Raw genomic sequence first — 69600 nt, forward strand, 5'->3', positions numbered from 1 at the left:
AACGCAGCGTGTATTGCCCTGCTCGCTATGGTCAGGCTCCGCTGGAGGTCGAGCGGTTAGTGCCTTGCTTTGCAGTCAGGACGGTTAGGTTCCAATCCCACCTCCGGCTGCACTACCCTTGATTAAGGTACTAACCTGGAAGTGACACGGTAAAAATCCGCACCCAGCTGTAAAGGGGTAAATGAGTGCAAGGAGCTTAAGACTGAGTCGCTTTGGAGAAAAGCGTCAGATAGACGAACAAGAAGCTTGCGGTCAGAGCCGTAGCCACAAGGTGCTCCTCTAAACGCTTTGTGGATTTCAGATCGGCGCGAGAGTGCAGATTAAGTGTCTGCTTTCAGCTCGGCTTCGTCCTTCCGGAATGAGATTATAGATTATTCATCGACGTGCTGATGAAACTGAGCGAAACGTCGGACTTTCTCCACACGCAAGCAGGAAGTGCAGCGGCGGGAAACGCAGCGCACGTTCTGTTCTCGACCCTCACGGCCCCCTGCAGAACTTCTCCGTGCCCAGACCGCAACGCTCAACGTCAGTGCACACAGCACACACAACACACCCCCACGCCACACAGCACAGCACGACACAGCATACGAAACACAGCATGTTACACGACCCAAAGCACAACAGGCGGAGCACAGCACACACAGCACAAGCCACGACGCGAACAGCCTGTGCTATAGGCATGGTGTCCTCGTACGCTTCTTTATTTGCTCTTACGGATCAGAGTGTGAAAAAGATCTTCTCTCCACAAAGCCTCGAGCCTCAAGCTACAGCAAAGACCTTTGTCTCCTCATGATCACACAGGGTCTTTTCTCCTGTCACACAACACGTGTCTGTGTGAAAGTACAGAAAGAGGCACCGGCAGTGTCTGAGTTACTGCACTCGCACCGCAGCCTTTCAGCAGGTCCTGTGGGCACAATGCCAGGGCCCCCCTGGAGCTCCGGAAGGGACACCTCCTGAGGGAGCGCTCAGCCTAGCCGAGCACCCTCCTTAGCGCAGGGTAACAGGCGAAGAGCTACGCATGTGTCACGTCACAGCTGCCAGAGCCGGGGCGACGAAGCAACCCGGTGCTGTCAAGTCGGAGGGCGATGGCGGAGCAGCGCATATCGCTTCGGAGTGACAGTTGGAGGGTTTAGAGAGACAGGAAGGCCAAGGAAGGCCCCTGTCCCTGTGCTGGATCCCCGGCCTCCAGGTGACAGCAGCTCTTATTTTTACAACTGAGGTGTTTGATTCATGCTGGAGCGGCAGCGTTCAGCTCCCACGTCCAAATCCCACCGAGCGCAGCCGGATGAGGTGTCTTGACGCCATCCCAACGCACAAAAGGCATACAATCACACACCTCTACCAGTGGCGCGTGGCACCCCCCACTCTGTGGGCGGAGAGAAGCTGTGGCTTTATGTAACAGACAGACAGCGTGTCTGACGCCGGGCTCCACATGCACCAGCGAATGAGGCCTGTGTAGGTGTGCCCTTTGAATTATTTATCTGCAGCTTCTCCACCAAAGTCCCAGTCTCTATTTTCACAGGCAATCATTCACCGACGGAGGCTCCATCCATCCATCCATCCATCCTGGGAGACGCATCTCGCAACAGGATACAAATCCAGCAATAAAATAGGCTGCAAAGGTCACATCCTCTGACCTCAGATGTGTGTCATCTGTCACAGGAACCTCATTCACACATCTGACGCCCACCTAAAGTAACCCCCACACACACACACACACACACACACACACACACACACACAGAACTGCTTGTCCCAGACGGGGTCGTGGGGAGCCGGAGCCTAAGCCGGTAACACAGGGCGCAAGGCTGGAGGGGGAGGGGACACACCCAGGACGCGTTGCCAGTCCATCGCAAGGCACCCCAAGCGGGACTCGAACCCCAGACCCACCGGAGAGCAGGACTCCGTCCAACCCACTGCACCACCGCGCCCCCTAAAGTAACCAGATACATGCAAATGACATGGCACATTATTCACGGCATTTAAACCACAATGCACAGGGCTTGTATTACATCTGTGCACCAGATCTGTGTTGGTGCCCGAGCACACGGACTAGGCAAGTCGCTCACAATCATTAGAGGCTTGTTAATAAACACTGAATGTGTGCATGACAGAAATAACCTGACCTTCTTTCACTAGGTGATGTGTCAGAGCTACACAAATATGCTCTTAGTCATATGGAGAGACGTGAAGGCTGCCCACAAATAGCAGAGCTGCATCTCTGCGAGTCGTGAGGAGGCAGGTGGCTGGAGTCCAGCTCGGAGCCCCAGTTTACCACACGGTAGCGGCACGATACAGCACAGCGTGTACCACAGTGCTCTAACGGGTCTGTGTGTTTCGCCCGCTCAAGTTCACGTCGCCGGCCTGCTCGCTTCGCATCACCGTTCTCGCCCGTTACTGCCGAGTTACGTGCAAAAATCAGGGCCCCTTTCGAACTCCGGCTGTGCAAAATTTGCCCAGTTCACTTCGCTCGGCCAGACAACAGCCGCGTCGGGCACTTTTGGTGGAGCCCAGAGCATCTCCAGCGTGTTCAGGCATGGAGGCGTGGAGAAGCGCAGAGCTCCAGTGTGGAAAGCAAAACGCGTCGCTCCGTCGTTCCTGTGCCTTGCGCTGATCTAGCGCATGTTTGTAACCCGGTGCCGGACGGCCATTTCTCAGAGCCGCACTCCAGAAGCGCAGGCCCCTCTACCTGCTCCTGCTACGGGTGCGAATGTGGAAAAGGGAAGGTGCGCGGGTTTGCAGAGAATCAAACGATGCACCTGTGCTTTGTTCACTGTACTGCAGATCTACTCCCACTATGCTTCCATCGATCAGAGGATTGATTTGATTGATACTACTTTCTATTTCTCCCAGTGCCACTGGCTGCGCACATTAAATTCTTATGTGTATCAGTGCCACTGACTCCTGTCCCCTTACTCTGCTAGTAATATCAGTTTAAAAGCTGCGCCACGTGACTCAATATTTCTTGCTACTAAATGCCCGGCGCATGGTGTTGCCGGAGCTCATTGCCAGGTCGCTGCCGGTGATGTCATTCATTGTCCTGGCAGTGGACGCGCTGATGCTCAGCTTCTGTGGCACCGTGGCAGGAGGGGAGACCCCGCGCTGCCGGAAACCCGACGACACCGCTGACTCAAAGGCCAAGTGCACAGTCCGACAGCCTTTATTCACATTCATTTCTTTCCGTTTTCGGCGCTGCGTGTTTCTCCCGCTGCCTGGGCGAACGGAGTCCTGCACGGAAGCGCGGCTCGCGAAGCCGCGCGAGGGAAATCCCAGACGGCGGAGGGCCGCAGCGCAAGCCGACCGCGAGGAACCTCCGGGAACTCCGTCGGTCCTCCGAGGGGGACGACGAGGAACGACGGGCGCTGCGGCGCTGCTTCTCAACTGGCACCGGCAGCGTTCGCGGGCCTCAGTTCTGCAGCATATGTGCGCGCTGTAACAGCCGCTCGCGCGTTTACCGCTCATTTTAAGAAGCAGGCGCCTCAGCCGTTTCTTTTCAAGCTGTCTTCGAACGCAGCTTTCGGCCGTTTCCGTTCTTCGCACGCCCCCCTCAATGCGGCCCCTCGGCCGAGGGGCGGGCCGGGACACCCGCTGACGTCACTGGCCTCCAATTTCCTGCAATAGGGTGAGAAGAGCGCGAGGAGTGCGAGAAAACAGAGCCGTCCGCGCTTACCTCGGACGCCAGAGCGCCTCGCAGCGCGGCCTGTAAGTACGAGTGTCCAGGGGGTGCGAACGTGTGGACGCGGGGCCACAAAGGGCGCTCTTAGTACTCTTTCTTTGGGCTGTTCGGGGCTCGCTACGCTAGCCGTTAGCCGTTAGCTAGCCGTGTGACAGCGCTCTCTGTCTGTGACGGGGCTCTGCCGTAACCGTCCGCGGAGCTCAGCTCAGCGCTGCTGCTGTGTGTGTGTGTGTACGCGTGTGTGTGTGTGTACGCGTGTGTACGCGCGAGCGAGCGGACACAGGACGTGCGGGGCGCTTATTCAACCGCAACCCCGTGCACCCCCTGCACCGCCCGAGCCGTGTCTCCCTCTGTGGAAGCCCGCGGAGGCCCCTTCCTCCCTTGCTCCCCTCTTCCTCCTCCCTTCCTCTCTTGTCATTCATGGAAGCTGCGTGATTCGCCCGACTGGGAAGCGCCTGTGCGCGTCGCGAGGCGAAGGGGGTTTTCCCTGGCCCCGCCCCCGGTTCCTCCCACCGAATCCTCCCTTGGACTCCGCCCGCGACCCCGCCCCCCGCTGGCGCGCGCTCCAGGTGACCGGCGCTGCGAAACGGCGCGGGTTACGGTGAGCGACGCGAAGGACAGAGAGAAGGACGCGAAGGGATACGGGAAGGAATCGGGTTCGAGCCGCACAGCGCCGCGCGGAGCCTCGCGCCCTTAGAGAAGTAAGGCGTGCGCTGTTCGCTGTTTCTCTGGCAGCCCGCAGTCGCGCACCGTCGCTCGCGCGGCTCCATGCCATGGCTACTCTGGGGTCCGTCCCCGTCCCCGTTTCGCTTCGTCGCGGGTTCATGCGCGTTCCCGGGGGCAGGGGACACACGTACGCACCCTGCGTTGGGAAGGCGCGCGCTGACGGGAGACGTGCGTGTGCCAGCCCGCGTGCCATTGTCCTCCGAGCCTACGTGCGCGCGCCAGTTTGCACCGGTGCACCTCCACAATGCGGTGATGTCATCGCCATAGCGCACATGGACTACCGCAAGGGGGGCTTTCTGTAGGGGTCCGTCGTCGCCGTCGTCATCGTCATCAATATCAATGTCATCATCATCATGTCTCATCAGACATACAGAGCAGCAAGAGGATGAGCGCCCGGGCCTGGAGGAGGTGATGGGGTGAAGAGATGAAGTGATGCTGAGATGATGTAATGATGCTGCCAACGGGCCCTCAGATGTGGCTATTGATGAAGTGGCATCTTCTGTCCTCCCTCACGTCAGGGGAGACCTGATTGGTACCGAGGTTCTCCAGGTGGAGCAGCTGCAGGAGGAATGAGGGTCACATGCGAACCCATCTGTGCCACCTTCTTCATAGGTGTGAAGGGCCTCCTGGTGTTTCTGTAGCTCCCGTGACTGACATCTCCGTGTGCAAGGTGGGAGTGAAGAGACTGACAAGTCTGACGTGAGCCTCTCTGTCGCAGCCCCCATGGGGCACGGTTCAACGAGACGCTTGTGTGAGGTCTCGCTTAGCCACGTTGTCCACCGTGCTCCGGGCTGGCTGCTGCCGCTGACCTCCCCGCCTTGCACCACAGGGGATCTCTTTTGGCCCGTGTGTGATGAAATCACCCTCATTTTAATTTCCAAGCCATGAAGTACCGCAGGTGAGCTCCTGTTGTCGATTTGCATGTGATGCCTGTGTCCTGTTGCAGGTGAGTGGACGCTGTCCTCCCGGGCACTGCTGCCCTCTGCTCCCACCTGCTGACAGTGCCCAGCCATGAAGGTGTGAGGGGGAAGAGAAGATGCCGCGGACGAAGCAGAACCACCCCAAGAACTTGAAAGGTCTGCTCGCCCTCGACTCGGAGAAGGGGGTCTGAAACCAGCTTCCCGGTTGCGCGCTGTGATTTGTCGCCCGGGGTCAGGGAGGTTCCTGACCTTGGACCTGACAACACGGTTTGACAAAAATGCGGTTCAAAAAAAATACTGCTGCATAACTCTCCGTTTCGTGTCCCGGTGCGCTGTGTGCATGCATGCGTGCGCGCACACGTGTGCGAGGGTCAATAGTCACTATTAGTGCCAGCTCATGGCACTCCTCTGCAGCTCTGCACAATTTATAGAGACTGACACCACTCCGAGGTCAGCCCAGGATTCGACAGAGCACTTCCTGGCAGGGTCATGCACCTGTGCGTCCGTCCCATGACCCTGCTTCATATCAAGTCTTTTCTCCCTTAGTTAAAAGACTGATATGACCTGGCAGGGGTGGTGCTCGGCTAGTGGCTGGCATTTTCCTTCCTGTCTGCAGATCTGCATCTTCGCTACGCTCCCTGCTGCCAGTGAAGGGTTAACAGGGCTGCTAGGGTTCGACACATCTGATACAGCCAAACCGGTATTTCCTCAAATGAGCATTTATGCATCCAGTGCGGTTGGCGCCAAGGCAACTGCTCCGCCCGCGACACCACCAGCCACATTTTAGCAACGGTTGCTACAACAGAAGGCTTGAGAGTGCACCCACAACATCTGGAGTGGGGGGTGGGGGGTCTGGGCTTATGTGTTCTGTTATGCCTGTGAATGGATGGAGATGCCCTGCAGGGGGCGCTGCGGGTCGGTGTGGAAAATTATGTTTCAGCAGAAGGGGCCCCTCTGTGTTGGTCTTGAACATGTGGGGGGGCCACATCGCTGAGAGTAGGGAACGGCCTTTACTATGGTGTAGTACCCTACTGTACAGTGTCTACTAGCTTCCCGGTGGGGCAAGGGGGCTGCCGAGAGGACCGCTGTTTTTGTGGCGACAGAACCCAGTTTTACACCAGTTCCCAGAGTTTCTCTCAGAGCCATGCAGCAGTGTGTGTATCATGACACTAGTGTATTGTGTGCACCTGTCCAGTGTATGCCTTAATATTCAATGCAGAAGTTTCTGGAAGGGATACGGAGCACAATGGCAGAGTCAGCGCTGTGCTGAAGAGTGAGGTTACCACTTTCTCTTTCTCCACTGCTCTTCAAACACTACATGAGCATCTGACAGTGTGAGTCCCATCTATGTGTGTTTGTGTCTGCATCTTACCATTGCCGTCAGCAACGGGGTAACAGTGCTACTGCTGCTGGTGCTGATGATCAGACATGGTCCTCATTCTCAGGTTGGCCTCTCAGATGCCTGATGGCCCACAGGAACATGTAGGAGTGAGCAAGTGTGTGTGTGTGTGTGTGTGTGTGTGTGTGTGTGTGTGTGTGTGTGTGTGTGTGTGTGTGTGTGTGTGTGTGCTCGCATTGGTATGCTGTCTCTGAGCAACAAATGCACCGTGGCACCACCACTTCCTGTGTGAGAGGTCGGTGTCTCTCTCTCTCTCTCTCTCTCTCTCTCTCTCTCTCTCTCACACACACAGAGTCACAGAGGTCCTGTCCGCTCGTTGCTGAGCCAGCAGTGTGTGTTAGGGACAAAACTGAACCACAAACGGGAACAGAAGCACAGCAGCTTCATACGGCATCAGTGTGTGGTTCAGTTCTGTGTTCCTGCAGCGTGTACACCACTATCAGGACCACAGAGCACACGTGTGTGTGCGTGCATGTGCGTGCGTGCGTGCGCGCGCGTGTCTGTCTGTCTGTCTGTCTGTCTGTGGGGGCAGGGATGAGGACAGGGGGAGAGGGGTGGGGGCACTCCTGCTGGCATCGTCTCCTCCTCTTGCATAACATGTGGGCTGTCTCTTCCTCTGGCTGTCGTTGCCATGGAGACGAGGCGGGGGTGGATTCTGGGGCTGAGCTTGTGGGCTGGCGGCCTGTCATACACCTGTGTGTTTATAGCTTTGGAAACGCACAAAGGGACGAAGGGACGGCACCGAGTGGTGAGGGTCAGCCCTGTGCTGGGGAATAATGAAATTCACATAGGTCCTGTGTGTGTGTGTGTGTGTGTGTGTGTGTGTGTGTGTGTGTGTGTGTGTGTGTGTGTGTGTGAGAGCAAGCGTGTGTGTGAGAGACAGTGGGTTTGTGATTCCTGCCCCCGCCCGTGTTTGTGTCTTACCTCAGAAGACACCCTTGCAGCTCCACATTCAGACAGCGCTGGTGTGTGGGTGCGCGTGTGTGGTGCGTGCATGCGCGGTGCTGGGGCGCGTGGGAAGCTTGGCGGCTTCGCTGCGCTCGCAGTCACTTGTATAGTCAGTTCCTCGGAGGGACTTGTTGCAAGCGCGAGGGACGCCGTGTGGAGCCAGCGCTCACTCCTGGGGGGCAGGTACCGTGTGGATGGGTCACAGGAGGGGCCACCGGGGTGGGGCTCTAATCCGCTTCCTGTTTGTGTTTCTGCTCTGCGCTTGTTTGGCTGAGCCTCACAGTCAGCTTACTGTAAGGAAGTACTTCTGGCTCAAACTCTGTTTGAGAGTGTGTGTGTTTGTGTCTTGCTGGCTGTCTTTCTTTGTGTGTGTGTGTGTGTGCGCACACAGCGCTCAACCTTGTCAGTGCGTGCCTGACGGACAGGTTGGCGGCACGATGCTCCTCTTGCAGGTGGGACTCTCACCTGACAGAAGTGTATTTGTTCCTGGTTCGGAACCACAGCCCCCATGGGGTAACCGCAGATGCCCTGCAGACGCCCTCTGCTCCGGCACTCTCTGCTACCGTAGGTCCTTGCGGCGACCCGAGGCTGGCGAGGTGCGCAGTCCGAGCTTCCCGCTCCGTGGGACTGCTGGGAGGTGTTGCGTAAGCGGGGCGCCGGGGTCCTCCCACCAGCCCCCCGCCCGTTCGCCCGCTCCGACTGAGGGTCGCGAGTGTGAGGGTCACTGTTACTGCTCCGCTCGGGTGTTCTCCGCGTTTGTAATGTGCATGTTTTTGATGGTTCGCACACGGCTGTGTTTCTATGAATATTAATTTGGAGCATAGCTCAGCTCTATGTTCACAGATCTGTGTGTGTGTGTTTTTTTTTTTTTTTTTTTTTTGGGTTCCTTTCTCAAAGACCCCATCGTATTCCATCTAAGACCCAGAGAGTTGCAGCTTCAATCTGCTCTTTGTCGTTTTACATTCATTTCGATCTCTTATCCTGGACTGAGACACCAGTGGTTCATCGTGGTACAAACAGTAGAGTGGCTAGTTTTTTTTTTTTTTTTTATATATATATATATATATATATATATATATATATATATATATATATAGAAAAATTCCGAACTTTGTCCACTTTATTTTTGTGAACTACCGTTGTCTTCTTTTAGAAATGTTAGAAAATAAATATCTGTAATCCAGCGTTTAGCCTCCGAGCCACAGGATGGCGGTAGAGAACACCAACAGAATAGTGGCGTGGAGCCGCCTACGTTCACCTCGCGTCCGCAGTGTTTACAGTTCCTGTCTGCTCTTTCGCAGCGTCCGTTACCGGTGGCATGTTCACGGCATCAGTCGACCCGGAAGTGCTATTGATAGGAGTTTGTGGAGATGTAATGTTTTTATTTTCGTTTATTTTAAATCAGCGTTAATGTTAATGCAGTTCACAGCAAATTAAAAATAAGCGTTACCTTTTGCTGATCGTGACTTATGGCAAAAGTGACTTAGGAGTTGCAAACGGTTACAAACAGCCCTTCGCGCCGCATTCGTTCGTAAGCCGAGGAGCCGCTTTACTGTTCTCTGTGTAAAAACTGGGTGCGTTAAGTTGTTTACACCTCTTTTTTTGAGAAAAAATTGGAAATGGAAGTGTCTGGAAAAAATGTTGGCGTCACGTTTCGACGTTTGTGCACCGGAGTTCGAGTGTTTCTCTGGCAACGCTATGTTTGAGCTGAGGGGGCTCTCATGTGTGACACCCCCCCAGTTTCTCTCTCTTACTTGGTGTGTGTGATGGCGCCCTGGCGATAGCGCACACTCTGCCTCAGTCCTGGTGTGAAGCGGAGTGTAGTAAAACTGTGGTACCAAACTGTGAGCTGTGTGGGCTGCCAGCGAGACGGGCATCTGTGTCCTCCTGCGCATGCTGCGTTGGAACCCCCTTCGGTAGGGGTGGCGGTGGCGGTGGCCCTGGCACTGTTCTGACCCCAGGGTGCTGTTCTCAAAGATCTGTACCCAGCCCCCCGGTAAAGACACCCTGGAGCCCCCAGGACAGCTGCTACATGTCGGGGGTTGTGTGCGGGACGGCGTATGTACGCGTGACGCTGGGCCGGTACTCGCAGCGTGTGCACAGCTGGCTGAGTCCGTGTCCCGCGTCCCTGCCGTGCCGCATGCAAATGCTGAGCGATGTCACTTAATCGTTCTGAGGAACGTATTTTTGACGGTGTCCCGCAGGGCGAGGCGAGCTGAGCTTCCTCTCGTTGCGGCCCCGTTCAGCTCAGATTCGCTCACGCGCTGTGTGTGTATGTCACCGCAGCGCGCAGCAGTGTGGCAGGAAGCAGCTGCTTAGCTGTCATTTTCAGAAGATCAGCGGTGGTGTGTTCCTCTGAAAAGTAGTGTCTTCTTTTTACTGGCAGAGCTGTAGACACACACGCACATAAGCGCACACAGGGAATGTGGTGTGACCTTTGGCCAGGCAGTCATGGGGTCTCAGCTGAGTCCAGTTCAACATTCAAAGGGTTCTTCCGTGGACATTATGGCTCTGTGTGTGTGTGTGTGTGTGTGTGTGTGTTTGCATAGATCCAGTGCCTGTCCCGATTAAGGTAACCGCTGCTGTACCTTTTGAAAGATCTACTTCGGGAAACATTCAGCTGTGTGTTGGATGTCCACAGCAGGGACAATACACACAAGCCGTTCTTTTGTGTGCACTTTGGTGTGTGTGGGTATTGACGTTTGGTCGCGCTCATTAATGACGTGTGTGTTTGTGCGCTCCGCGCTCTGTGTGGTCGCTTGCTGACCGTAGAAAAGGAAAACTTTCCCTGGCTTCTTTCAGGTCTCTACAGGCTAAGGCTCTTCTTAGCGTCGTGGGACCGTGCAGTGACCGCCCCACGACAACGGTCAGCGGAATGATTGCCAATGCCAGCTGACCACCAAGAGGGGGTCACTAATGCTTCGCGCTACAAGTAACTCGTTTAAATCTCCGGAGACCAATTTAAAAGGGACAACGAGAATGGGGTATGAGAAAGGTGACTGATACGAAGTAAAAGTACACTGTTTCGAGCGTTTGAGGAGAAGAGAACTAAGAGAACTTTTGACGGCAGAAAACGACCCAGAAAATCAAGTTTCTCCGCAGAGGTACCGTAGTGACCTCTTCTCTGTTACATGTACATGTTGCCGCCCAGCTCTGTTCTGCAGACTGTTGTGAAGACATCTGGGTGGCAGGTGGCGCACAGTTAAGCACCTAACAGGAATGTTGTTGGGTTGAGTCCCTTGTCTGTTGCTGCTACTAATAAAGTGAAGATGATCCTGTGGCTCACAGCCGCGGTGCCTGATGATGAGACAGAGTGTCCGTCAGCCCTGAGTGTGCAGTGTACGTTGAGGGGGTGGGGTGGAGGCAGGCAGGAAGGCATTCTGGGACCTTCCATTGGCATTATGAACATTCACTTGGAAAACACACAAACGCACAAGCAATCAAGATCAGAGTGACAAACACAGCAAGTGTCAGACACACTCAGTGTCTGTGTTTAGAAGCCTGTATGGGACCTGCTCCTCCCCCAGTGTGACACAGGAAATAGTGTGTACATTAGTCAGCACTTCCCAGTAGTGCATCCCTCCGCTCTTGGCGCTCAGCGTGTGGCTCAGACCTCCGCTGGGGGTGTTTTCGGGAAAGCTGCTGTCTGGACATGCCCCAAAGAGGATCTCCTCTGTGTGTGCGTGTGCGTGTGCATGTGTGCGTGTGTGGCAAACCTGGACTCATAGCTATAGTTTGGGGGAGCGCTCTCCAGGGAGAACTGCTTTTTTTCAGCATTACTCTTGCATTCTGGGAAAATGGCTCATTGCTTCAGCGTCAGCTCTCAAGGAAAGAGCAGCGAAGGCCAAACTCCCTTCCTAAATGGTACCGTTACAGTGTGGCGCACTGTGTTCCTGCGCGCACAAGTGGGCCAGCAGGTGGCGTAGTGGTTTAGTCCTTCTCCTTGTGCTCAGAAGGTCCAGGTCCAAGTAATCTGGATGTTTGCCGTCAATTAGTACGGGAAAAATTACCTTGCTGTATAAGTGTGTAAATTACTGTACGTGGCTTAGTTCGCAAACCTCAACTTGAAAGTCACCTTGGAGGAAAGAGTCAGATGAATGATGTAAGGTGGTTTGACCCTGTGACCTCAATGTCGGCACCTGCGCTGAGGGCAACGCCGTTGGTTCGGGACTCCTGCGCAAATGACTCATCCACGGTTTCTCAACTCTTCCAAGACCGCTCGGAGCCAGCTCATAGGGTGAGCTCCACGGCAACTTCCAGGCGGACGTGACGTGCGATCTCTTGGTTCACGTAAGGCTTTGAGCTGAGTTCACCACTCAGTCTTGAAAGAGTGCAGCTCACGAGGAGTACCAGCATCGTACAACAGAGCCCTAAATAAGGAATGTACCGCTGGCACGGGAAGGGGTCTTTTTGGAGAGCGTGCTTATGAGCGCCGCTCTGAGCAGTCTGCACCACGGAGGCCGTCGGAGGAACTCGGCATCCCAAAATCCACAGGGTTTTGCCTCCGTAAATGACCCATTTAGAGGGAGTTATAGTCAACTCGTGGTCACTGTCGGAGCCCCGTGGCATTCTGAGCTTCGGAACAGGTTTGGCGTAAGATAGAAGCGTTTGAACAGAAGGATACAGGTGTACATGGATATACCGAGGAAACAGTCATACAGTGACCTGGGTACATCTGTACTCTTGTAGGGTTTAAGTTCAAGGGTCTCATGCAAAGCTTGCAGTGTAGTAGTGAAACCTGCCCTGGAATAATGTGCTCAGCTTTGACCACAGAACATTACATTACATGTGTATTTGCATTTTTTCCACTTTTGTTCCTTTCTTAGACCCTTTTCTCCAAAGAGACGTGCGACTCGGACTAAACCAAAGTGCATCAACAGCAGATGAAGAGCTTTAGGTACAGACGCAGGGTTCTCGACACACGGCTTGTGTGTGTGTGATGCCACCATGTTGCTGGTTCACATCAATGAGGTGTCTGCCTATAGAAGTGACACTGAAATAGCAAATGCAAAATCATGGAAACACCTAGCAATATATTAATATGAAGTAGCTAATAAGGACTGGGGCCACCCTTTGTCTTCAGAACAGTTTCACTCCTTCTTGGAATGCTGTCAGATAATTCCTGAACTGTGTGTAGTGAGAAATTGCACCATTCTTCAAGAAGAAAATTCTCCAATTGTGGAGGACGAAGGAGGTGGACATTTCCTTTTCACCTTGCGCTCACCAGGACTGGAACTCCATAAAGGTGTAAGGAGGTTTAGATCTAGTGCTGGCGAGCAGGGGGCTGTGGAGGGTGTTGGACTTCATCCGGCCTGTGTGGGGACCTGATCATCCTGGAATACAGGAGCATCGTGAGGGAAGAGAGAGAGTGGTTTGCGCTACAGGGTGCACCTGCTCCTCACATTCCTTTATATGTTACATGACCGTACAGAGCAAGCGTCGCCCCTAATGACCCCCAGCAGATAACTGCCCAAACCACCGTGGATTATGGACCCCCCCACGCTGAACAGCTGACTGAAGGCACCTTTTGGCTTTCTGCAAATGTAAACCCATCCAGATGGAGGAAACGGGGTGAAAGACGACTCATCAGATCATAGTACTTTTTTCTCTTGCTCAGGGCTCCAGGTTTTGTGTGCTGGCCTTGGATATGAGCTATTTCTTAATGGCAGCCCTGACATAAATTCCAGCTGTGAGAAGAAGCTCACAGTGTGCAGTTCTTGTTCACGCTGTCTCACAGACGTGCTTGTTCACTTTGGCGTTTAGTGACTGTCCCGTCAAGTGTCTGTCTGCCCCTGTCGTTGAGCTTCCGCTTGCGACCACTGTTGCTCTTTGCCGATGCGCTTTATCATCATTATTATTATTATTATTATTATTATTATTATTATTATTATTTTTATTTTTTATAGAGCGCTCTTCTCACACAGTGACACAGAGCGCTTTAACACAGGCATACAGCAAGAAAAATTGATGCTCATTACTTTGGACGCTGTTCTTTGTGACATGTTCAATAGTTTTGCGGTTTTTGTGGCTGATGCACCTGTAATTTGGCCTGTTTTGGGCTCTTTAAGTTGCCTCGTGTACCTTTTGAAAGCTCTCGTATGGAAGTGCTCGTTGTCAGAGGTCTTTAACCGGGACACACACGCACTGCTAACTGGCCGACAGACTGTGAATGACCTTTTTGAATCTTCAAAATTTTCTCTCCATAAAAATGAAGAAATTTATAAAATAACGCTTTCAAATTTTGTAAATTCTAAGTGTTCTTTTAGAGGGCCATTCAGTGTTTTATGAGACCTGGGGCCCTATGCTGTTCTGTTCCAGAATGTTCCTCCACCTCTGGCCTCTTGGTGGTCCCACGCAGACAAGGTCCGAAATCAAAAGCACTGCGGTGCTTGGTTCTGGCTCCAATGTGGTGGAATGACCTCCCCCTCTCACTCGAAACTGCTGGATCCCTTTCTACATTTAAGAAGGGCTTTAAAACTCATCTCTGTTGGACTCGCTTCTGCCCGATCTCCTGTGTGCTTGATAAACGTGTACTACATTATGTGCTCGAAAAAGAAACCTGTATATAGAGCTACCCATGTAATGTACACTGGTTTGACTGTACCCTACAATCTCATGTCTGCATCCAAATTTCTCCCTCCATTGATGTCATGAACTCTGTATTTTTCTCTGAGATGTTTTTTTCCAAAGCGACATACTGTACATGTGCTACGTGAACAAATGCACATGGACAAAGGGGTCATCTAAATCATGGTTAATAATAATTCCTGTCAGGCTCTGGTCTTTTATTTGTTTTATATTTATTTGAGTAGTCCGACAACATCCTGCTTAGTTACATACCAAATTCAATTTATTGAAAAAATGAGTTAAATTAGAGCCGCTAACGTTGTTAATAGTTTGTAACATTCAAAAGCTTTGTTTGAAACAACTGTTCAACTACTGAAGTTACTTTTTTGGACCTGGTACTTGTTTTAAAAACTTTTACTCAAATATTTGAACAAGTACTTCATTTATTTATTTATTAATAGTAACAGTGCCATATGCACCATACTTCGCTACTCAACCCACCTCTGTTCAGGAACATTAAACCCTGAACTTTAAGTTGATAGAACCAGTTCAAGAACATAGGACTGGAGTAAGAGAATGGCTTGACTCTGTCAGGCAAGGTATGCAAGCAGAAGATGTACCCTCACTGTGACACAAACACACATAGCTGATCACATGCAGGTGTATAACCCTTGTGAGGCTTTAGGTGGCACTTCTCATCGTGAACATGTCCGCAGTGTGTCCCTCGTTACCTCCAGATGGCCCTGAAACTGTGCCTGTTACTCAGTACATGTTCTTAAACCTTTTTCTTGTTTCACAGATAAAATAGAAGAGGCACAGAAAGAACTTAAAGATCCCAGAATTGCCCAGAAAGGTAAGCAAGAAGATGGAAAAAAAAAGGTGGCAGGAAAGATGTCAATTCAGCCTGATTCTGTGGGATTTCAATACCTGCAGCAAGTGCGGCCCAGTTCTCTTGTGTCCCCTCATATATGGTTTTCTGGACCCCATAATGGCTCTTCACAAAATATGTGCTATGCTATAGATATTTGGCATGAAACCCTTTCTGTGCAACTTGTGGCCAAGCAGAACAAAATGTTTTGGTTTCAAAAACATGTTTTCATTCTATAGGCTTTTTTGTGCAATTCTCATTCTCGCTCTGGTGAGTGATGGGTGTCCAGAGCCCCTGTCCACAGGTTGATTACTGCTCCGAGGGGGTGTTTCTTCACCACAGCGCTAGTAAAGCACCTGGGAACAGGTGCGGGATTCTCTGTCAACTTTAACAACTGTCCACTTTTGGTAAAATAGGAACTGCTGTAACTGCCATAAGCCTGAGAGGGACTTGCCACCCAGTGGTGGTGTTGGAGCAGCAAGAAGCTACTAGACACCAAATGGAAGTTATAAAACTTGTCTCAAAATGCACTCCAGTGGCCTGAGCTCCTGCTCAATTACATCATCATGTCCTGATATGGGCACCCAGCATGCGTGCAGCGTGTTGCTGCAATAGGGATCATTAGTGCTAGTTGATCATTCAACTGTACTGCTTGACATTTGACCTCCTTGAGAGTCACACTTACTGTTTGTATCTGCAAGAGCTGAAGAAACATTATTTGTCAGTTCACTGAATCATTAAAACTGTTGATTGCTGGTGGACTCTGCTCAAAATAAAGTTGTTCCTTATGAAAACTTAATGTCACTTGACCGCTTAGATATCAGATTTCTCAAATTCTTTTAACCAGAATGTATATAATTACATAATGAGCAAAGATAACAGCAGTATTAAATGGAGTATAAAGTGGAGAAAGACATAGTCTCTGTGAATGATAGTGGTTTGTCTGGAGATGGGCACATTTTCCTTCTGTTTTGCAGGTATTGTTGAGAGAGGCTGCAGGCATGGAGAAATTAAGGGCTTGAAGCGGAAGAAGGTTATTGGGGAAAACCAGCTGAAGAAGGTTCCCAAGTCACCGGTGAAAAAGGCCCCAGAGACTAAGACTTGTGGAGCAGTGGCCCCTGGGACCTCGTGCCAAGAGGACACAGCCTGCTGTTCTTTCACAAGAGCTCCCTCCCCAAGTTCCCTCGGCTTCCCCGAGCGAAATGGGGACACGGATGGTGTTCCACAAGAACGCCACCGCCCCCCTGAGGGACAGCCAGTGACAAACGAGGTCACGGTGTCCCCCATTTGCAAGAGGCCAATGCAGACAGGAGTGTCTGTTGGCCAGCAGCAGTCTTTGCCCCTGCGTGATGCAGGCGAGGGCAGCGATGGTGGTATGGGAAGCTTTGGGATGAAAGGAGAATGGAATAGCCAGGCTGGTGCGGCATCCCCCTCGCACTCCAGTGCCTCGCTAGAGGTCTTGCTCAAGGCCATGGAATCAGACTTCAGCTCCTTAACTGAGAAGGAAACCTCCTTTTGTGTGACACCCTTCGGGAAGACGGGAGCAATTCCTGGAGCGCAGTCCACGGTACAAGGTGCTGCCGCCAAGCCAGCTGTCAGCTATGGAATTAACTCTCAGCCTGTTGTGATGCAGCCAGAGTTTTCTATGAGACGGCTGCGCTACCATAATCCCCAGACTACACAGGCGGTTGTGCAAGCTGCGGAACCAGCTACATCGCTGCAATACCGGCCTGTGGAAGTTACAACGGAGAGTAGCCAGCCAAACTCGCAAGTCACACTGCAGATGACCCACCATCGGGAGAAGCTTGGTGTTAAGCATCTGTACGGAATGATGCCAGCAACTTCCCTGCCTCACACACCAGTTCCCTCTGGCCACAAGGCTCTGCCTCAAAGTCAGCCGCTGGTCTACACCTGCCAGTCAGTCTCAGCCAGTGTTCCCAGTGCAGTTCAGGTCCCAGTTACACCAGGGTACAACCAAGTACAGATGGCAACTATTGTGAACCCAGGTATGGAGCCAATTTGCAATACTTCTGTTAAGGATCAGAAACCCAAGAAGCAAGGGAAATATGTGTGTGAGTATTGTAACCGGGCGTGTGCGAAACCCAGCGTGCTATTAAAACACAAACGGTCCCACACAGGGGAACGGCCCTACCCTTGTCTAACTTGCGACTTTTCCTTTAAAACAAAGAGTAACCTGTACAAGCATAAGAAGTCCCATGCACACGCCATCAAACTGGGGAAGGTGGCACAGCCTGACGCGGGGAGCAGGGCCTTGTCCCAGGAGTCCGACAAGGGTCTTAGTGCGCACTCGGATGTGGAAGAGAGTGCTGACAGTGATAAAGAAAGCGTAGCTGACTTGGACGCAGACTCATCGCAGAGCAGCAGTAGAGTTCTGTCCGAGAGCAGCTTGCAGAGCACGCATGATAGCCAAGGCGAGGTCGAGTTCCCTGTAGTTGCTGTAAACAATCAGGTGGCTTCGGAGCCTAAAGTGACAGCTGCTTTGCCAAAGGTTGTTGTCCATCCTGTGAATGTGTCCCCACTACGCGCCGACAGTCCCAGGGTTGTAGAGGGTACCTCAGATCTTGCCACAACCCAGAGGCAGAGGGATCTCCAGGCAGTGAACATGAGAGCTAACGTCATGACCCTGTCTTCCTTGAAGGAGGTGGACTGCGCAAGCCCACGGCAGGGAGCAGTAAGTGAAGATGAGGAGCAGCAATGCAAGTCACCTCCTGGTGGTGGGCATGCTCAGCTGCAAAGACAGCAGGCGACTGACTTCTCCCAGCAGCAGCAAGGCAAGTGTCTGCTGAGCCCCCGCAGTTTGGGGAGTACAGACTCTGGTTACTTCTCACGATCGGAAAGTGCAGACCAAGCAATGAGTCCTCCAAGCCCATTTGTCAAAATCACCCCACCAACAGACATGGAACAGACATCCAAAAACCTGCTCCACAGCCCTAGCACAGTGGTGTCGACTGTTATGCAGGCCACCAGCGAGAAACTCCCCACTATACAGGGACAGATGCGTCCACCTCTGGAGACTAAAGCGCTATCGCTTGAGGAACATATTTCAAAGTTGATTTCGGACAACGAAGCGGTAGTTGACGATAAACAGCTGGACAGTGTCAAGCCCAGGAGGACTTCTCTGTCCAGACGAGGAAGCATAGACTCCCCCAAGTCCTACATATTCAAGGATTCCTTTCAGTTTGACCTTAAACCAATGGGCAGGAGGTCAAGTTCCAGTTCTGACATACCAAAATCCCCATTTACGCCCACGGATAAATCTAAACAGGTATTCCTCCTGTCTGTCCCTTCTCAGTATCCATCTATGGACTGTTTACCAATAACGAGGAGTAACTCGATGCCTACAACACCTGGATTTTCCGCTCTTCCAATCAAGGCTGCACCTCAGCCCCACCCTCTGCGCATCTGTCAGTCGTTTGATGACAAAATCGCTCCTGCCAATGACGATGTGTTTACATCCACCCCTCCAACCCCCAACCCATCAGTGCATGCCCGCACCCTTGTAAGGCAGATTGCAATTGAAGATTCCTCTTCAGCTGAAGGACACGGGCTTTCCTCTGCCAGGTCCATGGATGAGGGCTACCATGGCTCTAATGTCTATGCTGATTCTCTGCAGAGAAGCAAGTCCTTTGAACAAGGTGCTGCACAGGAGAGAAATAAAAAGCCCCACCAAAACAAAGGCACCATGTATGAGTGCGAGACGTGTCGCAACCGATACAGAAAACTTGAAAATTTTGAAAATCACAAAAAGTTTTACTGCTCTGAGCTTCATGCGCCAAAAAGTAAGTCCATACCTGTCAGAGAGATGGATCCTGACCACAGTCTCCGGAGCATCCAACAGCCTCAAGTGTTTCACCAGAGGACAATAGGGGTATCAGGCTTAATGGAGCAGGTTTCAGCAGTCAGAAAAAGAAGGAAAATGAAAAGTGTAGGAGATGATGATGACCAGTCCCCAACAGACACCAGTCCTCCTTCTTCTGGAAGTTTTGATTCATCCCATATTTCCAAAGACATCCATAGTGGGCTCTTTTCTCAGCATCCTACTGTAGTGGATCTGCAGGCTACCGGCAGTTTGCCACAAATCCCCCACGTGCAACTGATAGCTAGAAGCACCGAAACATCAGATTCGAGACTTTCTCCTATCAGGGAGGCACAAATTAGTGTCAATAGTAAAGAGAGGGGAGACCTACAGAGGCAAGGCAGCGTTACATCTGTCATTCGACACACAAACTCTTTGAGTAGGCCTAATTCTTTCGAGACATCGGAATCAATTGATAAGTCTTCACCTGTTGATATTTTGGAAAGAGAAACCCAGAGTGTAACTAAAACCATAACTGAAAGCCACTCTGAGACAACACCTGTAAAGAACCTCTGCGTTAGTGTAGAAAAGCCTGTGACAGAGCAACATGGAGATTCCCTATCAGCACCACCAAAGAATGGCACTTCAGCACAGCGACTGGTACGACAAAACAATATCCAGGTGCCAGAAATTTTGGTAACAGAGGAACCTGACAGAGAACAAGACAGCCAAGGGCATGAGCCAGAAAAACATGTGGAAACATTCAGCTGGCCACAGAGGAGTGAAAGTCTCTCCAAGCTGCCCACTGAGAAGCTGCCCCCTAAAAAGAAGAGGATACGACTTGCTCAAATGGAGCATTCCTCTGGTGAGTCCAGTGTTGAGTCCACCTTGTCCTGTACCCTTAGCAGAGACAGTAGTTTGTCTCGTGGTTCCAGTGTATCTGCTTCTTTTGACAGGGATGACTTGTCCAGATCGGACAGTCCAGTGAGGGGAGGAGAATGTATTGGGAAATTGATAGACTTTCAGGGATTGCCTTTAGCTGCTAATACTCTCGGAGTTCCTGATTCGAGGGTAATGAGGCGAGCTGCATCAGAGCAGATCAGCTGCAGTCAACCCTCTGTGGAAATTACTACAGACTACCGCAGTAAATCTTTTGACTGTGGAACAGCATCACCCACCAGGTCCATGTCACCACTGGAGAATGTCTTACCAAAGAGTACACAAGCAGCCACAGGGGCCCAAGTGCCTCTCATTGAAAGGAGGAGGGGGCCCCTTGTTCGTCAAATGTCCTTAAAAATTGGACCAGAGAATCAGCAGCAAGTGGTTAAGCCGGCTATGGCTGTCCATAGGGTTCCATCTGCAAATGTAGTTCCTCCTCATCCTCAAAGGCCGGCCACCAGGCCCATTATTTCTCAGCCTCTTATTCCACACCAAGTTAGTCCTGTCGAAGCCCTTCAGCAATCCAGTGCACCCATAGTCCAGAGTATTAACTTGGGAAGCCAAACTCACCAACCCCCAATTTATGGTCTTCCACACCCCTGGCATCAGACCTCCAGGGTAACATGCCAAAGTATGCAACAGTCCTTAGTCCAGGATGTGCCAGGTATGTGGGATCCTCAGAGCAACTCTACTGACTCACAGGACAAGAAAATCTTTGTGCCCAAGTACCAGCTGAAGTACTCTGTCCTAAACGCAAGCCCAACATACTCTCTCCCAGGCACTCAGGCGATGCAGATCAGTCCGTCTGTCAACAGGGCTCCCGTGAACAGCGAGACTGTTGCTGTGTCAGAGCCAACAGATGGAGTTCAGAATGCATGTGCAACTCCACAGAATCAACAGACTGCTCATCTGCCAGCATCCATTGTGTTGCCCATGTGCCTTCCAGGCACTTCGGCCTCATACAGTTGGGCAGGTGTCACCCCTTTGCCACAGATCCTAGTTACCCACGAACAGTTAAGCACTTCCTCCACTGTAGCTTATCACAGTCACTCCTCTGCAGTACTCTCCACTGGCAGTGATGTCAACAGTCCTCCAGACAGGCCACCAGTCTCTACTAGTCCCCAATTACCCTGCAGCTTACCTGTAGAGAACGTGACCAATGAGAATAACATCCAACAAGTAACAAGACCAGATAGCTTGCATTACCCTCAGAAGGTGTCACCTATGGCCCTATATCCACAACAGGAGCCAGCAGCCTCCAGCAAGCGGATGTTGTCCCCCGCTAACAGCCTGGACATTGCAATGGAGAAGCACCAGAAACGAGTGAAGGATGAACATGGTGCTGCTTGCCTTACTGATGGCAGATCACTTACTTACTTAAACTCCAAGATGGTTGAAGTAACAAGGCAGCGAAAACTGATTTTAGTCAGACAGGTCTGCACCACCGAGCCAGCAGACAGCCCACTAGGTTCTGATGGTGGTCAGCAGGATCAAGAGAAACCAAAATCTGAGAAGACCCACACATTGGATTCTGAAAGATGTGACAGCTCAAAGATGATGGTTCCCGAAGCTGTAGAACCTGTTGCTGTAATCGAAGCCTCCAGAGAGGCAGCCTGTCCAGTGTCGACCTCTGCGTTGCACGTACCTCTGGGCCATGCTGCTACTTTGCCAGCAAAATCCCCACTGAAGTCACAAGGCATGTGTGAGGAGATGAAGTCCGTAGGCAAATCTCCCGTGAGATCAGTGGGCTTTCATGGACAAGTGAAACATGCCTCTTCAGTGTCAGTGGTCAATGCAAGAGATACCCATCGTCTGTCTTTTCCCAGCCTAAAAACTGCGACCACCTTCACTTGGTGTTACCTTATGAAGAGAAAGCCTCTCCACATTCCCCAGACGGATCAACGCATCTCTGCCTACTCCAGCTGGTCTGTCAGTACTAACAACCCAAACCCACTAGGCCTACCCACTAAGGTGGTGATGTCCTTATTTGACTCCAAACAAACGACTAAGAAAACCCTCTACACTCAGTCCGTAACAACAAGTGTGAAATCTGACATCTTGACATATTCCAGTAAGCTGAAGGACAGCATGCCCAAGGTAATTATAGTGCAAGTACACAAATTCCAGTCTTTGATGTCAGGACCTTGCTGCTTGCATAGCATCCTTAATGCAACTTAATTCAATGTTGCTCACAGGTCTTAATTCCTCAGACATCAAAATCTAAGGAGGCCACATGCAAAATGAAATCGGATGCCCAGTCCAGGACTGAGGCAGACAGAGAGTCATCCTCTTCCAAGACGGAGCCGAGACGGGTCAAGATATTTGACGGCGGGTATGATCAGTCGAACTTTCTCAGAGTACGATCACTGTTGTGCTGGTCTTGAGCTTAGGCAGCGGGCACTGTTTTTCGGACAGGTACAAGTCCAACGAGGAGTATGTGTATGTGCGTGGGCGGGGCAGAGGGAAGTACATCTGTGAGGAGTGCGGCATCCGCTGCAAAAAGCCCAGCATGCTGCGCAAGCACATCCGCACGCACAGTGATGTTCGACCATATCACTGTGCAGACTGCAACTTTTCCTTCAAGACCAAAGGTGAGCTCTCGCTCCATCCATTGAGGGTCGCCTGTAATGGTTTACTGCAAATTTATGAATCGAACCTGGCTGCGAATACTGGTCAGACATGCGAGGTCCATCTCGGGCACTCTAGTGCTTCTTTGTTTTGTGAGTCCCCTCAAATCTCACTCCTTGGCTTGGTTTAGATGTCTCTGAGGGGCCAGCTTAAACGTGTGAATGCACCGAGTTGGTTTTCTACGTTTCCGAGAAGTACGGCTTGAATCTCAAGAAGCGAGAGTGACTCATTAGCCCAACCTGTGAGGCCACATGGTGATGTGGAGGTTAGGCAAGGACAGAATACATCTGGTTTTTCAGAGGTTCATTTCCCCGATAATAGACACGCATTGGCTCGGATAGAGGCCAAATCTACACACAGGACCCTCCCGTAATGTTAGTTCTCAACCTGCATGTAGCGTACAGGTGCGACTTGCCTGTGCCAATGTGGAACCTGTACGTAGCACACTTGCTGAAATGAAAAGCCCAGGGCGAAGGAGCTGCAGTTCTCTAATAAATAGTCTGGTAGAGCTGGTCTTGTGAAGGCAGGTGCCCCTATTTAAGTGACACGTGGCCTGTTTCACCATGTGGAAAATACCCAAACTGGCCATTGTTCTCCACAGGGAACCTGACCAAGCACATGAAGTCCAAGGCCCACAGCAAGAAGTGCATGGAGATGGGCATGTCTGCGAGCCCAGCAGCGGACCCAGACACGGAGGACTCGGGTATGGATCCGGTTCAGAAGCTTGGCGGTGCACCGAAGGCTGAGACCTACTCTCTGTGGTCATTGCAATCTCGGTGGTCTCATTATAAACAGTGGGAGTGTTTCCTTCCCAAGGGCCCATCGTCAGCCTCTGAACCGTTTGAGGAAACCTGACCTCCCTCTGGGGGGTTATCTGGAGACAACACAACACATCAGTCTGTGTTCACAAACTACACACATTGTTCATGTAGTGGAAGTGGGGAAAGTGTGTTTTTTCCTTTAGCCAAGAGGACCGACAATCAGTGCACGTCGTAAGAGGTTTTATGGGACTGTCAGTGAAATGCTAGATTTGGGTTCTACACACTGGAGGAGGAGGAACGCAAACAACAGGCAGTGCAGTAGTGTGCAGCTGTGCGGGTCGATGTTTCGCTGCAGTCTAAGTGGCAGGGCTGGATGCGGCTCGCTCTCTTGCCGCCCCAGAGTGCACGTGGGCGGCTTGTGCAGCATTTGGAAAGAGGAAATTGCAGCTTCTAATATTAGTAGAGAAGTTGGAAGAGTTCTGAGCTCTCGGCAGCTACAGCCGTGTTCATTTCATCCTGTTCGTAGGCTGCTCCCGTGGGTGTATGTATGACACTTCCTGTGTCCACAGCCTCCGTCTCACGTCGTTATTGTTCCATTTTTTTCCTTTCTGCTTCATTCTGGTTTAGGTCTTTGCATGAGCAGGGTGAAGCCATTTATCCAGAGGCTCTTTGTATCAGTGAGCAAGGAGTCCAGCTTGTACCCGAAAAGGTTATTCTATCAGTAGCTGCATATTCTAACAACCAAATTCATGTTCGTTACATTTTCAAAGGTGCCACAGCAGAATCCCACAGAGCCTGGGAACGATGACTTTGTTTCTTTGACCTCTGCGCTTCCTGTTGCACAATCCACATCTCTCATGTTTAGAGCCCCACGTTGGAATTTGCTCAGCATTTTCACTAAAGCGGGAGAATTTTCAAACATTGCATGCTTTACATGGCAAAGGCATATCAGCAGAGATGGAGAGCATTGTCTTCTCTATACCTGGGTTCCAGGGGACCGTAGCCAGACAGGAGCAGAACATCCTGGATCTGAGGGGGAGGAGTCAGACGGACCTGAGGAGGAGGACAATGACGTAGAGGAGGACGATGAAGAAGACAGCCAAGCTGACTCCAGCCTTTCTGCCACGCCCTCTGTCTCTGCCAGTCCGCAGCATGTCCCAGCAGACGGCCCGCCCAGTGCCCTGTTGGCCCAGATGTCCCTGTCCTGCATCTCTCTCCCATCCAGCAGCCCCCCTCTACCTGCAGTCTCCACCAGCGACTGCCACACATCAGACACAGAGTCGGTGCCCATGATGAGTCCTGTCTCACCGTGCAGGCAGATGTCCATCGAATATCCGGACTCCGAGCTGCCCCTGAGCCCCCCAGGCCAGCTGGCGGCCAAGCCCAGCCAGGTGAGATGAGTGTGCCAGTGCTCTCTTTCACGCATCAGGCCATCAAATGAAAAGCAGGAAAGGATTATGCCGGAGGCAGTAGTCTAACCCTTCGGGGATAGGGTGGTTCTGTAGGCAGTGGTTTTCCCTCTTCCTTTTGGGCAAGATGCTCATGCCGTGGCATCCTCTCTCTCTTTGCAGGAGGTCTCATCTACCTCCCCCAAGCAGATGAGTGAAGTGGGTGTCCCAGTGGACCGCGGAACCCAGACCAGCCTCCCACCGTGCTCTGCCTACCTGCCCCCGGGCTCCCTCCACTTCTTGCCCCAGAGCCAGATCCCGGAGGGCGGGGCAGGCGCAGCTACGCACCTCTTCAGCCACCTGCCGCTGCATTCCCAGCAGCCGTCTCGCACCCCCTATAGCATGGTCCCCGTGGGTGGCATCCAGTTGGTGCCTAGTGGCCTCGCGGCATACTCCACCTTCGTGCCCGTGCAGGCCGGCCCGGTGCAGCTCACCATCCCTGCAGTGTCTGTTATCCATCGCAATAGCAGCCCTGTACCCACACCTGGCCCGAAGAGCCCCCCCCGGGTGGAGGCTGGCCCGGAGCCCGTCAGCGGTGGCGTCCTGCCCTGTTTGCCCTTGGGGCAGGTGGGTGTGGCTGGCCTGCAGACCCTCGCGGCGCCCCAGGCCGTACAGCCTTTGGGGGTGGAAGCGCTCACCCTCATGGGCCTGGCCAACGCGGGAATGCCCTCGACGCCGCTCCTTCCGCAGCCTGGCCTCGCCATCAACGCTGTGGGCCTACAGGTGCTGGCTGCCAGTCCTGCCCCTCAAGGTAGCCCGACTCCCCAGGCTCACCTACCCAGCCTGCAGATCCTCAACTTCACGCTGCCTGCCCTCATTCCCTCGCTAAGCCCCGTTCCGCCCGCCTCCAAAGCTGCGGGGCTCACAGAGACGTTGAGTGCCAGGCTTTGCCAGGGAGAGCCTGGCAGCACTACGGCGACACCCCCTGGCACTGCCGCAGTCCAGCAGGTCTCCCAGGAGGCCACTTGTGACACGCGGCTCAGCGGGAGGCCCTGTTGTGAGGACAGTGGCTCGGGGAATACCGCCGAGCCGTACGAGGAAAGGCCACCGCCGCCCTCCTGCCAGTTTCCAGATGCCCAGGAAAGAGGTGCGCAGAGAGCGCCATCGGGCCGAGCGAACACGCCAGGAACGGCCCGGCCAAAGGTCACCGTCCACTACAACGACGCTTCGAGCGACGATGAGGACAGACTGGTCATTGCCACCTGAAGCCTCGGTCAAACAGCTCATTTTTTCTCCAATGCTGGTCACTTTGTAGAACCTACAACACTCGGATGGTGAGAGTCTCCGCTCGTCCTTCTTAAGCGTATTTTCTCACATGTGCAATCATGAATGACAACGAAGACCAACGTTTTTACTTTTCTCACCTCCGGACATTGATTTTGTACATGTTGTATAGAAAATTGTGCCTTGTCTAGGGATCTGTATATAACTCAAACCCAGTAGTTGTGTTTGTTTAGAGAATATAGGTGTAAAAACAAAAAAAAAAGTGGTGGAGAAATATTTTGAAGTTTTATGTAATTGATGTATGGAAACCGTATATGTTGCACTGATAAATGTACATTTCTCTAGCTTTGGGGCAGTTCCAGAGTACAGATGTTGAAGTTCAAGCTATTTATTGTGTTCCATCTGCTGGTCGTGGTCCGGTCCACCGGTCTGTGCACAGCTGTAGCTTCACATTGTGCTATCTATCTATATCAGTAAAGCTTTGTTTACAAACATGCAATAATTATGCATTTGTGTGTGGTGTGTGTGTGTCTTTACTGTACACTTATCATAAAGACCATGCAAATTTTCCGCAACTGCATCAGCTCTCTGAAGGAACAGACCCCATAGACTGACAGCAAGGCTCTTCCAGTACAGTTATTGTTGAAAATAATACTCTTCATTCATGAAATCAACAGCTCACCACTGTTAAGGTGAGCTAGTAGAGCCCCCTGGAGGGAAGAGAGTGGAACTGCCACTACTGCGTGTCAATGGGTGGACTTGGGGGATGTTGCTAGGCAACCATGTCCCTCACACTGAGAAACTGGTTTGAAGATCATTTGCTAAGCGGTGCTGCAGTGCTGCAGCACTTTCTGTAAAATCCGTGTGTTGCGCCACGGGCTGTGGGCATGAGAAGAGCTCGGGTTCAAGAGCAGCTCTGAGTGTTGGCCCAGGGTTCCGCTGCTGAGCACATAATTGCTGCCAGAGGGCGGTGCCTGCCAAGAAGTGGCTGACCTCCTGCCCTTCGCAGCTGCTCCCTATGGGGCAAAGGGGGGGCAAGAAACAAGTCCTGTCTGTCATATTTGCCTTCCCATGTTTGCAAATGTTAGAGCTGTGAATTGGTTCCATGATTCATTCTAAGCAGCACCGCTGGGAGTGTGTGAGGAGCCGCATTCAGAGCACACACTTTGCTAATGCCAGAACCACGCCCCCCGCGGAGAAGACGGCGGCGTGTCGGCCTGTTGAGGCCACGTGGAGAGTAGCATGTGCTGCACCTACCGAGGTGCGTTTCGCTTCTCTTGCACATCATTACTGGAGCCTTTCTAATCGGGATTCCAGACTTGAACTGCTCCTCCACCGACTTGCACTGAAGTTAAAGTCCTTGAGACCAGTGACCCTCAAGTCAAGTTCGCTGTGGTTCCTTCCCAGATCTGGGGTATGTCGCACTATGAAATTCTTGCTTGCGTGTCTCCCGCTGACTGTAAAAGACTATAAATAAACAGTCAACAAACACACAGACAGTAAATATTACAACAGACAATATTAAATGAATATATAGATATACATATATAGTAATGACCTGTGTTACTGTGTTTGGGCAGGAAGATTTGTTTATTGTAAATTGTTGCATGATGGATAAATTGTAAATAAAGTGTTCAACCACTGGGGCCACTTCTAGGGAAAATGATGGGGCGATCGTGTTTGCTAGTGGGAAGGAGAGAGAGCCTGGGGACGCCAAGCAGGCGGGGAAGGATGACTTTGTGCGCAGGTCCTTGAGGAAACGGGGTCCTTGGACTGAGAGCATTATTTTCCTGTGTGCCGGTGTTCTAATAAAATGTTCCTCATGAACTCTGCCTGTGCGTCCTTCTTCGCCCCAAAACCAGAGCGCCACGCGCCGCATTATATTGTAACGACCCGCATTACTGATTTAATGTAAATAGTTGCATTGTGGGAACTCTGTAAATAATGTCTGTAACCGCTGGGGCCACTTCGGGGGGAAATGGTGGGTTGACTGTGTCTGCCACTGTGTTGAGAGAGCTTATGGGCACTAAGGCAGGCTGGCTGCAAGCGCAGGTCCTGGAGGAGAAGGGGTCCTCAGACCGAGAGCCTTATTTCCCTTGTGCTGATGTTCGAATAAATCGTTCATTATGAACGCTGCCTCCGCGTCCTTCTTCGCCCCATCCAAACCCACGGCGCTGCGTGCCACAATATACTTATATACAGCAGAGACAGACATGAGGTCAAGTCCTCGAGTGTCGTGGTGAAACACCTCATAGTTCAGTACTTTCAACTTGGAGTGGATGTTTTTAGACAAGAACAGTTGCTCTTTAAATCTGTGTCTGTCCATCTATCTATCCATCCATCCATCCATCCAATTTTAATAACCGCTCATCTCATACTGAGCAGGGTCGCTGTGATCCAGAGCCTATCCCAGAAGCACCGGGGGGGGGTACCGGTATGTTCTAATAATTCCTCTCAAACCTCTAACTTCCAACCGCTGCCTTGTTAAAACCGAAATTCATTTCATTTGGCAAAGTCCATCGCCACATGTTCAGCTTTTGCCTCTAAAAATGACCCTGGTATTTTGGAGCTTCTCCTTATTATACCTTGTGTAAAAAAGTGCACTCCACTTAGCCACTTTTAATGAAATCTCTGAAGTGTCATGTGGAAATGAGCTGTAGATACACACACGAATCCCATACAGCACAAGGACAAACCCCACCGGCCGCTGCGAAATCCCTTAAGCTGCGCTGCCCCCTGCTGGAGAGAAGGTGAACGGCCTGCGACTGCCTGCCCGCTCTCCACTTTGGGCTCCTGAGAAGCAGCGCCCCCTGTTGGCGCTGAGTGAAAGGAGGGTCAGGCCTGGCAGCTGGCACGTGAGCGGGGCGTGGCAGGAAGAGGGGTGGGGTCGAGTGGGAGTAGAGGGGCGTGGCCTATGGCTCCGCTTCTATATGGGCGCCTGTCCATGCGTGTGTGGAGCAGACGGGCGGGAGCGAGTGATCGTGTGTCGGTCTGCGCTCCAGTGGCTCTTCACTGTGTTTAACTCTATTGTGCTGCTTTCTCGGTGTGTCTTAAAAAACGTTTCGAGCAATACATTGGTCCCTGGGAAGAGATGGACCCGCATCTTGTTTTTACTCTGCTGTCGCTGATGTTTGCAGGCTTTTTCTACCGGGGTGAGTACAACCACTTAATATTTACATTGGAACATCCGGGACACCCGGGATGACTTGTCACTTTGATCCTTCGGCAGTCAATATATGTTGGGTAAAGTAAAGTATCACTCTGCGTAATGATGCTCGAACCCTCAGATGAGGGGTCCTCCTATGGCTGTAACTTTGATTATGATGATAATGACATCCTTCCTCACTCCTTTCTCAGCGTCTTTGGTCACCCCCTCCAGCTCCCTAGATCGCCACACCAGGTTGAAGAGATGTTCTTGTGCCACCTTCCTGGACAAAGAGTGTGTGTACTTCTGTCACCTGGACATCATCTGGGTCAACACACCTGAGTAAGTTTTCTCTCGCTGCATCATGACACACCTGAACACACCTGAGTCCATCCTCATCTCGCCAACACACCTGAACACACCTGAGTCCGCCCCCGTCTCACCAACACACCTGAACCCATCCCCATCTCACCAACACACCTGAACCCATCCCCATCTCACCAACACACCTGACACACCTGAGCCCGTCCCCGTCTCACCAACATACCTGAACACACCTGAGTCCGCCCCCGTTTCACCAACACACCTGAGTCCATCCCCATCTCACCAACAAACCTGAAGACACCTGAGCCCGTCCCCATCTCACCAACACACCTGAGCCCATCCCCATCTCACCAACACACCTGATTCCGTCCCCATCTCACCAACACACCTGAACACACCTGAGCCCGTCCCCGTTTCGCCAACATACCTGAACACACCTGAGCCCGTCCCCATCTCACCAACATACCTGAGTCCATCCCCATCTCACCAACAAACCTGAAGACACCTGAGCCCGTCCCCATCTCGCCAACACACCTGACTCCGTCCCCATCTCACCAACACACCTGAACACACCTGAGCCCATCCCCATCTCATCAACACACCTGAACACACCTGAGCCCGTCCCCGTTTCGCCAACATACCTGAGTCCATCCCCATCTCACCAACAAATCTGAACACAATTGAGCCCGTCCCGTTTCACCAACATACCTGAACACACCTGAGCCCGTCCCCATCTCACTAACACACCTGAACCCATCCCCATCTCACCAACACACCTGAACACACCTGAGCCCGTCCCCGTTTCACCAACATACCTGAACACACCTGAGCCCGTCCCCATCTCACCAACACACCTGATTCCGTCCCCATCTCACCAACACACCTGAACACACCTGAGCCCGTCCCCGTTTCACCAACATACCTGAACACACCTGAGCCCGTCCCCATCTCACCAACACACCTGAACCCATCCCCATCTCACCAACACACCTGAACACACCTGAGCCCGTCCCCGTTTCACCAACATACCTGAACACACCTGAGCCCGTCCCCATCTCACCAACACACCTGAACCCATCCCCATCTCACCAACACACCTGAGCCCGTCCCCGTTTCACCAACATACCTGAACACACCTGAGCCCGTCCCCATCTCACCAACACACCTGAACCCATCCCCATCTCACCAACACACCTGAACACACCTGAGCCCGTCCCCGTTTCACCAACATACCTGAACACACCTGAGCCCGTCCCCATCTCACCAACACACCTGAACCCATCCCCATCTCACCAACACACCTGAACACACCTGAGCCCGTCCCCGTTTCACCAACATACCTGAACACACCTGAGCCCGTCCCCATCTCACCAACACACCTGAACCCATCCCCATCTCACCAACAAACCTGAACACCCCTGACTCCGTCCCCATCTCACCAACACACCTGAACACACCTGAGCCCGTCCCCGTCTCACCAACACACCTGAGCCCGTCCCCGTCTCACCAACACACCCGAGCCCGTCCCCATCTCACCCGAGCCTGCCCGTGTTTCACCAACACAGCTGAACCCGTCCCCGTTTCACCAACACAGCTGAACCCGTCCCCGTTTCACCAACACACCCGAGCCCGTCCCCATCTCACCCGAGCCTGCCCGTGTTTCACCAACACAGCTGAACCCGTCCCCGTTTCACCAACACAGCTGAACCCGTCCCCGTTTCACCAACACACCCGAGCCCGTCCCCATCTCACCCGAGCCTGCCCGTGTTTCACCAACACAGCTGAACCCGTCCCCGTTTCACCAACACAGCTGAACCCGTCCCCGTTTCACCAACACACCTGAGCTCACCCCCATCTCACCTGAACCCATCCCCATCTCATCAACACACCTTAGCACACCTGAATTTTGATACTTTTGATACTAAATGTTTACATTTATGTGACACTTTTTTTTTTTTTTTTTTTTCCTCCAAAGTGCCTCACAATGATTTACCCAGCTGTATAGCTGGGCTATTTTTACTGGAGCAATTCATAATAAGTTCTTTGCTCAATGGTACTACAGCTGGGCATGGGATTCAAACCTGCAAACTTTGGGTCTAAAGGCAGCAGCTCTGACCACTATGCTACCAGCTGCCCCGTTGGCTTGTAGGCACAAGATACTAGTAGTAGTAGTAGTAAATCTGTCGCTCTTCTGCAGGCGCATCGTCTCCTATGGACTGGGCAATGCTCGCGCTTCCAGGACAAGGCGCTCACGCGCCCAACAGCACAGCACACGCTGCCTGTGCGCGAACACAAGGGATCACACCTGCGCAGCGTTCTGCATCTTGGTGAAATCATTGAGGTAGAAGCATAATATTATCGTTGCTAATGTCGTTATTATTATTACTATTACAACGGAAAGGAGTTGGGTGGTAAAGGAGACTTCAGACAAGTGTAAGAAGGTTTACGTGTAGTAGAGAAGAGCTGAGAGGAGCGAGAACATTGTCCGAGAGGTGTGCGTGTGTGCGTGTGTGTCCAGTCTTGCTCACATGCCCTGATAGCACTGCCTGTTGTTTTCGGGAACCCCAGGACCCCCACTCGCTGAGGCCAGCAGTCATGACTGGGCCATAACTTGGCCTTCCCAAGGCCTCGAATTGGGTGCCTCGATGCTCGTGGAGAACCAGGGTCGGCCGAGGGTCTCCGTCCCCTGCGTGCCCCCGCCACCCCCCCCCCCCCCCCCGTGGGAGAGCCAATGGCGAGAGGCTTTGGTGCTCCTCTCGTCTCCAGGACGACGGCGCCACCGCCACCTTCTTGCAACCTGAGAGGGGCCTCTGGGCCCAGGAACACCAGGCAGCAGCAGCGACCATCCTCAGTGCTCCTTGGGAGACAGAGCGCACGCCTCGCCTCCCTGCCGCAGGGCCGCGGGTCGAGCCGCAGGCGAAGAACGGCTTTGACCGAAGATCATCGACCGTTTGTTCAGCCTAAGTGAACCGCCATTGCTGTCGCCGTGTGTCTTTTTCCTTTGCTGTAAATGATTTAAAACAATTATTCCATAATTGAGCTGTGCAGCATAACAGTGTCGATTTGGAAAATGACGCTTGTCTCACCGCACCACAGCCCACCGGAGATGTTACACGTGTGTTGTGTCGGGGAAACGTTGGTCTCGGAGTGCAGTCTCGTTTCTCTCAAATGTCCACGTTGCTGTCCGGAAGCAGACAAAGCAAAAGGAAATAAAACAGCGGCATGAAAATGTGTTCTCGCGCTGTGTTCCTCTGTCCTGTGACCGTGGAGGCTGAGTGCGCCAGCAGCTGGAGTAGCGGTCAGCGCTCCTGTTTTGTGTTTGTGCTCTTAGGAAGGAACAGACGTTGTGGCTCGTGTAACATAGGAGTGTTTCTCTGCACCTGGGTGTGGAGTCCACAGCGTGTGCGCGTGTGTGCGTGCGTGTGAGTGTGTGAAAATGCGTGCGGCACCAGTCTGGTGTCAGCTTCAGTCCCAAGTCTTCATGAGGGCCCTCCTCACTGAGAGCTCTGGCTCTCGTGGCAGAATTTTCTAGATTCTTCTTCTAGTTTCCTGCACCTGAGAAATACAGGGAGTCTGAGGGACCTTTTATCCAGTGAGGATGCAGAAGAGCTGCTCCGTGCCTTTACCTCGAATCCGTGACTCTAAGGCTCCGTTAACCGGCTCACCGTAGGGGACCGTGTCCAGCCTACTGTCACTGGAACAGGGACATGTGACCACGTGACAGCGGCTCTGTCGTCGCTACACTACATTTACAGTTACATTTAGAGCACATTCTAGGCCTTGTAAGAGTCCGATTCTGTAATCTGCTCCAAACTGAACTGGAATCCAGTGTAGCGACGACAGAAGCGTTGCTTCCGGTGACACAGTGACAGTCCTGGCCGCTCAACCATTGGGGGCCCCTGATTTGTCGCTTGACTTTCATACCTAAATGCCAGAGAAGAACAAAAGAAAAAGGGGTGTGTGTGTGTGTGTGTGTGTGTGTGTGTGTGTGTGTGTGTGTGTGTGTGTGTGTGTGTGTGTGTGAGTGAGATTCTTTCCAGGAAAAAACCATCACGCTTCATTCCCAAGAAGAAATTCCTGGAGGTGCTGATTTCCCCCCCCACTATGGGTGTGTCCAGACCAGTCGAGCCCTGTTTTCACCGTCTCTCCCTGTGGATTGAAGCAGCTTCCAGAAAAAGTCCTGCGCACTGTGCCGCCGCCGTCGTGTCGGCGTCCGGGTCGGTGCCCCGAATCTAAGAGCCTCGTACCGTCGCACCAACGAGCCGTGTGCTCCGAGACAGAGGACTGCTGCTGCGGTCAGGGTGAGACCGATCGTGAAAGGAGGAACGCGAAAGAGGCCACCAGGCTGACCGTCCTCACGAGGGCAGGAGAAACACCGGCGACAAATTACGTGAGTGCAGAGAATCAGACTGCTGTAAAAAATGGGAAAAAACGAAACAAGTCGCCAAAAATCAGTGAATGAGGGATCGGAGGAATTCCGACCGAAGTCGCTTTTCCCGTGAGGAAGGCGACGGCAGTGGTGTTGGGACACTTTGTGACCATATCATGGATCTGAGAGTAGAGGGTCTACATGTGAGACAGGAGCGCACACACACACACACACACACACACACATATATATATATATATATAAACACACCACACTTTGGTGAATGACACAGAACCTAGAAGGTGGAAACGAGCTTCTCCAGAACTTCACTGGAGATCTGGAGCTCGGAAGGCTGCCAAGGCTGCAAAAAGGGAACGTGGAGGAGAAGCAAAGCAGGAAATGACACCGACATCGTTATACTCACACTGGCAACTGCTCTGTTACCTGCACCGTGGTGTTTCACTGCCACAAAATACATGCCCGTGTTTGAGAAGCGGTATTGGGAGGATGGAGGGCCAGGCTGGTGGCGGGGCGGACGCAGCATTGGAGGGATTAGGGTCATCACACACACACACACACACACACACACACAGCTGTTCACATGTCGCTCCAGGTCCCTGTACTCGCTGCCACCGCACAAAAATCACACAAGGCTCTCAGGAATGTGAGTTGTGTCCCAGCCCAGCAAGGCCTGGCAGGCCCTGTTTCCTCTTCTCTTCTCTGACGAAGCAGTGACCCGGAAAAATGCCGTTCAAAGCAACAAGTGCGAAAGACGGTAATGGCAGGGTGCGGGGTCGAAGGTTAAGACACCAGCGGCCGGGGGGGTCTGAGGGCTAATGCGCGCCGGGTGCAGGACGTTCGCGTTGCATTCAATTTGCTCTCTGCGGCTTGCAAGCCAAGTGACAGCAGGCTGCCAGCGGCCACGGGTTCGAAAGCATAGCTCCTGCCACGTTAGCATGTACGAACCTCAAAGGCTCGTAACCATGGGCGGACCACAGTTTACCTCTTCTGCACTTGACTCTTACCGTGCACAAAGTGTAACGATTCCTGCCGCTTCCCACACTGGCAGGATCCCTTCGCTCCTGGGCTCACGCGACCCCGGTCACTCCCGAGCGCCTGACAGGCACGAGCCCCAAATACAATTAAGGGCTCCATTACGCCTGGCCCGAGGTGCAGCGTGATGACAGATGGGGTTTTACTGGGGTAATGTGGACATTGATGGGCGGGGGGCAGGAGGGGGGCTGACAGATGGGTGGGCTGGAGCGAACGCCTGGGGAGCACAGCCGATGACAGACGTTATTCAGGCACGGATGACAGAGCCAGGAGGAGCCCGTGTGCGTGGCAGGGCGTGCAGGGAGATGGCGGAGGGCCGCGGTGACTCCTGGTGACCTTCAGAGAAACACAGAGCCGGAGGGGGGGCACTGTAGCGTTCCTCATCACAGAGGATGCGGTAAAGTACCAGGTTTTCTCGGGTGCAAAAAAGTGCAGATTCATAAAGTGCATAAAAGATGAAACAGGCTCTCCTCTGTCCTGTATCCTGTACCCCGTGGTCTGTACCCCGTACCCAGTACCCTTTGCCCCAGCAGCGAGCTCTCATTGCACAGCCGTTTCTCTGCGTTCACTGTGGTACAGCGGTGACTTTCTGCACCTCAATCATCACAGCAAAGCAGAAACACCCCCAGCAAACGAGCCCTGTGCCACTTGGCAGCCGATAGTTTGCATGAACCCGGGTGGGAAATTAGCGCAAGTTAAGAGCTCAGAACGGCACTGAAATGCTGTGCAAGATGACGGCGTGTGTGATGCATCACACTAAAACCTGTTTCTCACATGCAGTGACAGTCACACACCTTTACATTTATGAGACACTTTTATCCAAAGTGACTTCCAATGAACTCTACATAGTATTATCAGCCCACACACCTTACTCATTACAGTAACTTAGGCTGCTAGATACACTACTTACAGCAGGTCACTCATCCAGACATCAGTGGAACACACTCTCTGTGTCACTCACACACTATGGGTGAACCTGAACAGCATGTCTTCAGACTGTGGGAGGAAACCAGAGCACCCAGAGGAAACCCACACAGACACAGGGAGAACATGCAAACTCCACCCAGACTGAGCTGGGATCAAACCCACATCCTCTTGCACCACCCAGGAGCTATGACACAGCAGCAGCACTACTAGCTGTTCCACCATGTCACCAGCTAGGGTTTGGTTCCAATATTCACTCCACACCCATTTCAGACTGAGTGCACTGGGAGACTGAGCTCCAACACCTGGAAGCACCGGAGTCTCCTTGGAGGTCAGAGAAAAGTCAAAGCTGTCGAACCTGGATGATAAAAGACACACTACATGGTGTCATATATTACGCTTAGTTTTGTTCATAGTTCAAATCCCCAAACAAATAAGTATGTGAGTGACTCATTAATTCCAAGCCATGTAAATGCTCTCTGTGTCCCTCAGAGCTGCTGTATCCCTCCCACATTCAAGAAGGGTCTCAAACCCATCTCTTTGACATCTACTTCTCTCCTGATCTCCTGACAGATCCATCAATGAGTCCAACACCATCTGCTATGATTATCTATGTATTTGCTGTTTGAATGTCACTTCTATAGGAGCTACTGGAGGGATGTAAGTAGTGTATCTAGCAGTGTTAGTCACCGTGGTGAATAAGGTGTGTGTGCTAGTAACACTACATAGTATCCGTTGTAAGTTGCTTTGGAGAAAAGCTTCTGCTAAGTGAATAAATGTAAATGTAAATGTGAACCAGCAACATGGTGGTGTCAGACACACAAACTGTGTGTCCATAGTCCTAGATTGTCAACTGTGATTTGTGCATCACTTTGGAGAAAAGTGTGAGATAAATAAAGATGTAAATGTCACTTGCGCACGACGCCGCCCTGCTGCACACAGTGAAAACCGCAGTGAGGTGAGAAGATGAAGCTTCTCCAGGCCACGGGAAGCGAGGCTGAAGATACCGGAAAGTGAGGTCTAAACAGGGAGAGTCGCCTCCAGTTCCCAAACGGCAACGCTGTCCCTGTGCCAGAACACCGCACGGGTCGACCAAGGGACTGAGAGAAGCCCCTTCCCGACAAGGACGCCTCGAGCGTTTCTGTGACACGTAAACGTGATCGGGGCCATGCGGGTAAACGAGGTCTCTGACTGTAAACTTTACCAAACCAGGTCAAAATGATTCCATGGCCGGCGCGGAGACCAAGGTGAAATCGAGGGGACGCTTAGATCCTCCAACTGAACAGCGTCCGCAGCGGCTGGACCGCAGTCGGGCTTCCCTTGCTGACTATGCAGACGTGCCACGTAACCCTCAAAGGTCCACAAGTTCCCCAAGGACGGCAGGGCCAAACTCATATTGATACGTCAGATTTTTCCTCCAACGGTTTCCGTTTTACCGCGGTGGAGCGCCACGCACGCGCCACATGAACGATCCTGGGACCGTACCGTGTTTGTTTGGCTCGCTGCGGTGCTCCACGCATCTATAGAAGCACTTTGGTCCCGTTTTCTCCTCCCCGCACCTTCACACCTGCATCTATCTTGTGTTCCCACACACCAATGATGGCGCCTGCGACCCCTTCTGAGTTTCATGGCCAAGAGCCAAATGTTTCCAGGAACCGTGTGCAAGTGGACCGCTCTCTCTCGGTAGCACCGAGGGGAACACACGCTGTTTACTTCCCAGGTCCAAAGAGCGAACACAAGGGCCGCGGACGGGCAGCATTGTGACGGGAAACAATGGTGCCCCGGAGCCGCAGGCACAGGCACTGTCAGAGCGCGGCAATAACAGGAACTTGGGCGCAGACGCTGCGCTGGGCTGTGCTGCGTGCGGTCGACCTGATAAGAGCCACGATGGAAGGAGCCCAAACATTGTTCCCTCAGTTACAGCTCAGGAAAAACAGGCAATGCTCGGCACAGGATTTAGAACCCAAAAATAACGTGATCCCGTGGAAAAAACACAGTGGTGACGGCAAAGAGCTCAAGATGAGACGTGGAACCAGGGAAAGCCCAAGAACCTGAGAACATGAGAACCTGAGAACCTGAGCCCTCTTCTCCAGCTGCTGATCTCCACGATGTCCGTGATCTCCTGGGCACGAAGCTCAGCGTGCACCTTCCTGCCTGCAAGGCTGCCAGGCTGCGGTTTGTAGTGAGAACGGTGATGAGAAGAGCACCACGCACAGCACAGCTCGGTGTCTGAACCTGCTCGACGAGCTGCTCAGGCATTCGGCAAACAAACAAACAAACAAAGCAAGGCAAACGGAGACGCCGACTACCTCTGCCGGACGTACTCCAGGGCACGTGCAGCTAAACTTCTCCGCAGTCTGTGTGTGTGTGTGTGTGTGTGTGTGTGTGTGTGTGTGTGTGTGTGTGGCCCCTTCCCTCGGTCCCACTTCATCCAGCAGCCGAAATGATTCAGCGAAGGTTCCCAAAAGGCACGTTGCTGAGGGACTGTTTTGCTTGCTGGTTGCATAGGTGTAGCAGCAGATATTGACACCGATCACCTTGGTTACCCAGGACATTCAGCAACATGAAGGCAATTTTAGAGCTGTTGAAACTCATCTGGCATCAACGGAACGGAGCTCTGCTCTCACTTGTCTCCTAGAGGGCATGGCCTTACAGGGACCGCAAATATACATTAATTATCATGCATATGGCACATGTACGAGCGCCGCCTGTCCCTGGCACCGTGCCCACCTGCCGTCACCGGCCTTCAGGTCACATTCAGGAATGCACTGCTCGTGTTATCCCTTGTTCTTGCTGGAATCCAGCAGCAGAAGGACTGCACGCTTTTGAGGAGCTTCTTGAGGAGCTTCTTCATCTTACTTCTTACCGAGCGTAGCGCACACCGCACAAATGAGGTGTGGACAGCTGGGCGGCTGCCATGGAAACGGCAGCATGTGCATAGCATGTGGGTAAATAAAAGGCAACATGGACAGGTCAGGTGGATGAGTCCAGTGCCGGAAATGCCTCCAGAGACACGCCAGGTGCACTGGGCCGCTCCGTCCACAGTCTCACGACGGCAACAGAGCTGCAGCGCCCTTGAATCATAAGCGATGAAATGAGACGACATGTATGTGACCTACAAGATGAGCGCAGAGCAGCCCACACACATAGCGATCAGAGCGTGTGGCCTGCAGCTCCGTTCGTCAACATCACGTGTCCAGTGTCTGTCAACACCGAAAGAGATTTGCAGTCACTCCTCGGTGGCCTCAGCATCCCCACTCAAGCCCATCCGGAACACCGCGAACAGGCAGCCTCTTCAGGACCAGCGGCTGTCGCCCCCCGTAGAGCCGACAATCGGCCCTCGGTCAGAGCCATAGAGTATCCGGTGGACTCAGCAGAACCGTAATCAAGCTGCAGAGCCACTCAGTGCATATTGTGAACAGAACACTGAAAACGAAGTCCGTTGGTGTAGATGTGCAAGAAAAAAAAAGAGTGACGTTGCCTTTTCATCATGGGAAACGCAGTGTCATTTATAGCAGCCAGATGGAGTTGATTCTTGCATGTTGTTGTGAACAGCAGTTTCCCTGCATTCTAACAAAACATTTGATTATTAGATGTTTGTACTTTCATTTGCATTTGAATGAGTGTGGAAAGTGAAAAATGCAAAGTTGGAAAAATGATGTTTATATACAGTGTCTTCAGAAAGTATTCACCCCCTTGAATTTTTTAAATATTTTATCCTTATTACACATCCACATTTCAATGCATTGAAATACTTTTTCATCATTCACTAGCACAAAAAAAAATCTAATTTATAAATCAAAATTTGTTTTAATCCAGGGGGCGCGATGGCGTGGTGGGTTGGACCGGGTCCTGCTCTTCAGTAGGTCTGGGGTTCGAGTCCCGCTTGGGGTGCCTTGCGACGGACCGGCGTCCCGTCCCGGGTGTGTCCCCTCCCCCTCCGGCCTTACGCCCTGTGTTGCCGGGTAGGCTCCGGTTCCCCGTGACCCCGTATGGGACAAGCGGTTCTGAAAATGTGTGTGTGTGTGTGTGTGTGTGTGTGTGTGTGTGTGTGTGTGTGTGTGTGTGTATTTTATTCCACATTTGTTTCTCCAGAATGAAAGACTTAGATTTCTCATTTACAAAAGTAATCACCCCCAAGTCAATACTTCATACATAGTCCTTTAACAGCAGTTACAGCTGTGACTCTTCTTGCGTATGTCTGTATGAGGTTTGCGTATCTAGATTTCGTTATTTTTGCCCTCTCTTCAGTGCAAATTTGCTCTCTACCAAATCAGACGCAGAGTGTCGGTAGACAGGAATTCTCAGCTCCTACACAGATTTTCAATTGGATTCAAGGCTGGGCCATCCCAGATCACCAGCCATTTTTCAGTAGATTTTGCCATGTGTTTTGGTTCACTCTGCTGCTGGAAATGGCCTAAATGTAGATCTCTGGATAAAACATTTTCTCCTCAAGAATTTGCCTACCTTTGGCTCCATCCATGTTGCCCTTGACGGCAACACGCTTTCCAGCTCCTCCTGCTGAAAAGCAACCCCAGAGCATGATGTTGCCACCACCATCCTTGATGGTAGGGCTGGTGTTACCTGGGTGTTGGACTCTATTTGGTTTCTGCAACTTTAGAGCTCAACTTTAATCTCTAGACTACAAGTCTACGTAGTCTTATAGAGTACTACATTTTCTTTCAAAAAGTTGCAGGTTTTGCCACATGGCTTCTAGAAAACTCCAGGCATGAATTAATGGTGACCTTTGTTAGAAGTGGCACCCTTCTAGCAACTTTCCCAAAGAGACGAAATCAGTGAAGAGAATCTGTTGAAGAGATTGTTGATGTTTGGACAGTTTCTCTGCTTTCAGCCAAAGAACTCTGACACGCAGTCAGCGCTGTAGACGGCCTCGCTCTCACTTTTCTGACAATTGCCCTTCTTGTCCGATTGCTCACTTTGTTCAGGCAGCCTGACCTTGGTGGTGTCTGGTTTGTGTGGATTCTAAATGAACGCAGGTGTACCTTGTCAGTGTATTTAGTCATGATTATTGAATACTCATTTTAGGCTGTTAAATCTAAGAGGGTGACCACACAGAGTGTGAAAACTGCTTGTCCTAAGTGGGGTCACAGCAAACAAACCGGAGCCTAACCCAGCAACACAGGGCACAAGGCCGCGGGTTGGAAGATATACACAGGGCAGGATGCAAGTTTGTCACAAGGCACCCCAAGCAGGACTCGAACCCCAGACCCACCACATAGCAATACCCAGGCAAACCTGCTGCACCACCATGCCCACTGAGAGTGCATACAAATCAGTTAAATAAAGTTCAAATTTTTATCTTTAATGTAATTCTGAAGACATTTAAATTCATTTTAACATTACAGAGAGTTACTTCTACAGGACTGGAAATTATCACATTGGAAATACTTCCATTTAATTTTGCAATGCAGCACAATGAGTGGGGAGTGAATACTTTCTGAAGGCCCTCTAGGTTTATACTAAGTGACCTCAATCAACAGATGGTTGAGATTTTTAAAATCACAAACGTGGTTTCTCACTAGCCCATCCACGGCAGCCAAGACCCTGGTGCACGAGCTCCTTACCCCTCATTGACCGCTCAACGGTGTCCGAGTTCACATGGTAGTTGAATGAATCCAATGTGGAGAAGGAGGCTTCCAGAAAAGCTCTACTTTGTCTCCTGCAGGCATGAGCTCAGTCGAGTGGCAGTAGATCATGTTTTCTCACCGCCAGCTGATGTTCATGAACCTGCCAGTGTGTTCCATGCAGTGACACCTAGTGTGCCGTGGGTGGCTTCAGAAAGAGGAATGTTGCCTATAGATGACAATGTGACTAATGAAAAAGAAATAGTTGTACATGAATGAATAAATAGTTAAGCAGACATGTGTAGGGGGTGTTCAGCCTTTCATACTCGCCTCACTTCCACTTCTGCTTCACTGGGCTCTGCGCCAATTGCTGCTCCAGCCTTTGCACGCAATGAATCACGTTGCAGCCGTAGCGTGGAGCTCCGCACCGTGACGGGAGAAGACGGGGGATGAGCCCCTTCTGCAGTGACAGAGACCCTCGTGAGCTGAAAACCCAGGGAAAGTTGCGTGATGCACCTGTCCTTAACACAGCAGCACAGCTGCAGTCCATGGGACGTCCACGTTGACCCATGAAGAGTCAGACGTCCATAAGCAGGACAAGTTCAAGGAGCTCAAAAATTCAACAACCGAGAAAAGGTGTGAAGACAAAGTTTTCTCAGCTGTTTTTGTCTCACACCTTAAACCAAGAGCAGCTCATTGAACAAACAAACAATGTGCTTCGAAGACACCTCCAGCAGGGACATCTGTCAGAGGGAACCTACATGTTTACTGATGAGCGGCAGCCGCATGACCGACTGGGGCCGCCCCTGATGGGGGAGGAATTCGATCGAAGGCACCGTGGTGTCTCCACTTGCTGAATGAGCTCACAGCCCAGCACCGAAATCACGTGTGACTGATGTCAGAGAAAAATACCGACACTGGAACGTGAACGTGGACCTGGACATGGGGGTCTGCACAACTTGTGCTTCTCTCGCCAAGGGAGCAGACAGAGAGAGGTGTCCAGTGAGCCCTCTGTTGCTAATGAAACTTCTGATTGGCTTTGGATGCATTTCTAAGGGGGGTGGGGGGGGTGCAGGGGTGCAGGGGTGCAGTGGGTTGGACCGCAGTCCTGCTCTCCGGTGGGTCTGGGGTTCAAGTCCCGCTTGGGGTGCCTTGCGACGGACTGGTGTCCTGTCCTGGGTGTGTCCCCTCCCCCTCCAGCCTTGCGCCCTGTGTTGCCGGGTTAGGCTCCGGTTCCCCGCGACCCCGTATGGGACAAGCGGTTCTGAAAGTGTGTGTGTGTGCGCGCGTGCGCGCGCGCATTTCTAAGGGGACAGAGACAGCGAATAAAGAAGCCAGGAAGGCATGTGGACAAAGAGAAGTCCTGATCTTGTTATGTCCCTCACCGTGGATTGCCTGGGCTCTTTCTGGGCCTCTGATAACCTGGGAAACTGAGGCTCAAACTCACTGCGGTGATGTGGCAGTGGAATGTCTCACACAGCAAAACAGTGCAAATGTGAAATATTCCTTCATTGCTGGGTAACATCAGTGGTAAAATCACAGCCAGACATTTACTTGAGTGACCAAAAACAGAGAGCCCTAGTGATGTGAGAGACATGTCCAGTGAGACCCTGTCGGAGAGAGCTGCAGCGTGTGGAGAGATGTCAATACTGTGCCTGAGGCAGCAGGGAATAATGTGGCTGAAGAGACGGACCGGAAACAATGGGGGTCTGCAGAAAACGGGATGCTCCAGAGCGTCACTGGAACCATCTTTGGACCCCGCTGGCGGAGGGTGGTGAGCAAGGGCTGAAAGCCACGCAACAGACACGTCCGCTTGTGCAAGTCACACAGTGCGCCGTGAACGGAGCAGAGCAAAACAGCGCTGAGGGACATGCACGAGGCACCTGCTGTCCAAGAAGCACAGGCAGCACTGGCTCTCCACAAGGGTGCTCACGTTGTCATGGCAACAAAGGCAAACAAGCTGGACTCATGCAGCAGAAGTGCTGAGGGACAACGGGAAGTGCTTTGGCTCCGTGGTGAGGGCTCCTGGAATTCCAGGAAGTTATTGCAGTGAGTGAAAGGGGCTGAGGAATGTGACATGTCTGCAGACAGGGACAAAAAGGAATATAGGGACAAATAAGACCAGGGCATACAGGGAAAATGAGCAGAGGATATAAGGACAAATGACTACAGGAAGAGGGCATAAAATAAACAGAATATAAGGAGAAATGAGTGGACAGACCACGGACAAATGTCCAGAGAATATATGGAAAAATGACTGGGGGTACAGACGTGTCCCAGGACGAATCAGTCCAAGCTCGTCTCTGCACCTGGTCTGGAATTCAGTCTTTTTTCCCAGCATGCCTGTCACCATGATCCTCCTCAGTGGGTTGGATGCCCTGTTGTTTGCATTCCTCCCTGCGGCAACGGGTTTGATCTCAATGAGCTGCACCTGTCCAATTTACCGCACCCAGCACCATTATAGCGTGTCCTGCCCAGGTCTTCTGGCTGAAAGACCGTCACGCTAATGTGTGGACAGAGAGGCATGCGTCCTGCCCCTGGCGTGGACAGGGTCACAAGGGCACTCTTGCTTGTGGGAAAGGCAGACGTTTCAACGGCACCACATCCGTTTGCACCCTGACCTTTGCTCCTCTCTCTTAAGTGAGACAGCTCAGAGTCGGTGAGGAGGAGACAGACAGGCAGACAGGAAGCAAGAATGTCCTCTTGCCATGTAAATACTGCTCATATTCCGAGACACTGGACCTGAAGAGAGAGAGTCCACCCCGCAGAAGGGACTGTGCTTGCACCCTCACCTGGACACTTAATGGTGGACGAATGTCCGAGAGGGCGTGAGTCAGTCCTGGGTGCGAGACGTGGTCTGAAAGAACCTGCTGAATCGTGACAGAAGTCAGAGACACAACGGGGACCAAGAGCCTCTTTTGCGCCTCACGGATCTATTGCTTGTTGTCACCGTCTGTTTGTACAGTCAATTAGGGCTCTTTTTATTGGGACACTCACTGCAGCAAAAGGTGACCTTTGCACAGAAGACGCTGGCGTCCAGCTCTTCTTCTGGGCCCTGCAGCTCTCCAGTCCAGGTCTTTGCCTGCAGTGGTCATGTGGCGCCCCCTGCAGGTCATCGCTGAGCACATTTTCTCCGCCAACATCGCTGGATGTCAACATGTTCACAAAACAAGGGCCGTTAGTTACAATTTTCACATTATACACATGTTACTATTCAGACACTGTTTAGACATTATACACACGTTACTGTTTTGATCACCTTCAAGTTCAAGTTGTTTTTATTGCCATTCCTCCATACAGCTTGTGTACAGTGGAACGAAATGTCGTTTCTTTGGAGACCATGGCGGTGCAACACAGGACAGAGTACGAGACAATAAATGAATATACAGGATGGGATGTGGACGTGGGTATGGCTGCGAGCTGTAGGCAGCTGTGGAGTAGTGTAGCGCTGAGTTAATTGTTCGACGGAGCCAGCCGAGCGCTGGGAGGCAGCTGGGTGTTGAGTAGTCTGACTGCCTCAGGGAGGAAACTGTTGCGGAGTCTGCTGGGGATGGCGTGGATGCTCCTGTACCTCCTGCCAGATGGTAACAGGGTGAAGAGTCCACGAGAGGGGCAATAGGGGTCGTCCACAATGCTGGAGGCCTTGCGGATGCAGCAGTTTTTCTGTGAGGTGTCGATGGTAGGTAGAAGAACTCTGATGATCTTTTCAGCTGTTCTTACCACTCGCTGTAGGGTCTTGCGGTCGGAGACTGTGCAGTTAATGTACCACACGGTGAGACAGCTGGTCATGGTCAGGACGCTCTCTATCATCCCTCTGTAGAAAGTAGTAAAGATGGAAGGGGGGAGTTTGGCTCTTTTCAGCCTCTGTAAGAAGTGGAGGCACTTCTGGGCTTTCTTGGCTAGGCAGGTGCTGTTCAGAGTCCAGGAGAGGTTCTCCGTTATGGGCACACTAAGAAACTTGGAGCTTTTGACTCTCTCCACAGCTGTTCCATTGATATACAGAGGTGAGTGGTCTACTGGGGTCCTCCTGAAGTCAACTATTATCTCTTTAGTCTTATCGACATTGAGAGATAGATTGTTGTCTCTGGTTCACCTCTTCTCTGTATGCTGAGTCATCACTGTTGCTGATGAGGCCCACAATTGTAGTGTCATCAGCAAACTTGATGATATTATTTGAACTGAATTTTGCGGCACAGTCATGAGTCAGTAGGGTAAACAGCAGTGGACTGAGCACACAGCCCTGTGGAGCGCCGGTGTTCAGTGTGCTGGTGCTGGAGGTGGAGTTGCCGAACCTGACGAACTGAGGTCTCCCAGTCAAAAAGTCTAGGATCCAGTTGCAGAGGGAGGTAGTCAGACCCAGCAGGCTCAGCTTTGTAATCAGTTTCTGAGGGATGATTGTGTTGAATGCTGAACCGAAGTCAATGAACAGCATCCTTACATGGTTGTCCTTTTTTGTCCAGATGGGTCAAGGAAAGGTGGATGGCAGCAGATATGGCATCTTCTGTTGAACGGTTGAGACGGTAGGCATACTGGAATGGGTCCAGTCTGGTTGGAAGACTTCTCTTTATGTGTTTCATGACTAGCCGCTCGAAGCACTTCATGATGATAGGCATGAGTGCAACCGGTCGGTAGTCATTCAGACAGGACACCGATGATTTCTTTGGCACAGGGATGATTGCGGTGGTCTTCAAACACACAGGGCCAACAGCCTGGCTCAGGGAGATGTTGAAGATGTTGAAGACATCCACAAGTTGAACAGCACGTTCCCTGAGTACCCGGCCAGGAATGTTGTCAAGACTCTGGAAAGAGTCTTCCTGACGTCCACAGCAGACAGACAAAGTACCTGGCAGGTGGGAGTTGGGGTGGCCTTACCTGCTGGCATGTTGTTCTGTGCTTCGAACCTTGCGTAGAAATCATTCAACGCGTCTGGAAGCGAGGCATCGCCATCACAGGCAAGCGATGTAGCTTTGTAGTCTGTGATGGCCTGAATGCCTTGCCACATGCGCTTTGTGTCCTTGTAGTTTAGAAAGTAAAGGTGGATTCTTCCTGCGTAGTTGCGCTTCGCCTCTCTGATAGCCCGGGATAGATTGACCCTTGCTGTGCGGTACTTTGCCTTGTCACCAGACCTGAAGGCAGTGTCCCGGGTTTTCAGCAGTGAGCGCACCTCGGCAGTCATCCGTGGTTTCTGGCTTAAAAATTTACTGTGCAAATGTATTGTAGACATTGTCATCGTAGAAGTGGAGCAGAATAAGAAGAGTAACAATCGATATTGTCTTCAGAACATTACATTTATGTCATGTTACCCCATTAACACAGCCGGCTCATTTTACTGTTTCGGGTCATTTAGGGTAAGTACCTTTTGCTCAAGGTGAGATTCCCACCGGCAACCTTTGGATGCAGGGATAACCACGCAAACCACTTGGGTTCCTGCTTCTAGAACATTAGTAAATTTTCATTGTGCAACAGGGAAAAGTGAGAATAAATATGAGGGAAGTGATGACAAGAGCAGGAAGGTGGTGGGACTTTGTCTCCATTTATTCAGTAGTTAATAAATAGATCAATAGAGCTCCAAATACCAGCCACTGAAACTGTTCAAGTAACAGCTTTGGTCATTAAATCTATAAATAAACACGAAGAATGACTTCTCCAGAAAGGATCAGACAAAGTTATTCATAGGAGCACTGCAAACACACTTGTCATCGCTTAGTTTGATAATAATGTGGGGAAACAGAGTGAGACAAGAGTTTCCAGAAAGAGAACAATGGCTTTGCAGAGAAACTCTCCGGCCTTCGTCTCATCAAAGCAAATGAAAAACATTCTGGCGCTCTGCGTGAACAAGGCGAGACGGCGGCTCGGCTCGGCTCGGCTCGGCTCTGCTCAGCACACCGCTCTGCCGAACCCCTTAACCGGCGGCTAAAGTTTCACACACGAACTGGTGGTGTGCTGAGCATCGCTTGTGCACCCAGCCAAGGGACACGTCCAAAGTGGCGCAGTCTTCTCCACGGGGCCTCTCTCCGCTCCACTGTCCTTGGGCCCAGAACCTGAGGGCACGGACAGAGACAGAGCTGTTCAGTATGCGTGCGTTTGCGTGTGTGTGCGTGCATGCATGTGAGCATGTGCGTTCAGGACCATTGCACGTGAGAGAAGAGCACAAAGCATTGCAGAGGATCCCTGAAAACCGCTGAGGAGCAATAGACCCGAGAGAGAGAGAAAGAGAGAGGGAGAGAGAGGGGGAGAGAGAGAGAGAGAGAGAGAGAGAGAGAGAGAAAGAGAGAGAGAGAGAGAGAGAGAGAGAGAGAGGCGTTCAGCAGTTCGCTGAAAGACACTGATTAGCTGCAGAACCATCCAGCAGCACACGTGACCGTACCGCACTCCGGTGACGGGCGTGTTGTCCACCCAGACCCAGTGGCCTCCGGCTGCCGCGCTGCTCAGTCCGATCCAGTGCCTTTCGTTCGCGTTCCTCGATATAAATGTCTGAGGGAATGTGGAGAAACAAGAGCCGACTTGGAGACTGAAGACACGAGTGACGGAAAGTCTCTCGTCGGGCCGTCGCTCTACCTGCTCCGTCTCGCTGCCGACGATGAGCAGGTGGGCGCCTTTCGACACGCAGAAGTCGCGGCTCTGAGCCCAGTTCATCCTGCTGGTGGAGAACAAGTAGCACTTTCCCCCGTGGAACCTCCAGCCGGCAGCGCAGCGGGGGCAGGAGCCCAGGCGGCCTGCAGGGGGCGCGGGAGAGCTCGGCTGAGCCGGCAAGCGGCGGGGCCGGACGGCCACGCGTGGAGCCACGAGCCCCTAAACTTAAAGCATCACCGCGCAGCGCCGTACACCATTATTGCTGATAATATTACTTGTACTATCATTATTATTGTTGATCTTGTCCGCAGGGAGACTGAAACAGAGTCCCTGTGAAGCACCCACACCTTTCCTAAGACTGTTTCATAACCTGTCTATAATTTTACACTCCACATATTGTTTTTCAATCCCTTCCAGGACTGACACTGGACACACACCGGTTCTGCAGGCTCTGAGTTACAGTTGTTCATTTAGCTGACACTTTCCTCCAAAGCAACTTACAATGTTAAAGTCACAATTATTACATGCTTACAATCATTAACCCATTTATACAGCTGGGTAATTTTACTGGGGCAATTTAGGGTAAGTACCTTGCTCAAGGGTACAACAGCTGGAGGCAAGGAGTGAGCCTGCAACCTTGGGGTTCAAAGGCAGCAGCTCCAACCACTACGCTACCAGCTGTGCTGAGAAGTTTCACTGAAACGTGAATTTGCAAAGTCAATCGCAAGATTTCCAATCAGTCACTTTTGACAGTTTAAAATGAGTCTCACCTGTCTGGGAAAAGTTATTAATCTCCTTTTGCAGCTTCTCAAACTCTCTCTCCGCTCCTAAAAAACAATTGTATGATTTTATTAATATGTTGATATTGCTTCATCATTCTGCCTTTTCACGTTCGTAAGAGATGAGCGACACAACGAGCAGCTGGCGTCCTCCTCCCACGATCCCACTGGGCCGAGCTGCTCGCCACGTCACGGCTCCCTGATCTCGGGGTGGAAGTGAACTTGGGAGCCGGAGGATCAAACGTTTTATAAAGTTTTATGCAGCTACTAGTGTGATGAACATTAGTTCATATGGCGGAAACTAATTGTGCTTAAGAGTCACACGTCCGCATCTGAGCGTCTCTTTCTCCTAATGTACTGAACACACTGTATTTTCTATGAGGTGTTTGTCGCTTTGGAGAAAAGCGTCTGATAAATGAATACATGTAAATGAAGATGTAAATGTGTCGGGGGAGCGGGGTCGTGGTCACACACACACACCCAGAAGCTGCTCTCCCACAGCGGACAGGTTTCTGCACTGAACCTCCACAGCGTCCAGCTTCCTGCTTTTCTCAGCATCTGCCTCGCAAAAGCAGGGAGGAAACAGAGCCGTCAACACGGAGACACCGAAAATCCATCTGTGTGCAATCATCATCATCATCGTCGTCATCGTCGTCATCAATCCAGCCGAGGGAGAAATGCCAAGGGCAGCTCACACTGGCCAGAGGCTCCTTTACAGCAGGAAGACGAGATGACGGAAAAGATGTAGATGCTGCATCTGCGCCGCATCTCTCGCGGCGTCCGCGTGCACGAAAGGTCAAATAGGGCCGATCGCAAACGACTCACAGAGAACGGCCAGCATGCCGAGGACACACAGGGCGGCGATCCACAGGACCCCCAGGGGCAGCAGCACGCACCGCTTTGCCTCTTGCTGGGCCAGGGCTGCAGGCTCTGGAGCACACAAGCGAGAGTGGTCACACTCAGGGTCACACTCAGGGTCACACACATGGCACGAGACGGTAAAGGCACCAAGCGGAAGAGCGGCGTGTGACCGCTGCAAGTCAACTCCCATCCGGAGTGTTGACAGCCCCGGTCTGCTGTCCCTGAGCGCCGCTCATCAGTCACAAGAAAGAAGGAATGTGAAGTGCTCAGTCCACGCTGCTGCGCCCCAAGTGGGCCAGCCCAGAAAACCCCTGACATTTCTGCAGTAGGGAAGCAGTAACTGGACGTACGGCCTCAGCAGCTTGTACCTTCGAGACCCCGAGGGCTGGGCAAACCCTCTTCGGGACCAAATGCGCTCTGCTCACTGACAGCAGCTGCGTGCTCTGTGGTCGGAGAAGGTCCAGAGAAAAGGCACGGAACAGAGCGAGTCTCACCCTCGGGGGGCTGCGCCGCTTTCCTCCACTCTATCTGCGACATGATGTTGGTGGCATCGTCCAGCACCTGCTGCTCATCCATTTTGACCGCGCAGGTGGCCGAGCGTCTGGGTGAGAGTCGTCCGCGCAGACCTGCTCCGGCGAACGAAGCCGAGATGGACTGCAGAGCGGGAGGAGGCAAATGAACATGTGGGTGGAGCGCTGATAGCGAGCTGGTTGCTGCGTTGGGACACAGCCGCGGCACAGCTACGGCACAGCCACGCGGAGAAGGCAGTTTTACTTCACAAAGAAAGAAGTACTTCTTCAGGCAAAGAGCAACGATGGAGCAGAAACAAGATCAGTGTGACAGCGTCAAACAGTGGATCAAAGGTGCACTGGAGCACTAACACGTTCAACCTACAGAACCAGACTGTCTACCTGCTGCAGTCCAGTTTCTGTAAGCAGAGTCTTCAGTTAGCTTGACTGCCCGCCCCCGGTGCTTGTTCATCATCCATCCATCCATCCATCCATCCATCCATCCATCCATCCATCCATTCATTTAGCTGATGCTTTTCTCCAAAGTGAACAGTTATTTACTCATTTATACAGCCAGGTAATTTTTACTGCGGTATTTTCCTCAAGACTTCTACAGCAGGAGGTGGGAGTTCTGGTCACTCAGGTGCCAGAGGGTGTGCAAAGTCAGGGAAACGGGGTTTGGCCAGGGCACCAGCGAGCCGCATTTTTGTAAGATGGTTTAACGTGAAATATAACAGCGATGACTTTGAAACAGTGACAGCAAATAGTAATTTGACACCAAAGGAATAACTTAATGGGCAAAGTTTTTTCTCTGCGTCTGTGTTCCGACAGCAGTTCTCAGCCTGTCTGCTGTTTACGCCCTTTACCACGGATGAATGTGTCTCACCGGAGTATTTCACACCTCGAGAACAGGGCCACAGCCGCTCCAGCCCTTCCTCGGGTTTTCGTCTGTCCTACAGACATTATCCCGTGGACTGTCTCAAGGAGCTCCTCCACACACTGTACTTCTACACATCAGCGGGGAGATGCAGTGGCTGTACGGCTCTCGAACGGTCGTGGTTCACAGACTTGTCCTCACTGTCCTTCCCTGTCCGGCCGAGCTCTTCCTCCTGCTTCGCTGCACCTGCCGCTGCTGATGCAACGTTTGCGAACACAGCGTGGACGTTTCCACACTCCCGCTCCGATCCTCCCTTCTCTTCATCTTGCTTTCACTCCCTCGGGTCACCTGAGCTGCAGGAGGTCATCTTGTCCACTTGTGTCCAGCAGTTTCCCTCAACCGTTTTTCCTATGATTCCTTTCCTGGAATAATTTCTCGCCCAGATCATTTGTTTAAGTCAATAATTCCCTGTTGATAATTATCATCACTTTGTCTAAATGCTAAGTATGACGAACAAGCAGGAAGAAAGGCTGAATTCACTGCACTGCACCGTGTCTCTTTGTGCTGCTGTGCACCTCTAGTGGGCAGTCATCCTCCGCTCATCTCGCTGCGCTGGGCCACTCGCGCTGGAGCTGGGAGACGACGTGGCTCAAACACACTTAGATCACGACAGACAGACAGACAGAGACGGCAGGAGGGCTTTTTGGGAAGTGAAAACAGTCCGTTTTTCCAATTGATAAACAGATCCTCTGTGAACGGCAGGTTCCATAAAGTGCTTCTCAGCTGGAGCCCCTGCTGCTGGAGCGCTGGGTCTGAGCCTCCATCCCCACTGCAAACCCCTGCTTTGGAGTGTGTATGTGTGTTTGCAGTGTGATACACTGCACTGCGCTGTGTGTGTTTGTCTTCTGCTCAGAGGAGCTGTGCCGCAGTCGCTGCGTAACCCAGGTGTGCCTTATGGGCCAATGGGCGGCAGCTGCGCTTATCAATTTGCGGTCCATCAGCCAGACTCTGCTGCGTCCTCATTCTGTGGGAGGCAACAGAAACAGGTCAGCGCACAGCACAGGAGCCCAGTGTCCCTGTGCTCCAGGGCTGCTGTCATCTTCTGTGCCAGAGTGGAGCTGGGATGGGACACGTCCCCCTTTCCTCTGAACCTCTGCAGTTCCCATCCCGGCTCTTCACCGGTTTGAACAAACGCACCGTAACATCTCTGCTCGTCTCCTTTCAGAAAAGGATGTGGACGTCTCTGTGCAGTATGTTGTCCTTCAGTCTTTCTTCCTTTTGTCTCCTCCTTGTCTCTCTTTCACTTCCACAGCATCAGCACAGCATCAGCACAGCATCAACACAGAAGGGTCCCTTTGTTACTGCAAGGGATGCTGGGAGAAGGACCATGTGCGCTCCCTCAACAACTGTTCTTTTCATGGTCTGGGAAACACAGCTCCAGTGTATAGCCCTGCGTGTGTGTGTGTGTGTGTGTGTGTGTGTGTGTGTGTGTGTGGTTGTCATGGTTACGGGAACCAGCCGCTCAGTGGAAGTTTAACAATGAAAGTGGGAAAGGTTTGAGTGTGTTGTGTTTTGCACACATTGACCCTGACCCCCACCCCCCCCTTCTGCCCCATCAACACGACACTATGACTTCAGGGTTTACAGTCGAAGGAGTAGCTAAACATGCCAGCACTCAACATGAGTGATCACTTGTGTTGCTCACTTTTATTCTTTTATAGGACACTTTTCTCTAAAGCGACTTATGCTGTTCATCTACTTACAGTTATTCACCCAGTTATGCAGCTGGGTCATTTTTACTGGAGTAATTCAGGGTAGGTACCTTGCTCAAGGGTATTACAGCTGGAGGTGGGATTGAACCCGCAACCTCTGGGTCCACGCTGCCAGACACGGACACAAACCGGTGTAACTTTGTCCCTTCCCGCATGATGGGTCATTTCGACAGTAGCAGAATATGCAGAGTCGGGCTAAGGGCTGCTGGGTAAATAACCCTCTGGGGGTCCGTCCTGGAGATCCCACCAAAGGGCCTGCTGATGATGCTGTCAGGAGCGGGGGGGGGCGGATTAAATAGGGTCTTGTGGAGCCCACGTTGTTTAGCGACGGACTCCAAACGGCCCCAGGGTCTCACACACACACAGCACACACACACCGAAACAACGGTGCGCGTCACACGTGAACGCGCTCAGCGTGTTTTACAGCATCGTCTCCGCTTCGCCGTCATCACGGGCTCGCGCGCTCATCAGCTGACAGGGAGCCCGGAGGATTTGCGACGTGGGTGAGGCGGGGTTGGGGGGCGGAGCCTGCGCCTGGCACGAGGAGAAGCCGGTGAGCCGAGCGAGCGGAGTCGGACAGCGCTGTCCGCGCACAGCCGACGGAGCGCGCTCCCGTGTGCGTAAAGTGCGTGCCGCTTGCTCTTCTCATAGGGGTGCCGCCTCGGGAGCTTTTCCCCCTGTCCCCCGTGTCCTCCGTGTCCCCCCGTGTCCCGCGTGTCCAACGAGGAGGGAACCAGGCTGAGGAGGACAGACAGAGCAGTGGACCGAGGAGAGGAGAGGAGAGGAGCCGCTTCCACCGAGTCAGTCCGTTATCAGGAGGTGAGTTTAAAACTAAGCAGCGCACGGATCCGAGTGACAGAACAACATAGTAACAGAGTAACGTATTAACAGTACAGACTAGAGTAACAGAGTGTCGGAATATCAGAGTGACAGCGGCAGAATCAATCAGACTCAGAGTGTGTGTTTTGATGTGACTCAAAGGATCAAGTCACGCATCGTTCTTTAATACAAGCGAGTTCATGATTCTGAGAAGTGTCTCGACTACGGTGGTCCACTGGACCAGCGTGGTAAAAAGAGTCGCCGCTGTCACACGCTGACCGGGAGTAAAAGTTTAAGTGATGAAGTGGAACCATCATGGGAAAACCTGGTTCTTCTCTTCACCTTTTTTACTTTGCCTGGTCTTAACAGGCCTTCCATCCTGGGGCGGAGTCTCACGATCACCTGTATCCTCTGGTGTCTCCCCCCAGGGGGTGTCTCCCGGACGTGACGCCCGACCCCTCTCCCCCCCCCAGCACAGTAACAACAGCGCCCTGGCCCTTCCAGCATCGGGGGGCCCTCCCTATCATCATGGGCGCCATCCTCTCGCTGTCCCCAGGGTCCAGGAAGCCTGGTTACTATAGCGACCAAGGCAGCTCTCTGAGCCGCTACCCCAGCCTGAGCACCCGCTCGCTGAACGCGCATAAGGAGTCGAGTTTGAAGCGGCAGTCCCTGCTGCTGCCCGCCCTCACCTGGAAGCGCCTGGTGGCGTCAACCCGCAAGCGGAGCTCCAGAAAGGGGGGCCCTGCGGGGGTCCCGCCCAGCAGCGGCCACGCCCACCGAAGGGACGTGTCTCACCTGAACCGCGAGAACGTGAAGAAGTCGCTGTCCTGCGCCAACCTGCCCAGCTTCAAGGCTCCGCCCCCCGGGCCGGTCGCGGGCCGTGCCCAGCTGTCCTCGGTGAGGAGGCTGCCACCGGGACCTGAGTCCTCGCCCCGCCGAGTCATTGTCCAAGCGTCCACCAGCGAGCTGCTGCGCTGCCTCGGCCGCTTCCTGTGCCGTCGCTGCTACCGCCTGAAGCAGCTGTCGCCGGCCGACCCGGTGCTGTGGCTGCGCAGCGTGGACCGTGCGCTTCTGCTGCAGGGCTGGCAGGACCAGGCCTTCGTGACGCCCGCCAACGTCGTCTTCGTCTACATGCTGTGCCGCGACGTCATCAATGGCGAGCGCATGGCCAGCGAGCACGAGCTGCAGGCCGTGCTGCTCACCTGCCTCTACCTGTCCTACTCCTATATGGGCAACGAGATCTCGTACCCGCTCAAGCCCTTCCTGGTCGAGGTGGGCAAGGAGGCGTTCTGGGGCCGCTGCCTCTGCATCATCGACGCCACGAGCGCCAAGATGCTGCGCATCAACGCCGACCCGCACTTCTTCACGCAGGTGTTCGCCGAGCTGAAGAGCGAGGGCGCCTGCAGCGCCCTGGACTACAGCCGCATCCGAGACCGGTGAGTGGAGGCTCTGCCGCAGCCGCGAGGGCGCCGCCCACCTGCAGCAGTGCACTGTGGGCCGCGTCAGGGAGTCAGGGGATGTAAACCGTGTCGCTGAGTCCTGCGTGCTGCTGATACACACCCATTTTGCAGCTGTGTCTCAGGGGTCACTGGTGCCACCTGGCAGAGAGGACTGGGAAGCAGGAAGGGTCCCGGAAGCCCCGCCCCTCTCAGCCCCGCCCACGGAGCCTGGACCACGCGGCCGAGGTCCGGCTGCGCTTCCGTCAGGAGAAGCCCCGTGCCGGTGCCAGCTCAGTCCTACAGGGCAGTGCTGACGTGAGCCTCCCACCCCCCCGTGTGAGTCCCGTCCACTCGACCGTCGCCCTTGAGTGGGTTTTGCGCACTCACACACGCAGTCGCGCACACACACACACGCACGCACACAGTCTCACGCACAGTCTGCACAAGAGGCCTGTGTGACAAGCTGTTCTGCCAGCGGAAAGTGCATCACAGCTCATCAAAGGCCACAATCAAGATTTTCCAAAGATGACCAAATATCTGAGAGCTGCGCAGCAAAGTCGGGCTGCAGAGACAGTAACGGGACGGGACCCCAGAGGACCTGCATGGGTTCAGCGCTCGGCGGGACTGCACTGCACCTGCGAGGTTCTGCTCGGGGCACCTTCTCGAGCCCACACCATCCTGTTGTCTTTGTGTGTGCCTCCCCGTGCAGCCCTCTCTAGGGGTCACAGGCGACGAGACGTGACGTGACGAGACGAGATGAGACACGATGAGACGAGATGTGACGAGACGTGACGTGACGAGACGAGATGTGATGAGACTAAATGTGACGAGACGTAACGAGACGAGACGAGACGTAACGGGACGAGACTAAATGTGACGAGATGTAACGAGTCGTGGCGAGACGAGACGTAACGAGTCGTGACGTGACGAGACGAGATGAGATGTGACGAGACGTGACGAGACGAGATGTGATGTGACATGAGGTCACCTGCAGGTTGCCGGTGACCCCCTGTCTTGCGTGCGTTAACCGCCTGCTGCCTGTTGTCATCACTTCTGTGCACAAAAGCAATAATGGGCTTAAGAGTTTAACCCCCCACTCCCCCCCCAAGAGCCAGCGTCTAATCCCCCGTCTGAGCAAATACCTCGTCTCCCAACTCCTCCAGCAGGCAGGGGGAGGAGCCTTGGCAGGGGCGTGGCAACATGGCTCTGGTGTTTACGCAGTAACCCCCCTTCCCCCCACCAGAGATGTTCTGCCAGTGGACACTTTATATTTTTCTTACTTTAAGGTTTTTTGTGGACAGTTACATGGGGATGTGACAGTGAGGACCAGGGGGAGGGGGCATGATGGCGATGACCAGAAAGTGTGTGTCCGCGGAGTCTATGCTGCACCTGCAGGTCACCAGCAGCCCCGTCCTCTTCATCCTGAGATCTGACCGGACAGATTATGGGTTGTGTGATGGGGGGTTGGGGGGTGGGATGGAATGGCTGTAATCTCCATGGGGGGCATGCAGCTGTGAGCTCTAGTAATCCAACACAGTTTATACTGTACACACCTGTTTGGTGCACGGGCAAACACACACACACACACACACACACACACACACACACACAGACAGTCAGATGTGTGCAGCAGGGATAATCCAGCCCAGTCTTCTAAGGGAGGTAGGAGTGGAGCTGTTCGTAAGTGGAGCAGTGGATTAACGGCAGCCGCCCCGGAAGGAACGCACAGAACACACACACACACACACACACACACATCTCTTTTCTCAGTTTCAATATGGGGCTCTTGGATGCTGGCACCGGTTAAGCTTCCCAGACAAAACCTCCTTCTGTCCAGTTAAGCTCCTCAGCAGGACCTCTGACCTCTGACGTGGCCTCTGCACACTTGTCACACAGACTGTCCCCAAGCCCGCGAGGACCCGATGTCTTTCAGAGGAGCTGTCGCTGTGCTAGTCCCCCCGAGGCCCAGTGGGGATGAGCACCAGGTGCAGCACAGAGACGGCCGAGGGAGCGGTGCCCGTGCTCTCATCAGCCGGGTTGGAGAGCCCCGGTTCGAATCTCATCTCCTGCTTCACTAGCCTTGTTCAGTACCTTTCTAGAACTGTCAAATAAATGAATAAATAGCCAATAAGAATATCTGTGTCGCACGCTGGGGACTGACAGACACGATGGCCAAGAATGTACATTTCATGCTAAAATAAAAGACAAAAGTGAAGGAGCAAAACCCAAATATGATGTGAGCAGCGTGACAAAGTCACCCGACTGCTCTCATTGTGTCCGTGTGGATCAGGTGATCAAAGGGGAGGAATCACTGTCATCGCAGGTAACATCTCGTCATCAGCATGAAGCCCTTTTCTTCAGGCTCTTCCGATATCCGCTGCCTGGGAACGCCGAGGTGTGTGGACTCCGTGTTCCGACTGACCTCACACACGCGTGCACACACACACGCTGATGCCTGATGCCTCCGGCAGGGTGCAAATGTCGTTGTAACGCTGTAGTGAAGTTAGAAGGACACTGTGAAGGTCAGAAGAGGGTGGCAGGTGATGACAATTAGTGGTCAGGGCGACGGATTGCGATGACCTGCTCTGCTGGGCTCCTGTACCTGAGAGAAAGCATTTCCACTTCCTATCTCACCCGACGTGGCTCGGCTTCACCCTCACTGTCAGGGCATAGGGCTCCCAGCAGAAGGACTGCACCTGCATCTACACCTGCACCTGCACAACGCTAACGCTGACGTGTGAGCACCTGTAGTTTGGGAAAACTTGAAAAAGTCATAAATCTATTTCTTTATTACTGATGTCCAGTAATGAATGTTTTTAATCATTATTTAATAAAGTTATGAAAGGACACTTTCAATTTTAGCTCACTCTGGTTTGTGCTCTCTCATTTTCACCCCCCCCCCCCCCCCAACACACAGACACACACACAGTGGCTAGGCTTGAGACAGAGCCCTTACTGCAGAATTTCTGCACAGGTCAGCAGACACTTCTCTAAATGGGACTCTTTGGCTCTCAGCTCCTTATTGCCCCCCTGGGGTATCTGGGTCTTACTAGGGTAACACTGGTTGGGGTGGGGGGACAAACCCAGTGCGTTCAGAAGAGGATGAGAGTGTAGACAAGGGAGGAACCCCCTGCTGAGGTCAGGATGAATAGCCAGCTGGACACCTGGGGGTGGAGCCACTGGACAGAAACATTAAGACTTTGGGGTCAACAGTTCCTCCGCAGAATGAGGTGTTTCAGTTTCACCATTTGCATCATGAGCTGTGAATGAAAGGCGGAGGATGCAGGCAGGGTGGGGGTGGACTGGGCAGGAGAGCACCAAGGGAACAGAGCAGGATGGAGAGATGCAGTAAGGATTACCTGGTAGAAGAACAAACCTGGTTCCACATAGGAATAAGTAGTGAAACTCAGTTATAGTTACACACCGTTTATTTCATGACACTTCTGCACACAAGGAAACCAGTAAAAAAGCATAAGAGAATCTGTAACTTCAACAATAAAACGGCAAAAAAACTAAGAACTGTGTGTTTTTGATAGGCAATGTCATGGGGACGATGCTTCCAGTACCAGGCCTTTGCTGGCATGTGTCACAGTCCTGCCAGAAGCAACCAGGTCCTCCAGTGTGTCGTCTTCACAGCGAGCAGAATACTCGTGTATTTTCATAATGCGACACACAGGCCTCCACGGTCCTGAGACGTTTATAAAAATATTCTTAAAAACTTCTGAAAACCTAACGTACATCTTCTGTGGACAGAGGAATGGTACAAAGAAACCCCCGAAAAACCGCTTTTCGAAAGGGACTCGAGTGGAAGATTGTATACAAGGAACCGGCCGTGGCGTTGTGTCCATGTCCAGCAGTAGGGTGCTGAAGAGCACAAGGAACCCGCAGCAGTGAAAGGCGATGAAGATGGAGCTGGAGCTGAAGTTGGAGTTGGAGCTGGAGTTGGAGCTGGAGTTGGAGCTGGAGTTGGAGCTGGAGCTGCTAGAGTTCGAGTTCGAGCTGGAGCTGGAGCTGGAGCTGGAGTTGGAGATGAAGCAGAAGCTGGAGCTGAAGTTGAAGTTGGAGCTGGAGCTGCTAGAGTTTGAGTTGGAGCTGGAGCTGGAGCTGAAACTGGAGCTGAAACTGGAGCGACCAAGTTCAGGGTGCCATCAGTTTGCCGGTAGCAGCAGAGTGAAGCCGACACGGCTCTTACGGAAATCGGCGTTCTGCAGGCCCGCCTTCGTTTCCACTCTAACACTCTTGGGCTTCCCTCGCATATATAGCTGGAGGGCAGTTCTCTGCACCGTCACTGGCAAATGAGTGCACTTCACCCTGAAACACACGCGTAGTCACATTACACACACTTCACGCAGACTCAACTAACAAGCGATCTGGATTTGTCCATCATCAAGCCCCGTCCCCTTTCTCTAGGACACTCAGCCCTGCAAGGATGACCCCATCATAGATCAGCGCACTTGTCTGTCGGCATGAGGTTGCATTATTCGTCACCGTGGAAACAGCAACGACACAACTAGGGCACCGCAGCAACCCCCGAAAGAGCATTCCACCCCCCCACCATGCTGCCATTCACTCCAGTTCCACAGGAAACGAGCCCTGGCGGTGATGTGACGAGTGAAACACGCTGAAGCCCACAGCGGCTGTATGAAAAGCCAGAAAACACCTCTTTGTTCCAGAACAAACTGCGGTGTGCCGTCAACGGTCCACAGAGATTCTTCATCATCTCTTCTGCCCTCCTCCTGCTCCTTTCACTGCTGACAATTCAGCCTCGGTTCCATCACCAGAAAGTTTTCGGTGTTCACCAAAGCCAATCGTGTTGTATCTGCCAGCAAAGCCTCATTCTCTGCATTTCAACCCCTGCGACCGCCTGCTGTGACGGAGAATCGCCAGCTGCTGCCTCAACCCCAACCCTACAGGATGTTTGCCCAAGACATGTTTCTTCTGCGTCCGCGATCATCAGCTCCTTTGCTTTCGGTTCTGGCTCCGGGGTGGTGGAATGAGCTCCCCCTGTCACCCAGAACTGCTGAATCCCTCTCGCCGCTCAAGAAGGGTCTCAAGACTCACCTCTTTGAGACTCTCTGTCGACCGGATAAATTTCGATCGCGTTATTTGTCACATCTACCTTTGTATTTCCTATCAGTTCTATGTGCTGCTCCTCACGTAACGTTACTATGTTCTGTGTTCAAATGTTGTGCTCTCTGCCAAATCTCTACGTGTGTAACGCGTGTGCTGTTTAAAGAGAGACATCAGACTGCACTTAGGGCATCGTGCGTCTCCATCTATGTCTCCGTGTGTCAGCGAAACACACTTTTGTTCTGAAATGTATGTTGTAGCGTTTGCTACATGAATGTTTGCACATGTAAATGACCTACTGAGGTTCATGCTGAGGTTCACGCTCAAGTTCAGAGCTGAATCTCATATAAAAACCGTTTGTCTTTGGAGGTCATATGACTTATAGCGGAGGGCTTTTGCTTGGGCTGCAGGACCACTACGGAACACACCTTGAGCGTGACACTGCCCAGCAACCATTGTATCCCAGCATCCCAGAACCCCACCGTTCGCAGATAGAGACCTGAGAGGAGGACAGGGAACGTCTCCATGTGCAACGATAAGCTTTTCTTTGTCTCTATGTGATCATCATATCTTCACCACGAAAGCTGCTTATGACTCAGGTAAGTGTACCTGTGAGCCAGAGGAAACAGCGTGTAGGGACACATGGAGGTTACGCAACACGCTCTGCGCTCGGTGCTCTGCTGAGTTGGACTTTGCCTAAAAGTAAAGCTGAAGTCAGGTGTTTCTGTGAGGTTGTCCATCTGCTTTTCTGCTTGCCCTCTACCTTTTCGCTCTTAATTGAGTCCTTCACCTTCTCTGCTTTCTGACCCTTACATGTCTGCACCCACCTGAACCTTGTATGCTCTCCGCCTTCTGCGCCTCTATCCATCCTCAAAGCTCTCCTAACGAAACAGCGCCCGAACGGCTGCCTTCCACCCGATTCCTCAGGCACCTTCTCCGGCCGCCTCCGCCCACCAGCGGTGCCACGAGGCTTTGGAGGAGCATTTTGTCCACTGAGGAGTGCGACTCGACCGCATTGCCTTGGCAGTGGCATCACTGGCTTCCACCACAGTAGAGATGACACATTAAGGACAGTCAAGGGGGGAGGGGGGGTTCTGGGAGAACAGGAGTCTATTTCTGCTGCAGATGACGCCTCTCGTGGCCTAAAAACCGAATTTAGGAGAGAACAGGACTGAGCAGAGAACTCAGCCAAGAGCTTAGGTCTCACATTCGACCTCCAAAGAGCACAGTGACCTTCAGCAGTGGCCTTCACCATCCAGGCTGCGGTTGCATCTGCAGAGTCCCGAGAGCTGTCATGTAGGACAGCCGCGTGTGCATGGCCTACATTTCCTTCCGCTGTATTTTTAGAAAAATGACACCCCTGAGGCCTGTTAATGCTGTGCCTCTGAACTGAACTCTCTTCGCCTCAGTCAACCCACATTTCCACAACTCCACCCTGAGCTCCACATCTTGACCCTGAGCCCCAGATCTCCTCATTGAGCCCCAGATCTTCTCCCTGAGCCCCAGATCCTCTCATTCAGTCTATACAATGACGCAGAAGAGATGTTGCCAAAGGAGCGGTTTTCAAGAAAATCTGAATTCCCCTCCTCCACTCTGTGTCCTTGTCGTACCCCATTGCTTCCTGCTGTCCTAGACAGATGGCCTCTCCGACCCCCGACTCTATTATTTAAGCTGCTAGAAACTTCAGTACAGACTGACATTCATACTGTTCACAGGAGCCGCACAAACACAGCCCAGATTCTTCTAACCGCTTGTCCTTTCCTTGATCAGGAGACCGAGGCGTCGGAGCTCCCTGAAGGCCCAGATGAAGGGGGATCCACAGCCACAATCCAGATGCTAAAAACACACACTCCTGTCCCCCACCCTCACTTCCAAGCCAAAGAAAAGCATGAAAGTGATTTGCTATTTGCCCTCCGTGGTGTGCGAGTGTGTATTGCTGCGTGTGCCCCAGAGCCACTCAGTCTTAGATTTTCTTCACGTGGCGTTCCTGAGGTCGGCGTGTCCCCAGCTGGCAGGACGATGTGCTGCCCGGTGTGCAGACAAAGCCTTGCGGCATCCCGTGAGCCGCCCGCCCCTCACTGCACCTCACACGTGTGCTAATGAACACACAAATCTGAAGATACAGGACTCCTCCGCACTGTGTGTCGAAAATGTAGCGCGTGCATTCGGCACACGGCACTTGGCACACAGCGCTTTAACAGGCCGAGCTGGTACTTAGTGGTCTGAGATGAACATGTTCCTGAGTGTACCGAGCATGTACCGAGCGAGGACCGAGCGAGGACCGAGCGAGGACCGAGCGTGTACCTAGTGTGTAAGAAACGTGTACCGAGTGTGTACCGAGCATGTACGTAGCATGTACCGAGTGTGGACCTAGCATTTACCTAGCGTGTACCGAGCAGATACGTAGCGTGTACCTAACGTGTACGTAGCGTGTACCGAGCTTGTACCGTGCGTGTACCGAGTGCGTACCGAACGTGTGCCCCCAGCACTCCGATGGCTGTCGGTTTGGCTACAGCAGATCAGCGTTCATGTTCACGAACTCTACAGCAACCGTCTCGTCTCAGCGGCCAGAAGGAGCGCCAAGGAAGGCCGACACCCGTTTCTTAAACACACGTGTTTGACCTGAGCGGGAGGATGGTCGCACATTGGTACCACAGCGGTGTAACTGAGCAGCTTGTGGACAGCAGCTGCGTTGGCCCGGGTTCCACAGCCGCTCCCGTGTTCTTCGGCCGTCTGCCAGCGGCCCGGCGACCTTTGCCAGGCCCGAGGGAGCAGACGAGGAAGCAGGAGGGCCCAACCGGATTGGGGGATTAAGGTCTAACAGAGCAATCAATTAAGGACGGATGGTATTTCTGTCAGCTGGAGATGGGGCCTTCCCACTCTGTACGTGTGTGTGGATTACAGTCCCCATGTTTGGGTGGATGGGTGGATGGATGGATGGATGGATGGATGGATGTTGCTTTTCCTCCCTATTCAGTGTGCATTTTATGTAAAGCAGCTGCCAGAGTACAGTTTCTGTGCCCATAGATGCCAGTATAGAGCAGCCAAAGAGAAGAGCGGTGTGGGACCACCTACATTCACTTGACACTTTTCTCCAAAGCACCTTACAACATTAGGCTGCTTGCTGTTATTTACCGATTCATACAGCTGGGTAACTTAACGTAAGTACCTTGCTAAAGGTGGGAGTCGAACCTGCGACCTTCGGGTATAAAGGCAGCAGCTCTAACCACTACACCAGCAGCTTCCCCGCGTTCATTCAGCTCACCTCCACAGTGTTTACAGCTGCTGCGTGCTGTTGCTGCGTGTCAGCAATCAACAATAATAATCAACATAATAATTTCCCTTGTGGGATCAATAAAGTATATCTATCTATCTATCAACAAGTTGAGGGACATTCTACATGTTTCTGGGATCAGTCAGTCAGTAACTGGCACTGAACATTTGAAATAATCTCTAATTTCACTGTAGCTCAAAGTTGATAGAAACACTCGTCTTACCAGGCATTTTTTTTCCATCACCATCATGAAGCGATTTTTGGAGGGGAATCTCCACTATTAACCTGTGAGCCAATGACAGCGACTTCGTGGTAAAAGTGAGTCTTGACTCTGTTTGTAGGTTGAGGAGCCTCTGTTTGACCCCATGCGCACCGCTCATGCCTTACCACGGTATGTGGTACCCCAGTGGACTGACCTGGTGAAATGGTCGCTTAGGGTGCCCAGAACTTCCCCGACACGGTCCTGGTTGGGGCAGAGCTCTCCCCTCTGCAGACACACCAAGATGTCGTCCTTGGACGACGTGTGTAGCACCAGCATCTGGTCAGCGCCGCTCGTGACACTCAGACCTGTCACCTGTGACACACCGAGGACCAAACGCAGCAGTCACACATTGTGCGCACACTAACTCACACCAGTTATGCAAACACTCTGGGGCCCTTAATTCGGCACCTTGAGCATCAGCATGCTCGGCGACTCCGTTCACTGTGAACTTGAAAGTCATAGTAGGGTACAGACAGGCAACAGACGGGGACAAAGAACGGTGCCAGGCCTTAGGGAGGGGGGGCAGGGATGGGTTTACGATGAGGGTTGGGGCTCACAGCTAGGGATGCTGACGCGGCAGGGTGTGGCTGGTCAGCTGGGTATTACCTGTTTGTTAACCGTGTGTATCGGGCTCTAAGAGGATCAGAACGAGGAAATCCTGTCATCGTCAACCCCCTTGGCCGCTCTGGTTTCCACACACGAGAATGCCCTGGGTGCACAGAGACCCCCCCGGTGTGACCCCAACCCTAGCCCTGGGGCCACACGGTCTACACTCTGACCCTCTTCATGTTGTCCAGTGTTTGTATATCCAAGCCAGACACATCGGCTCAGATCTCGTTCGATCTGTGAACCCAAACGTGTGTTCCTGTTGGAGGAGCAGCAGCAGCGAGAACATTTCCACAGAATTTCTTCAGAATGTTCCTTTGCCACCAATTTCGCCACGTTCTTGCAGCAACCAAAGCCTTAATCATTCTTTCAGGTGGTTCAGGACAGAATTAAGTGCTTAATAAGTGTTTACATGGGTTGCCGTGGAAACGAGCCAAAAAGCCACATCTGCTGCTGGCACTATGGCGATTTGGATTGTTTCAACGAACAGCAAAAGCAGAGAAAGAACACAGTTGTAACAAAAGGGTCATTAACACTAGCGCTCTGTGTGTGTGTGTGTGTGTGTGTGTGTGTGTGTGTGTGTGTGTGTGTGTGTGTGTGTGTGTGTGTGCGGGAGCAAAAGAGAGGGAGAGAGGCGGCTGTTTTTACGTTGTCCAGAGGAATCTTCTTCAGCACACGGAAGTGTTTGCGAGGCTCCAGTTTGTAGACGTGCTTGTCTGTGATGAACAGAGCACGATCCGTGCTCTTGTTGAACCTGTTCACCTGTGCAACACACACACACACAAACAGCATCAGCACACTGTTGCTGTGACACACACACACACACACACTCACAGGATGCTGCATGTCAGCCCATCCTGCACACTGACCTTCCGCACGAACCCAGAGAAGAGGATGGTGCTGAACTGGTCCTTGTTCTTCAGCTCCTTAGAAACCTGGACAAAGTGGGCGCTTGTCTGGGGGGAGTCGCTCACCTGGACACACACACACACACACACACACACACACACACACAGCACACCGGTCATTATGCAGACAGACACACACACACACAGACCGGTAGCGCCCTCACAGGGGCCGTGGCCATCCTTCACTCACGTGGCTCAGGTAGTCCCTCTCCCAGACGCGCCCACAGCCCCAGGTGGGACGCTCGCCCTGGAGGGCCGACAGGGCCGCTACCTTGGCCCGCACCTCGGCCATGTCCGAAGGGGGAATGTTCTTCACCACCTGCCGCGCCCACCACCTGCAGGCAGAGCGGCACGCAAAACGAAATTGCCCTCAGCGCCGCTGCGCGCACTAGCATACGCGTGGACCGAGCCGGACGCGGTCGCCATGGCGACCCACCTGTGGTACAGCTGCTGCGTGATGGCGTGGAAGTGGGCGAGGGCGGCAGGTGCCGCGGGCCACTGCACGCTTCTGCCATAGTCGGCCATGGTGCGCACTCCGCCGAGGCGGCGCTCCACCTCCCAGAAGTGTGCCTTCACCTTGTAGCGCCGGAAGCACGACATGATGCGGTAAATGGCACGGATCCGGCGGCAGCGCATCCTGGCCAGAGCGCCGCGCCACACCTGGAGGACGAGACACAGTGTGTCTTCGGGACTGCGTGTGACGTGAGCGCGTGTGTCGATGGAGCGAGCGCACGCAGGCAGAGGGAGCCACCCCACCCCACCCCACCCCACCCCAGCTCAGCCCACCTTCTGCAGGAAGAGCACCAGGATGGGGATGAGCGCCGCTCTCTCCTGCTCCAGGGTGAAGAGGGAGCGCGGTGTGCGGACAAACAGCTTCGTGTGGCCATACTCGACGTCGTCATGGAAATCGTGCTGCTTGACGATGGCCTCCACGGCCTCGCGGTCCGACTCCATGAGGTGGTTGGGCCAGGTGTACTCGCAGGTCATCTTGTACCTGCGCACCGCGGTAAAACTACATTGAGCAGCGGTCCAGCATTCATTCTGCGCCATTAGCAGAGGCCTTCGTTACGCCCTCCATGCCACAGCGAAGGGGCGTGGCTTAAGGGCTTTCGTGGAGCCGACAAGTTAGAAGCTGACGAAACACAGTGAACGTGAGCAGACTGTTGAACACGCACATCCGATGGAGGTGCCACACCAGCACAGAGAGAGGAAACGGCCCACGAGGCCCCAGTTTTTCCTCTGACACGGCGACAATGTCAAGGCTGACCTTTGCAGGAAGCGGTTGTAGGGCTGGCGGTAGGCGAAGCCCGCCCTCCGCACCCTTACGTTCTCCAGCAAGCCGAGGTACGCCACCTGGTGGCGGCATCGCGCATCATCAAACAACATTGGAGACTTCACCTCATTAGGCTTGATGCAGCGCACATAGTAGGGGTCCTGCGCACACAGACAGGGGACAGAACAGAGGGACATTGTCCACTTGTCCAGGTCTCTCTCTCTCTCTCTCTGTCACACACACACACACACACACACACACACACACACACACACACACACACACACAGACCTTGCAGGCTAGTTTGTCCACTAGGGCGACAATGGAATTCTTGAAGAGGGTGGCCGCAGTGAGGGGACGCTTGGTGACCTCGGTGATGTCCAGTCGACCCTCCGGCCACATCTCACTCAGCACAGGGTTGGTGCTGAGGGAGACAGTCTGTCACACTCTCTGTGTGCATCTGTGTGTGTGTGTGTGTGTGTGTGTGTGTGTGAGTGAGAGAGAGCAGTACCTGTTAAACATGAGACGCTTGAAGTCTTGGAAAAGGGGATCTTTGTTCTTTTCCAGAAATCCTTCCACTGAGTACCTGAGAGAGGAAACACAGTATCACTGGGTCAGCTGGGGTCAGCAGGTGAGGGAGCCGAGTGAACAGAGGGATGATGGAAGACAGCTGAGGAGAGAGGAAGCAGGTCACAGACAGTGGGGGGTACATATAACAAGGGGGGCTATGAAGTGGCTGAGATGTTACAGGAAGCGACTGTTTGGTCTGCAAGATTGAAGCAGACAGCCTTATACACAGACACACACACACACACTCACACTCACTCACGTGACATCTCCAGCGTAGTGCCGGATGCGGAAGTGTCGCTGGAACTCCAGGCTCTTGTCTGTGGGGCTCAGCTGCGAGGAAACACCAACACACACGGGGTTTCACTGACAAACAGCAGCTTTAATGACACAGCGAATGCAAAATACATTTTGACACCACAAAAGCGTCGTGCAGTGACTGCAGGGCAGCAGCACCGTCTAGTGGCGAGGAGGTGGAACTACAGTGACACATCGCCCAGAAGTTGCACACGACGCACAGTAATAGCGGCACAGCGAGTACAATAGCTGTACTCCTCGTCTCTTCTGGAGTGTGTCGATCGGAGAAGCTTGGGGGGACGGTGGCGTAGGGGCATACCTTGCGGGATGTGTAGTGGGGGTGCTGGCCGAGCTTGGAGTCCATGCTCTCCAAGCACATGACGTCAGTCACCTTGCCGACTCCCAGACACGCCTCATCCAAGATGGAAATGATACCCCTGTGGGGCTGCTCCACCAGGTCCACGATGATCTGGTTGTTACAGTAGTCAATCTGGAGGACAACCAGAGCTTTTAGCCTGTGTTTGTGTGTGTGAGTGTGTGTGTGTGTGCATGTGTGTGTGTGTGTGTGTCACCCACGTGCTGCCAGGGGATGCCCTCCCTGTCGTACTCCTCCTGCTCCTGCCGGAGAATGAGCTCAATGAAGAGCTGGTGGAGCTTCTCGTTGCAGTAGTTGATGCAGAACTGTTCGAAGCTGCTCCACAGCAACAGGAGAGATGCGTGACACACAGAACACACACTTGACCACTCTTCAATAGCAGGTCCCCTAACTTCGTTTCACCGCGGTGCAGGGACGGCGAGGAAGATCTACCAGACATAACGTTACAGAGGCAGGCAGAATCGGGCCACCTGTTGTTGTCGAAGATCTCGAACCCATAGATGTCCAGCACGCCGATGACAGTGTTCTTCCCATGAAGCACCGGGTTGTAGTCCTTCACCTCGATCACAGCGTTGATGCGGCTCACAATCCAGCTGAAGAGGCGCTCGTACAGGGCCTGCGGGGGGAGGAGGGGCAGAGTCCAAGCCCCTGTTATCCAGGAGCAGTGTGTCCCTGATGGCCAGAGCACCCCCCCAACCTCCCGCTGGTGGGATGACGCACTACCTTGCTAAAGGCGTCTCTGCCGTAGTTCGCCTCCTGCTCGCTGTGGCCCTTGTCAATGACCTCACCGCCCCCAGTGGCCACTGTGCGGAACAGCAAAGCTTTGCTCACATCAGCAGCCGTGGTGCTGGTCAGAATGGCGATGTTCTCCACAGCCTGAGGCGCAGTCACCCGCACACTCTCTCCATCAGTCGCGAACTCCAGGTTCCCCTGAGGACACACGTTTAAGCACCATGAAACAAAGGAAACACAGCTTCGAACCCACAGTCGCAAGCCTTCGGGCCTCTTACTCAAAATATCCCGTTTACTCCCTCATTCCTTAATCAGAATTGCTGTGAAGGAGAAGCCCCTCTGATTTCAGCATGAAGAACTGAATAAAAAAATGGTCGAATCAAAATGACAATTCCTCTTCTTATTTAATTTTTGTTTAGCTTTAACTGTAGTACAGTTTACATTTTCCTTCATTTACTTCGCAGACACCTCTGTGCAAAGCAACGGGCAAATCGCAGAGATATAGATGAAGATACGCAACTCTCAACGTGCAGTTTGTCTCACGACACATGAAAGAGCACGTTACACAGGTAGCTGCATACAGAGGAATACAAAGGAACTGTGGCAAGTTACAGAATGTACATTTAGGCAGCAGACAAGAGATCCTGAGAGAAGAGCGTTTGAAAGAAGTGAGTTTTGAGACCTTTCTTGAGAGTCGAGAGGGATTCAGCAGTTCCAAGAGACAGAAGGACCTCATTCCACCCCCCTGGAGCCAGTGTCACGCCCACAACTGCACCACAAAAGAGCGACCGCTGTCACTTCCAAACCAGCCCCCGTGTCATCTACAGTCGCTGCCACGGCTGTCCCTGCAACGGACCTCCAACTCGCCATGCCTATGCGGGACAATGGCACCCAGGAGAAAGGCCAGGGATTTCTTTTACAGTGTGAGCTGGTTTTCTCCAGATTGCCTCATGTATGTAATGAACGAAAGCCGTGTGACTAACCTGATTCCTTTACTGACCGAACCTGTTTTGGACTGGGCCACGGCAATTTGGAGGCAACATATCACCACCTCCTACAAACATTTTATGAAGCAATTCAAGGCGATGCTCAACCACCCCATCACTATGAAGACAGCCAGCGAGCACCTGCTGACCCTACAGCAACCAACCAACCAGTCAGTGGTGCCTTATACCCTCTAAATCCACAGCCTAGCAGCTGAGACCCCGTGGAACTCAGCAGTCAATTGGTGTGAATCTTCGCATTCAAGCCAAACTTGCCGACAGGGGAGAGGACTGAACGTTTG

General features: G+C 52.6%; 4 protein-coding genes across 4 annotated transcripts in view; 3 read left to right on the forward strand and 1 right to left on the reverse strand.

Annotated features, from left to right (window-relative positions):
- The first annotated feature begins 3599 nt into the window (after window positions 1–3599).
- Window positions 3600–26424, forward strand: hivep1 (HIVEP zinc finger 1). Its single transcript, XM_029248138.1, has 9 exons — window positions 3600–3702; window positions 5349–5478; window positions 15036–15089; window positions 16082–21957; window positions 22056–22192; window positions 22276–22451; window positions 23090–23191; window positions 24243–24640; window positions 24821–26424. Exons 2-9 carry the CDS (start codon window positions 5439–5441, stop codon window positions 25901–25903), a joined length of 7866 nt encoding a protein of 2621 aa, XP_029103971.1. The 5' UTR covers window positions 3600–3702; window positions 5349–5438; the 3' UTR covers window positions 25904–26424.
- Window positions 26425–28897: 2473 nt separating this feature from the next.
- Window positions 28898–32607, forward strand: edn1 (endothelin 1). The gene is made up of 4 exons (XM_018747854.2): window positions 28898–29073; window positions 29279–29408; window positions 31588–31731; window positions 31959–32607. The coding sequence occupies exons 1-4, from the start codon at window positions 29013–29015 to the stop codon at window positions 31972–31974; spliced, it is 351 nt and encodes a 116-aa protein (XP_018603370.1). The 5' UTR covers window positions 28898–29012; the 3' UTR covers window positions 31975–32607.
- Window positions 32608–54039: 21432 nt separating this feature from the next.
- LOC108931785 (cyclin-dependent kinase 5 activator 1) lies at window positions 54040–55677 on the forward strand. Its single transcript, XM_029248215.1, has 2 exons — window positions 54040–54947; window positions 55083–55677. Exons 1-2 carry the CDS (start codon window positions 54040–54042, stop codon window positions 55267–55269), a joined length of 1095 nt encoding a protein of 364 aa, XP_029104048.1. The 3' UTR covers window positions 55270–55677.
- Window positions 55678–58987: 3310 nt separating this feature from the next.
- Window positions 58988–69600, reverse strand: part of myo1g (myosin IG) — an 18318-nt gene continuing 7705 nt past the window's right edge. The window contains exons 8-22 of the mRNA XM_029248214.1: window positions 68307–68513; window positions 68054–68199; window positions 67784–67898; window positions 67527–67697; window positions 67173–67243; window positions 66855–66929; window positions 66635–66767; window positions 66338–66504; window positions 65857–66064; window positions 65507–65730; window positions 65261–65405; window positions 65032–65136; window positions 64811–64924; window positions 63711–63868; window positions 58988–59261 (exon numbers count right to left, since the gene is read on the reverse strand). Coding sequence (XP_029104047.1) covers window positions 59099–59261; window positions 63711–63868; window positions 64811–64924; window positions 65032–65136; window positions 65261–65405; window positions 65507–65730; window positions 65857–66064; window positions 66338–66504; window positions 66635–66767; window positions 66855–66929; window positions 67173–67243; window positions 67527–67697; window positions 67784–67898; window positions 68054–68199; window positions 68307–68513 — 2202 coding nt within the window. The 3' untranslated portion in view covers window positions 58988–59098. The remainder of the gene's footprint in view (window positions 59262–63710; window positions 63869–64810; window positions 64925–65031; window positions 65137–65260; window positions 65406–65506; window positions 65731–65856; window positions 66065–66337; window positions 66505–66634; window positions 66768–66854; window positions 66930–67172; window positions 67244–67526; window positions 67698–67783; window positions 67899–68053; window positions 68200–68306; window positions 68514–69600) is intronic.

This window comes from Scleropages formosus, chromosome 23, assembly GCF_900964775.1.
Source record: "Scleropages formosus chromosome 23, fSclFor1.1, whole genome shotgun sequence".
Taxonomy (NCBI): domain Eukaryota; kingdom Metazoa; phylum Chordata; class Actinopteri; order Osteoglossiformes; family Osteoglossidae; genus Scleropages; species Scleropages formosus.

What these genes read in the sequence shown, in the direction of transcription:
- hivep1 (XM_029248138.1), top strand. Translation starts at nt 5,439, where the DNA reads ATGCCGCGGACGAAGCAGAACCACCCCAAGAACTTGAAAG. An exon ending in CCCAGACACGGAGGACTCGG is followed by an intron (nt 23,192 to 24,242) that starts GTATGGATCCGG and finishes CCTGGGTTCCAG; the next exon opens with GGGACCGTAGCCAGACAGGA. An exon ending in TGGCGGCCAAGCCCAGCCAG is followed by an intron (nt 24,641 to 24,820) that starts GTGAGATGAGTG and finishes CTCTCTTTGCAG; the next exon opens with GAGGTCTCATCTACCTCCCC.
- edn1 (XM_018747854.2), top strand. Translation starts at nt 29,013, where the DNA reads ATGGACCCGCATCTTGTTTTTACTCTGCTGTCGCTGATGTTTGCAGGC. An exon ending in TGCAGGCTTTTTCTACCGGG is followed by an intron (nt 29,074 to 29,278) that starts GTGAGTACAACC and finishes CTCCTTTCTCAG; the next exon opens with CGTCTTTGGTCACCCCCTCC. An exon ending in ATCTGGGTCAACACACCTGA is followed by an intron (nt 29,409 to 31,587) that starts GTAAGTTTTCTC and finishes GCTCTTCTGCAG; the next exon opens with GCGCATCGTCTCCTATGGAC.
- LOC108931785 (XM_029248215.1), top strand. Translation starts at nt 54,040, where the DNA reads ATGGGCGCCATCCTCTCGCTGTCCCCAGGGTCCAGGAAGCCTGGTTAC. An exon ending in TACAGCCGCATCCGAGACCG is followed by an intron (nt 54,948 to 55,082) that starts GTGAGTGGAGGC and finishes CCCATTTTGCAG; the next exon opens with CTGTGTCTCAGGGGTCACTG.